At 34.1% G+C, this 72089-nt stretch overlaps 4 protein-coding genes across 9 annotated transcripts; 2 read left to right on the top strand and 2 right to left on the bottom strand.

The window, feature by feature from the left end:
- Positions 1 to 8892: 8892 nt before the first annotated feature.
- Positions 8893 to 11090, bottom strand: LOC116125343 (receptor-like kinase TMK3). The gene is made up of 2 exons (XM_031411077.1): positions 10992 to 11090; positions 8893 to 10716 (listed from the first exon to the last, which is right to left on the bottom strand). The coding sequence occupies exons 1-2, from the start codon at positions 11088 to 11090 to the stop codon at positions 8893 to 8895; spliced, it is 1923 nt and encodes a 640-aa protein (XP_031266937.1).
- A 12399-nt stretch (positions 11091 to 23489) lies between these two features.
- Positions 23490 to 24101, top strand: LOC116125342. Its single transcript, XM_031411076.1, has one exon. It carries the CDS (start codon positions 23490 to 23492, stop codon positions 24099 to 24101), a length of 612 nt encoding a protein of 203 aa, XP_031266936.1.
- Positions 24102 to 33254: 9153 nt separating this feature from the next.
- On the top strand, positions 33255 to 35219 carry LOC116125358. Of its 3 annotated transcripts, none has more exons than XM_031411098.1 (4): positions 33255 to 33364; positions 33851 to 33907; positions 34117 to 34585; positions 34674 to 35219. In XM_031411098.1, exons 3-4 carry the CDS (start codon positions 34124 to 34126, stop codon positions 35091 to 35093), a joined length of 882 nt encoding a protein of 293 aa, XP_031266958.1. In that variant the 5' UTR covers positions 33255 to 33364; positions 33851 to 33907; positions 34117 to 34123; the 3' UTR covers positions 35094 to 35219. The 3 variants fall into 3 exon arrangements, with proteins under 3 accessions (XP_031266958.1, XP_031266957.1, XP_031266956.1); XM_031411097.1 differs by having other exon boundaries at positions 33267 to 33408; XM_031411096.1 differs by having other exon boundaries at positions 33267 to 33428.
- Positions 35220 to 38956: 3737 nt separating this feature from the next.
- LOC116125365 (receptor protein kinase TMK1-like) lies at positions 38957 to 60887 on the bottom strand. Of its 4 annotated transcripts, none has more exons than XM_031411107.1 (4): positions 60460 to 60887; positions 44041 to 45907; positions 40963 to 41285; positions 38957 to 39756 (listed from the first exon to the last, which is right to left on the bottom strand). In XM_031411107.1, exons 1-4 carry the CDS (start codon positions 60593 to 60595, stop codon positions 39227 to 39229), a joined length of 2856 nt encoding a protein of 951 aa, XP_031266967.1. In that variant the 5' UTR covers positions 60596 to 60887; the 3' UTR covers positions 38957 to 39226. The 4 variants fall into 4 exon arrangements, with proteins under 4 accessions (XP_031266967.1, XP_031266968.1, XP_031266966.1 ...); XM_031411108.1 differs by having other exon boundaries at positions 40963 to 41292; positions 44048 to 45907; XM_031411106.1 differs by lacking the exons at positions 38957 to 39756; positions 40963 to 41285 and adding an exon at positions 41712 to 42511 and having other exon boundaries at positions 43718 to 45907; positions 60460 to 60885.
- Positions 60888 to 72089: the final 11202 nt, after the last annotated feature.

Below are 72089 nucleotides of genomic sequence, written 5' to 3'. Positions count from 1 at the left end.
AAGAGATCCTGTCTATTTAACCTTGGTCGCTTAAGCGATAATAAATCACTTATGCAATCTTGTCAAAGGCATAATAAAGGTCATCCGACTACAGTGGATCGCTTAAGCAATCCTAGATCTCTCTTAAGCGATCCAGTATGTTCAGACTTAGTCGATCGCTTAAGCGATCATGTCCAGTCGCTTAAGCGATCACGTACAAGTGAGGATCAGGATCACTTAAACGATCATGTACAAGGCAGAATCAATACTTGTCCAGATGCACGATCGCTTAAGTGATTTAATTTCTCGCTTAAGCGATTGTTCGCTTTTACCCTTGGTCGCTTAAGCGATTCTTCACTTTTGGCCTTGGCCGCTTAAGCGATTCTTGATTGCTTAAGTGACCAAGGCCATTTTTCTTCTTATCTCGTCGATCTTTTGATATTGTGAACGTTTGAGTGAGAGATTATATTCCGTATTCTGGCTGAACTTTATATTCAATCATAACCATCCATATTTGTGAAATGAAGTACGTTTCTACTAACATGCCACACTCGTGACTAATTCAGTAAATTGATTGATTGATTGATTGTCTTGATACGATAATGATGACGATAATATTTATTTTGCTTGTCTTGCTTCTTTGGGCAGCTATCAGTGCTGTTCAGAGGTAATATGCAAAATTTTACTAACGTAAACCCTTTTTAAAATTGATGAAAATGAAAAATAATTAATTTGGTTTAATATGTTATAAAGATGATTTATTCAAGGTAATAATAAAATTGAAAACATAAAAAATTGAAAACAACAACTCTTCAACGGTTAGCCTTGACAACTCTCTCGATTTCATCCTTCTTCTTGATGACATAGTTAGAAATACAGGGACATAAAATCAGTTTAATGCACCATAAAAGAGAAACATAATAACTTCATCAGATCGCTTAAGCGATCTACTTGTCAGATCTGCATATAAGAAAGGTTCGCTTAAGCGACCTTACGTCGCTGAAGCGATCTGGTGGCCATCAGATCACTTCTGAGCAGTAAATCGCTTAAACAATCTGCTGTTCAGATCTATAGATAGCGATCTTATGTCGTTTAAGCGATTCGATCTTATTTGCAGATTGCTTGTTTTCTTGCTACTGATCAATTCAAACCTAATTTTCTGGATCTACATGTGATCGATTCTGGCAACCGCTTCTTTTGTGGCCAACTTGCTTGCAAATTGAGTACTTATTCATCCTCTGGGGAACCTCAGAGGTTGATGGAATACGCTTAACTCTTTTTCTCCTCTTTTCTGTCTTCTTGAATGGCGGATGGATGATAATATGAACCAACTCTGACAGTACCACCCACTGCTTTTCTGGAGGAACTAGATATATCGTTTTCGAATAAGCCAGCATGTAGTGATTTGCCATATAGGAAGGCGAGCAAAGTTCTATGTAAATTCTTGAACTAAAATCCGGCTTTCGTTGGTGTTTCAATGCTATTAGTGCATGAAGACAAGGTACACGTTGAATGTCAAACACTTTATAGGTGCAAGTTTTATTAAGAAGGTTAACTAGGGCATCCAGACCATAGCTGCGCACGGTAAACTATTGAGCATTAACAGGATGTGCAAACAGTGCATTTGACAGTTCCATATGTTCTCGCAATAATTTTTGAGCTGACGGAATAAGGGTTATGGTAAAATATCTGACTATGTACGACGCTTATGGAATTACCGTGACAATGTCCTCTGGATTGCATCAAAAAAGGCAACTATTGAAACTTTCTTTCTATTAACAACTTCGAATTTATGGACTCGGCTATGTTTGTGGTCAAGACATCAAACCTTCTTTCGGGAAAGTAAACTCTACTTCATCTCTCGAAATCAACATCATGCTCAAAATAATTAGCAATTCTATTATCCTTGATTCGGATTTGCCGGAAGTGCTCATCAAACTCATCAACTCGATAAGCTTTTGCTGCCATATAGTATGGCTGAAGGAGACTAGCACATTTAAACTTTTTTTTTATGTTCTCACCAAGGTGCCTCATACAGAATCTGTGATATGCTTGAGAGTAAATAGTGACAATTCCCTTCTTTATAGAGTTGTGTCTATCGGATATTATGCACAACTCGTCACTGTCAAGCACTTTCGTACGTAATTGCTGAAAAAACCAAGTCCACAACTTGTCATTCTCAGAGTCAACCACATACCATACAATGGGATATGTGTGATTCTCGCTGTCCTGTGCAGTGGCCACCAACAATGTACCTCCATACTTTCCTGTCAAAAAGCAATCATCAACAGCCAACACCTTTCCCATGTTTACAAAACCCCTTATAGCAGAACCGTAAGCAACCAAAAAATATTTAAACCTCATATTTTTATCCCACTCCGTCTTGCTACCTTGGTTTGTCAACTCAAGCATAAAACGGTACACTTCTAATATTGCGTACCCGTGCTTCAGCGTGCCCCTCACAAAATCTTGTGCATGTTGTCTCCCTTTCTATAATTTCCAGTAACTAACAGCTCATCCCAACTATGTGTGCACAAGTCTCTGAATGTCTTTAGGAGATGAATATTTCCCTTTAACGAATTGACTTTTGACAAATTGTCCAATAACATCAGCGGAGGCTTGTCGATGCTCACCTAAAATATGTCCCAAACCATATGTGTGCTCATGGGTATATGTGCTAACAATAATTTTTTTGGACTCCACCAACCTTCTATAATAAACCCGCCAATTGCACTTTCGGTCACGACATGCAACCATCACAACTGATGAATTAGACTTTTTGGTGATGAACTCAAAATTACCTCTCACGGCAACAAGTTTTAGCTTCCTTACCACTTCCTCTTTGTTGTCAAATAAATACCCTATGAGCAACTCCGATCCATTTGTAAAAACATGAGCTGATTCACTACTACCTGTAATTGCCCCCTCTGAACCTGCATAAAGGACCATAGTGTTCTCTTGCTCACAAACTACATCTTTTGCATAATCTGTATTTAAAGGAATCTCTACATCTACAGGAACATGTACGGGGTCCTCCTCCTCAACATTTTCATTCTGCCGCACATGACCAACCTCTTCTACAATGTCCTCCTCACCACCCAAATCACTGCCTACTTTTGATTTTTTAACTAAGAAATCAATGCCCTCATAGTTCAAATTAAAACCAACATTCTCTCCACCAACTTCCTCATTGTCCCCTTACTTTGAACCAACTTCCAATAGTTTATTTACAAAAGAAACCCTTAAAATCAGCCTCGAACCATTATCACCCACATCAATCATACATAATTTCATACCTTCATCCGACTTTAATATAGCAGGAGGTACCTTATAATGTTCAGGAACTCTGTTTAAAACATACTTCACAACTATATCACTACGTGAGCAACTCAAATCACCTCTTCTAATTATTTCATCAATCTACTCATCAAAACTAACCTCTATGCTTACAACAATTGGTATAACTTCTTTGCTCTTCTAAATCCTCTTCCAGCAACTTTCTTCCTCCACCCACTCATCAAAATATTCAACACCCAAAACAACTTGTCCCATGTCTAACAATAGCCAAGTACCTATAATGCAAGAAAAAAAATATTATTAACTGATGTATTAAGGGTTGAAAGATTTTAACAAGCATATGCAGAGTCGATTGAGTGATCTAGTGTATCGCTTAAGCGATCTGGTATATCGTTTACTGGATTGCTTAAGCGATATAATGGATCGCTTAAGCAATCTGGTATAAATAAGCCTGATCGCTTAAGGATCTTCTATCATTTACCTGATAGCTTAAGCGATCTGCTGCCATATACCAAACTTATAGTAGATCACTTAAGCAATCTTTTGCCATATACCTGATCGCTTAAGTGATCTACGATTTGCTGCATTATACCAGACATACCAGATCGCTCAAGCGATCTATCATATCCAGAACACATTTTCAATCATCTCCACTTACAATCAGTGCTACCACCCCTAGCTACCCACAATGCAAGCAAATATTTAACAAATTTCACTCCTTTCAACTTGCATTACATCAAACACAACCTAAACAACTAAATCAAAATCATAACCCAAACCAAATCCATCATTAAATCTTTGTAAATCGAAATATAAAATGGAAAGGGGAGATACACATACATGGACATAATATCAGGAGGAGGAGGAGGAGGAGCTGTGGTGGAGAAGATGTTAATGGCAGAGGAAGAAGATAGTGTTAATGGCGGGAAGAAGAAGATGTACAAGAAGAAGAAGACGTAAACAAAGAAGAAGATGTAGACGAAGCTTAGAAGAAATAACAATCAGGGGAGGGATGCGTAAATGGCGGGAGGAAGAAAAGGAAGGTGTTTGGGTTTGTTTGCAAAAATTTCGGCTCTTTGGGGACATATTGTAATTTTTAAAAGATTACACAATACTTCATTAATCTTAATTAACCACTAATCATGTTTAATTAACCTTAATCAATAATAAGGCTATTTACTTAACACTTGCAAACTATATGATCTTTTAATTAAATTTGAACTTGATTTGGCCTTTTAATAAAATGCCCCCTAATTAAGCACTGATCTCTTCTAGGGGTGTTCAAAAGCACTAAACTGGTTTTTTGGTTTGGGAAAATTCCCAAACCGAAACCGAACCGGTTTGGAGGGAAAACCAATTTTTTGGTTAATCGGTTTTGAACTTGTTTCCCTTTTTTTTTTGTTTTATAAAACTTTTTTTTTTTTCCTAAATTAAATTCTAAATATAAACAATACATATCCAAATAAAAATTACATTTATACATATTCATTGACCACTACTAACAATACATTAAAAATTGATACAAATAAAAGTCTGAAATGAAATTATTTTTTTATTTAATATATAATATATAATATATATTTTTATTTAATATATATAATCGGTTTTGGTTAACCTTTTTTAATTTTTTCCTGAACCGGTAGCCGAACAAGAAATCCAGTTTTTTGAATTTTTCAAACCGTAACGGAACCATTTTTTTGGTTAACTGGTTTTTTGGTTCGGTTTTTATATTTTTTTGAAGACACCTAATCTCTTCCAATATCTTCAACTCTCCAATCTCTGATAGCTTTAGAATGGAAAGCCTTTCTCAAATACCTCAAGAGCCTTATCTCTTTAAAATGGGAATGAATTTGACGCTGAGGTAAAAAATAAGAATTATTAATTAGTTTTCTTTTTTCAAGTTTTTATCAATAATTTCATTATTTCTATTTTAATCATTTTCTTATTTCTTTTTAGTATCTATATTCATATTAGATTATTTGTAATTAATTACAAATAAAATAATAATGACATCAATTTGAAATAAAAATACTANTTGTATAAAGGTCGGTTGGTCCTGCCCAAAACATCTAAATTCATTCCTAAAATACTGGAGGAATTCCACAGCACACCCAGTGGCGGCCATTCTGGGTTCTTTCGCACATATAAAAGGTTGGCTGGAGTTATTTTTTGGGAGGGACTCAAACAAGACGTCAAAGAGTTTATCAATGCATGTGGGGTGTGTCAGCAGAACAAACATCTTTCCTTAAAACCTGCTGGGCTGTTACAGCCCTTACCAATTCCAGATTTGGCCTTCGACGACCTTTCCATGGACTTCATTGGCGGCCTACCTAAGAGCTTCGGGTTCGACACCATCCTGGTCGTCGTGGATAGATTGACAAAATACAGTCACTTTATGCTCTTGTGTCATCCATATACGGCCACCGAAGTGGCTGCTCTGTTTGTGCAAGAAGTGGTCCGCTTACATGGATTTCCTAAGTCTATTGTTTCTGACCGGGACCGTCTTTTCCTAAGTAAATTTTGGACAGAATTGTTTCGAATGGCAGGTACTACTCTCAAATTCAGCTCCGCGTACCACCCCCAAACAGATGGTCAAACGGAAGTGGTTAATCGCTGCATTGAGACATATCTCCGCTGTTTTACAAGTCACAAACCCAAGCAGTGGCCGAAATGGATTCATTGGGCTGAATTTTGGTTTAACACATCCTATCATAGCTCTACCAAAATGTCCCCATTTCAAGCTCTTTATGGTCGCCCCCCTCCCACACTCCTGAAATTCACAGAGGTCCACTCATCGGTGGAGGCGGTTAATCAACAAATGGTCGACCGAAATGCATTGTTGGAGGAATTGAAAGCCAACCTCACTACAGCTCAAGATCGAATGCGCACACAAGCCAATTCTCACCGCCGGGATGTGTCCTTTGAACCAGGTGATTTTGTTTACTTAAAACTCCAACCTTATAAGTTTCGATCCTTGGCCCTCAAACTCAATGAAAAACTCAGTCCTTGCTTTTACGGTCCCTTCCGAATCTTGGAAAAAATTGGTGTTGTCGCCTATCGCCTAGCCTTACCTGACACTTCCCATATTCACCTTGTCTTCCACGTTTCTCAACTGAAACAGAGCCTCCATAATTATGTCCCGGTTCAGCCCTTGCCTGAATGCCTCACTGATGACTTAGAACTGATGGTCCAGCCTGCGTCAATACACTCTGTCCGCACCTTGTTAGATGGCTCTAGAGAGGTTTTGGTCCACTGGAAGGATTTACCTTCTCATGAGGCCACCTGGGAACCCTTTGACATTATTGATCGGCAGTTTCCACACTTTCACCTTGAGGACAAGGTGAGTCTTTTAGGGAGGGGTATTGATACGACCCCACCCAGTACTCACGTTTACAAAAGGGACACGAAGGCAAATCAGCGGGTGCGCACAAAAAGGAGTTAGTTATCCACGTGGCAGGAATCACATTTTGGGTGTGACGTTGAGGAGTATAAATTGGGGGATTTCAATTGTAAAAGCATGTTAAAAACTTGGAGTAGGAAATTGGGAGGATTAGCCCCTCGAAGAGCTAAACTATCTTTTATTTTCAGATCTGGTGTTTTACATCATTCTATATTGTAATTTCCATTTCAATCATTCAATCAATACAATATCATTTTCACAGTCAAATACATTCTTCGTTTTCTGCTTGATTTGAACATTGTGCTGGAGTGTTGAGTTACAGTGAGTGGGTTGCTTGCGTTGAGGATCTAGGTTCTCAACAATATTCAACACCTCTAGCCACATCCAATGCAATAATCAACCTTCGATGCCACTCGAGCGGTTTCAGCCCCTCCTTCTCCCACTTGAACAGATGCCTACTTAGTGTCCCTTGAGGCAAGTATTCATAAACAAGAAGCCTCTCAATTCTGCCCTGGGAATAACCAAGAAGTGTCAATAAATGGCGATGCCGGACTTTGGTAAGAACCTCAATCTCAGACTTAAAGGATGCCAAGCACTGCTCCGTAAACGTTCTGGATTCCATCCTCTTTACTGCAATTTTTGTCCCATCCTGCAACATTCCTCTGTACACAGTCCCAAAACCACCTCTTCCCAATATATTTTCCTCACTGAAATTATTAGTTGCAAACCTCAGGACTTGAATTGGAATAATCATATTCCCAAACTCAACTTCATTAATACTCAGGGTAATCTTGGCAGTATTTCCACCAGGAGGATCATGTATCTCCACAGATTTCGTACTATGTACCAAAGTGGAGCACTTTGGTTTCGTGGTATACAAATAAACACCTAATCCATGAGCACAGACACCGCAAACTTCAACTACTATAAAACTCATAATCTTTATAAAATCTGAATTGTCACCTCGGCTATCAGGAACTGGAAGTGTAAAAGGAGGGTTCAAAGGGGGCAAACTAATTTTTAGACCAGGGTTTCCGCGAATGTAAACAATTACATTTAGTCTGAAATTTGGAACTATACCATCAAGTTGATTATCAGATACGTCTAACCTCTCAAGGGAGGGTAAAGTTGTTGTTTTAATTCAGAGAAGAAGATGATGAATATTCACAAATCTATTATTTCAGCTGTAAAGCTACAAAGCCAGCAGGAAAATACAATGTTCTCTTCGTTATATACATTTACAACTAACTCATAGTTAAACCAACTATACCACAGTTAACCAACTACACCACAGTTAAACTAACTGACTTACTAACTAAANCTCACTACAGCTCAAGATCGAATGCGCACACAAGCCAATTCTCACCGCCGGGATGTGTCCTTTGAACCAGGTGATTTTGTTTACTTAAAACTCCAACCTTATAAGTTTCGATCCTTGGCCCTCAAACTCAATGAAAAACTCAGTCCTCGCTTTTACGGTCCTTTCCGAATCCTGGAAAAAATTGGTGCTGTCGCCTATCGCCTAGCCTTACCTGACACTTCCCATATTCACCCAGTCTTCCACGTTTCTCAACTGAAACAGAGCCTCCATAATGCTGTCCCGGTTCAGCCCTTGCCTGAATGCCTCACTGATGACTTAGAACTGATGGTCCAACCTGCGTCAATACACTCTGTCCGCACATTGTTAGATGGCTCTAGAGAGGTTTTGGTCCACTGGAAGGATTTACCTTCTCATGAGGCCACCTGGGAACCCTTTGACATTATTGATCGGCAGTTTCCACACTTTCACCTTGAGGACAAGGTGAGTCTTTTAGGGAGGGGTATTGATACGACCCCACCCATTACTCACGTTTACAAAAGGGACACGAAGGCAAATCAGCGGGTGCGCACAAAAAGGAGTTAGTTATCCACGTGGCAGGAATCACATTTTGGGTGTGACGTTGAGGAGTATAAATTGGGGGATTTCAATTGTAAAAGCATGTTAAAAACTTGGAGTAGGAAATTGGGAGGATTAGCCCCTCGAAGAGCTAAACTATCTTTTATTTTCAGATCTGGTGTTTTACATCATTCTATATTGTAATTTCCATTTCAATCATTCAATCAATACAATATCATTTTCACAGTCAAATACATTCTTCGTTTTCTGCTTGATTTGAACATTGTGCTGGAGTGTTGAGTTACAGTGAGTGGGTTGCTTGCGTTGAGGATCTAGGTTCTCAACAATATTCAACACCTCTAGCCACATCCAATGCAATAATCAACCTTCGATGCCACTCGAGCGGTTTCAGCCCCTCCTTCTCCCACTTGAACAGATGCCTACTTAGTGTCCCTTGAGGCAAGTATTCATAAACAAGAAGCCTCTCAATTCTGCCCTGGGAATAACCAAGAAGTGTCAATAAATGGCGATGCCGGACTTTGGTAAGAACCTCAATCTCAGACTTAAAGGATGCCAAGCACTGCTCCGTAAACGTTCTGGATTCCATCCTCTTTACTGCAATTTTTGTCCCATCCTGCAACATTCCTCTGTACACAGTCCCAAAACCACCTCTTCCCAATATATTTTCCTCACTGAAATTATTAGTTGCAAACCTCAGGACTTGAATTGGAATAATCATATTCCCAAACTCAACTTCATTAATACTCAGGGTAATCTTGGCAGTATTTCCACCAGGAGGATCATGTATCTCCACAGATTTCGTACTATGTACCAAAGTGGAGCACTTTGGTTTCGTGGTATACAAATAAACACCTAATCCATGAGCACAGACACCGCAAACTGCAACTACTATAAAACTCATAATCTTTATAAAATCTGAATTGTCACCTCGGCTATCAGGAACTGGAAGTATAAAAGGAGGGTTCAAAGGGGGCAAACTAATTTTTAGACCAGGGTTTCCGCGAATGTAAACAATTACATTTAGTCTGAAATTTGGAACTATACCATCAAGTCGATTATCAGATACGTCTAACCTCTCAAGGGACGGTAAAGTTGTAAGCTCAATTGGTATAGAACCTGTAAGTGAATTATTTGAAAGGATCAATTCTTTCAACGACATAAGCTCAGAAAAATTGGAAGAAATTGTACCCGAAAGTCCCGAACTATTGAAATTAACAACCGTAATGTTTCTTTTATCATCACATAAGATCCCTTTCCTGTTCTCCTGAGAGGCATTGCAAGGATTATTTCCTTTCCAGCTCTTTGCAAAAACTACTGGATAACCCAGAGACTCGGAAATTGACAGCAAAATGTTAACTCGACTATCACAAGCAACACCAGGGTCACCTAAACAAAAACTGTTTGATCTATTGTCTATATCCATATGAACTTTGGATTTATTAAACTCTGGAGTTGGACCCTGAAACAGATTATCAGCCAAACTGACAGTAGTAAGCTTAGGAAAATTAGCCGAAGACAATGGAACAGTACCCGTCAACTGATTCCGTCTCACGCTAAAAAGCACCAAATTGTTTAATCCAGATAAAATCGGCAGAGGACCTGAGAAACTATTAGCATCAAGGCAAAGTTGGGTCAAATCAGTCATATTTTGTAAGACAGCAACAGATCCGTTCAACTTCTGGCTGTACAACCAAAGTTTCTGAACCGAAGACTTGGCAAAACTGGGAGGAATTTGCCCTTCTAAATTGTCCTTAGCCAAACGCAGTTCCATTAGTCCAGGAAATGTATCTCTTCCGAAAAAGTCAGGAATACTCCCCGATATATTGGAGTGGGATGCAGTAAAAAACTGCAAACTTGTGGCTTCTTTCAAACTTTGAGGTAATTCCCAAGCTGAAAATGGATTAATATCAAGAGCTACCAATCGCAAAGACTTTAATCCTTGAAAAAAATCAGAGGGCATGTATGAAAAATTATTATGGCAAAAATTTACTTCTTGAAGAGAAGTCAACCCGGCAAGACTTGGGATCGGCCCCGTCAATTGATTATTGGCCACGTCTAGTACGGTCAATGAAGAGAGGTTCTTGATAAGCCAAGAAGATCCCAAAGAGTGCCCATGAAGAACCCAAAGTATTTTGACTAGGAGCTGTCATGCATGGAAGATTCTTGTTGCCAAAGACTTTGGTCTAAGTTGATGATCATGTCCACAAGTTTGCTTGCTTAAGAATAGGTCAAATAGTTTTTATTTAATTTTGAATAATTTTCGGTTGCTTTGTTATCATTACCTGATAGTGTCCTATTTCTTAGAGATGTGATCTAAGAATTAGGAATTGTTGTTAAGTTCCTTTTGTATTTAAACTCTTTTATAGTCATCAATAACAAAAGCTAATTCCAACTAAAATTCTTGTGGTCTATTCTCACCCTAAGTAGAATACTATCTTCACTGAACAATTTTCTTATAGCTTCGATTGGAACCTTTAGAGCTAGGTTATTATGGAAACAAATAAGGAAAGGATCCATAATTTAGAGGCGGGACTTGGGGGACTCCAAAATAATCTTAGCCGAATAGAGATGGGTGTATCTAATAAGTTGCACCAATTAGAAGACGCCATCAGCAAAATATCCGAAGTCCTACTCTCCAACCGAGCTGCATCTACCAGCAACAATTCTGAACTTAATGCAAACTCTCCTAATGGGCGTTCTCGAAACCCAAGAGAAGAATCTCTAGACAACACTGAAGGAGGATGACAATTGTTTTCTTCCAAATTAGCCAAATTGGAGTTTCCTCGATTTTTTGGAGATGACCCCACCGAATGGTTCACAAGAGTGGATCAATTTTTTGAGTATCAAGGCACCCTTGAATCACAAAAGGTGTCCTTGGCATCTTTCCATTTGGAAGGCGAGGTTAATCAATGGTGGCAATGGTTGAGAAGATCCTATAAGGAAGAAGGCAAGGAGGTGACATTGGAAATTTTTCAAGAAGAACTTTGGGCAAGATTTGGTCCTACCGAATGTGAGGACTTTGATGAAGCTTTGTCAAAGGTTAAACGGGTGGGCTCCTTACGTGATTATCAAAAGGAGTTCGAACGGCTGGGAAATCGGGTACAAGGTTGGACGCAAAAAGCTTTGGTAGGGACATTCATGGGAGGCCCCAAACCAGAAAAAGTGGATGGCATAAGAATGTTCAAGCCGAAATCATTGAAAGAAGCTATTATCCTTCCACGAATGAGAGATGAGCAGCTGATTCGCCAAAGGAAAGCCACACGACCTTTCAATCGACCCATTGTTGACTCCTCTTCTCCAACAAAATTCAAAACAGCTTTGCCTATGAAAAGGCTCACTTGGGACGAGATGCAGAAGAGAAGGGCACAAGGGCTATGCTTTAATTGTGATGAAAAATTTACACCTAGTCATAGGTGTAAAGGGCCACAACTTCTATTGTTAGAGGGCAACAATGAATATTCAGATGATGAAGAAACCGAAGGCTCAATGGAATCACAACCCGAGATATCACTTCATGCACTCTCAGGATGGACAACCTATAAAACAACGCAGGTAATGGCAAAGATTAGACCTTATGAGGTGGTTGTTCTAATTGATAGCGGGTCTACTCATAATTTTATTAGTGAAAAGGTGGCCAATATGTTGCAATTACCAGTAGTCCCAACCAAATCTTTTAATGTCAAAGTGGCGAATGGAAGGCCATTAAAATGCCAAGGAAGATTCGAAAATGTCCAAGTTCTACTCCAAGGTATTCCTTTTGTCCTCACTCTATATGTTTTACCTTTAATTGGGCTGGATTTGGTCTTAGGTGTCCATTGGTTGGAACAATTGGGAACGGTGCACTACAACAAAAATGGCCTACGGTAACATGCAAAAAGTGTTACCGTAGGTAATTCGTAGCATTTATGAGGATGCTATGACAACCCATGTTACTAAAAAGCAGACATTCGTAACACTTTTTGCATGTTATTAATCATTTCAGTAATTGTCATAAAATATTGTTGTTAAGTATATTATAACACTTATTCATAGTTACAAATGATTTTTGGTAACACTACATAAATGCTATAAATAAGTTTTCTGTAACATTCTTAACCTGTTACAATTTAGTTTTTTGTAACATTCTCAAAATGCTATAAATAAGTTTTCTGTAACATTCTTAACCTGTTACAGTTTAGTTTTCTGTAACATTCTCAAAATGCTATAAATAAGTTTTCTGTAACTTTCTTAACATGTTACAATTTAGTTTTCTATAACATTCTCAAAATGCTATAAATAAGCTTTCTGTAACATTCTTAACCTGTTACAGTTTAGTTTTTTGTAACATTCTCAAAATGCTATAAATAAGTTTTCTGTAACTTTCTTAACATGTTACAATTTAGTTTTCTGTAACATTCTCAAAATGCTATAAATAAGTTTTTGTAACTTTCTTAACCTGTTACAGTTTAGCTTTCTATAACATCTCAAATTGTTATAAATAAAGTTTTTGTAACATTCTTAACCAGTTACTGTTTAGTTTTCTGTAACATTGTTAAAATGCTACAGAAGAGTTTTTAATAACATGTTAAAAGTGCTACCAAAGTATCATTCATTGCATTTAGTAAATGTTACAAAATTATTTTTCATAACATTTTGAAAGTGTTATCAATGTGTCTATTATAACATATATAAAATTGTTATAGTTGTTATTTAAATAATACAAATTATAAACAACGATACACTAATTTTCCAAAGAACATTTCATTGATGGTGAACCTTCATATACAAAAAGTTTACATATATGCCTAATAAATAGGCACCCAAAATCCTTTACATCCATAAAATCTAATATGCTTCATATATCATATCACATTTTGTAACATATAAACCTTTCTATACAAAAAGTTTTATATATGCCTAACAAATATGCACCTATCATTTTTACATTATAATACCTAGATGATTGGAAAATTAACTGAGCAATAGTGAATACCTTCCAATCATTCAAAAAATTCTAACAGCAAAAACCATCATGCAAACCATCTTCCATTCCAAATTGTGCTTTACCAAAAAAGTACTCTTGCATTTTCACAACCTACAAAACCATTAATACAAAAAAATCTTCAAATCCCATGTATATTCTCAAAGATGACAACACATATATATTGTAAATTCAAGAACAGATCAAGACAAAAGCACCCCAAATATTTAATGCAAAACAAAGAGGAAAAGAACATGCTTAAATCTCCAACTTCACAAGCATACTATGATAACAGAACATACTATGATAACAGTTCTAACAGAAAAACCTAAAGCTTTGTTAATGAAATATTGTCAACATAGGCACAAAAAATGGTCATGAGAAATACATATTTTACAGTAGTAAACAAGAAACAAACCTAAAGCCTCGTTAATGATGTACTGTCATCATTGGCACAAATAATGGTACAAATTACAAAGTTAACCACGTTTCTCCACTAGCAAAGTCTCATTTATCAAACCCAAGGTTCACAGGCTCATCAAATTTTTGTTCTAAAGAATAAGTTATCACAAAATCATTCCTAGCCAATGAAAGCGTATAAAGCAAAAAGCTTTTCCATCTTTGGAAACCATGGTTACTTAACTACATAGTGCAAGACGACAAACTTAACTACATAGTGCAAGACGACCAAAGTTAAAACCATACAATGAAACATAAGGATTATTGTGGGAGGAAAATTGCAGACTGCAGTATGCAAAATCGCAGACTGTAGTATGCAATTTTGCATAATGCAGTTTGCAAACTGCAGTCTGCAATTTTGCAGACTATAGTTTGCAAACTTCATTATGCAATTTTGAATACTGCAGTATGCAAAATTGCATACTGCACCCAGTCCTTATTCATCATCATCATTACTTAATCTACACAATTATTAAAAGTCAAACAATACATAAATAATTATAGGTAAACATGGCAAAATATTATGAAAACAACAAAACATGAGTTGAATGTAACCAACATAATATGCAAATTCCATTGAACAACAAAATAATGCTTACTCTCTGAATACTTAATGGTTGTAGCTTATTAACTCCAATCCTTCTTGATGCAATAATCTTTAATTCCCTCTTGATATCGGACAAATCTTGATCTGCACAAACGGAAATACTATTACAATTTCACAGATACAATAAATTCATATTTGAATACTTAATGGTTGCAGCTGGCAAAACTGCAGACTACAATTTGCAAACTGCAGTTTGCAAATTGCTTGCAAACTGCAGTTTGCAACCCTGAACATTATATATATATATATCCTATTTTACAATACCTTTAATGCTTTCCACAGGTTTAGCTGGAATTTCTTCTACCTGTCCCACAAAAGAGTGAAAATAAATGAATTATAAAAATCCCAAAAGACTGCATTGTGGCCTTGTTAATAATGGCTTGCAAACTGCAGTCTGCAGCTTGCAAACCGCAGTCTGCAGTTTTGGCAGCTGCAGTTTGCAAACTGCTTGCAAAACTGCAGACTGCAGTTTGTCTGTAGTTTTGCAAGCTGCAGTTTGCAACTGACGAATGCACCCCTTCTCTTTTCTTTTTTACCAAGAAACCATTTACCAACATTACGAACCTCAACCCGTATACAATTCAACCAATTCTCTACTCTCAACAACAACATTTTATTCATATAGCATGAACACATATAAATTCTATATACCAAACTTCATCAAAACATTTAAAATAAAATCACAAGTTAACATGCAAACATGGATTTAAGGATTTGGAAGAAGATTTGGTTTAATCCACTCACCAAATCAAGCTATAATTTCAATGGGGCATTCAAGACAAATATATGTTGATCCAGTAATATTTTCAAGTCATTTCAGAATCAATAACTATTTAAAACACAATTTTCTTTCAACTCATTTAAATCTGCCAACTGTTTCCAGAATTGAGGTTATTGACTTGTAAAATTCATAACAATTCAGCCCTTAATCTAAACCTCATGAAACTCTCCAGAATTAAACTAGACACATATAGGATTCACCAGAATTTAAAATCACTCAATTTGGATAAGTATAAGTGCATTATTTCAGTTCTGAAAAATGCATGCTCTACAGAAAACATGAAATTCCAGAATTTCATAGCAGAATTCAAAATTCATTAAAAAATCCAATACTTCGAATTTTGGGGTGAAATCAATTTTCAACCAATCTCTAATAAGTCTAAAACAAAATATCTGAAATTTAGCTTCATCTACAAACCCGAAACATATATAAAATTTTCAGAAGTTTAGGCTGTCAGAATTTCACAGCATAACTTTTTATAACCAAAAACATACTTTAATAACTCTTGGTTCTTTAGGATCAACATATATGCTCTACCCATATAAAACTATTGCATTAAATCTCCAATTTCAGTTAACCACAATAGTCAGCCACCATATCCAACATAAATTTCCCATAATTTCTTTTCTATTCACAAACATTATGTATATGCATAAAATGCACACATGCATGCCAAGTTCAGCATTTCTAATTCTGCCCATTTTATAACCTTTCTCCATCTACTCTTCAAACCAACAACATCCACAACTCATCTCTATTGTACAAACAATATTCCAAATAATCAATTTAAACATAACTTTTAAATGCCTGAAAAAATAAACATCAAGTAACTTGCAATTTTTTAACTGCAGTCTGCAGTTTTGCAAGCAGTTTGCAAACTGCAGCTGCCAAAACCGCAGAGTACTGCAGTTTGCAAACTGCAGACCCTGAACATTATAGTTATATATATATATATCCTATTTTACAGTACCTTCAATGCTTTCCACAGGTTTAGCTGGAATTTCTTCTACCTGTCCCACAAAAGAGTGAAAATAAATGAATTATACAAATCCCAAAATACTGCATTGTGGCCTTGTTAATAATGGCTTGCAAACTGCAGTCTGCAGTTTTGCAAGCTTATAAATCTAAGATTTTGTGTTAAACATGTAGGATTTCCCAAAAGCACAGAGCAAAAAGCTTGCTTTCCCAAAAGCACTTAACTTTCCAAAACAGAAGGCAGAAAAGAGCACCACAATGATTCATAGCACTTAGTTTAATGTTAAGTAAAACAACTTTCAGCACACAAAAAGAATAAATCAATCTTATTAAGCACCACAATGATTCAATCTTATTAAAATCACACTAATAATTTACTCACTTGAGCAGCTTTCTTTCCCTTCTTACTCAAAAATGCAGAGACAAAATGTAAGAAAATGATTCACCTGAACCAAAGCTTTACTGATTTGCTTCTTAAAGGATGTGGGCTTCCATTTAGGGTTCAATAGGTTGTGGGTATTGGAGATTTTAAGCTAAAAATTTGATAAAACCAATGATTTTCACTAGATTTTTCTGAATGAAGATGATTAAGAGTAGGGTATTTTGTTTGAATGAGTAGGTTGGATGAGTTGAAAATGCTTTAGGTGTAGGGTGGCTTCATTGACATAACGAAAATTGTGTTAGAAAGAAGCTTGGAGCTGAAATTTTAGTCAAGAAGCAAAATTGAAAAGTGGCGTGAATTGGAGAAGATGAGTGAAGAGGTGGCGTGAATTGGAGAAAATGAGTGAAGAGGTGGCGTGAGAATTGGAGAAGATGAGTGAAGAGTTGGCGTGAATTGGAGAAGATGTGTGAAAAGGTGGCGGGAATTGGAGAAGATGAGTGAATACGGTAGGGGGCGGGGAATTTTGTTTGGCAGGTAGACAAATTTTTTAACAGTTAAAGTTTAGGAAAATAAAATTTGTTATTATATTTTGATTTAGTAACACTTTTAAGTGTTACAATATTTTAATTTAATGAAATCAATATGATTTCAATACACGCAAATTGCCTACGGGTCGGGACGCACTACCCCCTACACCCCTACCCATTGACCGAGCAACGAGACTCCGAATGCATATGTGTGACCTCTTATTGTTGAAGTGGTGGACAACTCCAATACTTGGGAGACAAAACAACACCAAAAAGTGACGAAATCACACCAAAGATTAAGGTGAAGAGTGAAGACAGTGAAATGGCTTTTTCAAGCGAGATTTCGAGTCAACCAAGCTTATGGAAGGTGGATCTAACCTTAGGGAGTATGGACCAGCCCCTAGGATGTCTAGAAGTTGCCAAAAAACTAAGAAATTAAAGTCATCAAGAAGATGAATGGTCACAGATAGAGGAAGCTTAATGGTCATTGGAATCCAGGAAGGTGTTACGTGATGACGGCCAGCCATTGGAGAAGGAAAATGGTCATCAAAGGTGGAAGTTGGATGGTCTCCGGAAAATGGATGAAGATGGGTGGACGTTTTTGGCTTTGCATTTAACCTTCCATCTTCCTTGTATACTATTTGTGAAACCATTTGTTTGGTCCCTACATGAATGAGATGTAACAAAGTAAACCCCAAATAGTAAATTTGACCCCTAAACAATAAAAATGAGACAAAGTCAACCTCACTTCATATTGGTGGGAATAATATTTTGTTTTCCGCTAAATAATTGGGTTTCTGGTAACACTTATAAAATGTTACTGTATTTTTATTATATGGTAACATTATAAAAAAGTTACTATATTATTAGGTTTATTGTAACACTTTAAAAATACTATTGTATATATATTTTCCATAATATTTAAGAAGAAAAGTTACCATTGATAAAAAATGTGTTACAAAAAGTTAAAGTGTTACATATAAAAATTGTTATCGTAACATTTTAACATCAAGTGTTACTATAAATAGTCTACGGTAACACTTTAAGGAAAAGTGCTACTATCCAGTGTTACCGTAGGCCATTTTTGTTGTAGTGATGGCATGTAATTGGAAGCAATTAACAATGGAATTCTAGTTGAGCAACCAAACTCAAAAATTGCAAGGGATTGATACATAATCAATTCAACCCGCTTCAATGAAAGCTATTTCCAAAGATATACTGCAAGGAAGCTCCATGTTTGCTATTTGTCTTCAATCCACAGCCGATCCTACATCACAGGATATCAATCCTGAAATGAAACAATTATTGGAGAAATTTGAAGCCTTGTTCCAAAAGCTGACGCACCTCCCTCCTACAAGAGAAGTAGATCATCACATCAATTTAAAAGAAGGAACCGAGCCCATTAATGTGAGACCATATAGGTATGCATATTTTCAAAAAGTTGAAATTGAAAAACAAGTTCATGACATGTTAAAATTGGGGCTTATAAGATCTAGTACTAGTCATTTTTCATCGTTTGTTTTGTTGGTAAAAAAGAAAGATGGTTCCTAGCGTTTTTGCACTTACTATAGAGAACTTAATGCGGTAACCATCAAAGATAGATTTCCAATTCCTATAGTTGATGACATGCTTGTCAGGGGTGAGCGGTTTCGGGTACCCTCCATTTTTCGGGGGAACCAGAACCGGAAACGCACAGTGCAGGTTCCCAAAAAAAGGAACCGGAACCGAAATCGCACAGTGCAGGTTCTTCAATTCAAGGAACCGGAACCTAAAATGCAGGTTCCGATTCCTTTCCGGGGTACCCTATAAAAAATCAATTACCCCCTATTAGTTTAAAAAATGACAAAAATACCTTAAAAGTTTACAAATACACCCCTAACAAATTTTGATTATTCATTCATTTGTGTCCAATGTAACTCATAACCTGTAATCTCTAAGCAACACTTGAATTCAATCAATTTATCACAATTCACATACAATTCGTCAATCAAAACCAAAACACAAACAATTATTCATCACAATTAATGTTATAATTGGCCAATTGGGTATTTATAATATACTAAATATAATTTAGTAAATTTAATATTATAAATTAGTAATGTTATAATTAATTAAGTGATCATACTACAAGTAAATGTAATGTATAATTAATTAGTAATATACTATTATATTATGTAATATTATAATTAATTAAATTGTTAATCATTTATTAAGTATTGTAATATTGTTTATAATAGAATTATAATTAATTAGTAATCATACCATAAATTATAATGGAATGTTATAATTAATAAAATTCTAATCATTTAATTAAGTATTGTGTAAATTAGTAAATTAGTATGTTTAATAAATGTCATAATCATAAGTAATCATTATTATGTAATGTTATATTAATATATGATCATACAATAATAGTATATGTAATATTATAATGAATTAAGTAATCATACTATAAATCTATAATTTAATATTATAATTAATTAATTTCAAATCATTTAATTAATATATTAATGTTTATAATGGAATGTTATAATTGGTTAAGTAATCATATTATAAATATATAAGGTAATGTTATAATTAATTAAATTTTTAATCGTTTAATTAAGTAATGAAATAATATAGTAAATTACTAATATTTATAATGTAATGTTATAAATTCATAACTAATTATGTAATCATTTAACTATGTAATAATATAATTAAGTAAGTGATTAAATATAATATAATATAAATGTTATAATTTAATTAAGTAATTATTTAACTATAATGTAATGTTTAATTAATGTTATAATGAATATTTATTGGGTAATGTTATAATTAATTATTTCTAATAATTAATTAAGTATTGTGCCATGTTATGTAGTAAATTAGTAATTAAATGTTAAAACATAATATCATAACTCATAATCGTAAGTAATCATTAATTATGTAATGTTATAATTAATTATGTGATCGTACTATAATGTAAGTTATAGTGAACTAAGTAATTAGATTATAGATCTTTAATGTTATATTATAATTAATAAAATTTAATTATTAATTAAGTAATGTAATAAATAATAATGTAGTAAATTACTAATGTTTATAATATGATGTTATAAATTTATAACTAATTAAGTAATCATTTAATTATGTAATACTATAATTATTAAGTGATCATAATATAATGTAATATAATAATGTTATAATTAATTAAGTAATTATTTAACTATAATGTAATATTTAATTAATTAAATTTTTAATCTTAATTAAGTAATCCTTTGTTATAATGTAATGTTTAATATAATGTCGTAATCAATTAAATAATCATCTAATTATGTAATCAATTAATCATACTATAATGAAATAGTGAAATGTTACAATGAATAAATAATCATACTATAAGTCTTAATAATTTATAATTAATTTGTATAATAGAATATTATAATTAATTAAGTAATCATTTAATTAAATGTAATGTTACAATTAATTACATCATGTACTTAAATTTATAATGTAATGTTGTAATAATTAAATTCTAATATTAATTAAGTATTATGCAATGTTATGGTAAATTAGTAATACTAATATTTATAATATAATGTCATAATCAATTGAGTAATCATTTAAATGTAATGTTATAATTAATTATATATCATACTATAATGTAATGTTATAGTGAATTAACTATTAAGTAATCATACTATAATTTTTAATGTAATATTATAATAATTAAATTTTTAATCATTTAATTAGTTTATGCTAATGTTTATAATAAAATGTTATAATTGACTAAGTAATTATACTATAAATCTATAATGTAATGCTATAATTAAAAATTTCTAATTATTTAATTAAGTAATATACTAATGTTATAACTTATAAGTCATAATTAAGTAGTAAATCACTTAATGTAATGCTATAATTAATTATACTATAAATCAATTGAGTAATATTATAAAATTATAATTAATTAAGTAATCATTTAACTATAATGTAATGTTATAATTGATTAAGTATGATATTTAACTAGTAATTAAATTTATTAATGTTTATCAATTTATCATATATAATTAATTAATTACTAATTTATTATAGATATACTTAGAACTTGATAATTGAAGTAAATAACTAAATATATTATTACTCAATCAAATATACTATTTTGTTTAAAAATAATTCTTTTAATAACATTAAAAATGTAAAACACTTTTAATTGGATCATAATTCTAATTATTCACTTAATTAATCAAAACTTTAATATTAATAGATTATAATATATTAAAGCTTTTAATATGGTGTAATTTATATGTAATAAGTATAATTATATTCATATATTTATTTAATTAGGTTATTCTAAAAATTTAACTTTTTCTATTTTAAAATTTTTTATATGTAAAATAATAGAAACCCTTCATTATTCACATTTCACAAATATTTCATTGTAGTCCAGGTTCCAAAACAGGTTTCAAAACAAGTTTCAAAACAGGTTCCAAACAGGTTCCAAAACAGGTTCCAAACAGATTCCAAAAATCGGTTCCAAACCGGGTACCCTCTACAGGTTCCAAACAGGGTACCTTTTTTACAGGTTTCGATTCCGGTTCCGGTTCTGGTTCCTCTACACACAAGAACCGGAACCGAAACCGAAACGAAACCGCACAATATCTGTTCTAAAAAATTGGAACCGGAACCTACTCGCACAGTACCGGTTTCGGGTAGGTTCCAGTTCCAGTTCCAGTTTCGGGTAGGTTCCGGTTCCGGTTTCGGTTCTATCCCCAGATTCCGGTTCTACCGGCTACCCGTGCTCACCCATTGCTTGATGAGCTCCATGGAGCTACTTATTTCACTAAACTTGACTTATGGGCGGGATACCACCAGGTACGAGTGCATCCCACAAACATTCATAAAACTGTCGTTCGTACTCATAATGGTCATTATGAATATTTAGTTATGCCCTTTGGTCTTTGTAATGCTCCATCTACCTTTCAAGCAATTATGAATTCAATATTTCACCCTTACCTCTGCAAATTTATACTAGTTTTCTTTGATAACATTTTAATTTATGGCCCCAATCGGACCATGCATCTTGAACATGTTCAAAAAGCTTTTGAAATATTAAGGCAACATCAATTTTTTGTCAAATTCAGCAAATGTGCCTTCAGTCTACAAGAATTAGAATATTTAGGGCATATTGTAACTCCTCAAAGAGTTAAGGTGGATCAATGAAAAATTAAAACTATGCTGAATTGGCCTAGGCTTACTAATGTCTCTGAGTTGTGTGGATTTTTAAGACTTACAGGTTATTACCGGAAATTTGTCCACAACTATGGCATCATAGCATGTCCTCTCACCAACCTCCTAAAAAAGGGACATTTTGGATGGCCAAATGAAGCAGAAAATGCTTTCCAGGAACTCAAAAAGGCCATGACTACTACACCAATACTTGCAATACCAAATTTCAATGAAACATTTATCATTGAATCGATGCTGCAGGGGATGGCATAGGGGCAGTTTTGACTCAACAAGGAAGGCCTATTGCATTCATAAGTTAGGCCTTGGGCACCACCAAACGCTCATGGTCTGTTTATGCAAAAGAAATGTTAGCAATCATTCACGCAATTCAGACATGGAGACCATATTTGTTGGGCCGAAAATTTTACATACAAACTGATCAACGCAGCTTCAAGTACTTGTTAGAGCAACGCATAGCAACACCTAAGCAACAAAAGTGGGTGACTAAACTACTTGGCTATGATTATGAGATCAAATATAAGATAGGCTGAGAGAACAATGCAGCTGATGTACTATCAAGGGTGCTGGATAGTCCTAGTCTTGATGCCTTGTTTGTGTCTCAAACTCAATTATGGGATACAATCAAAGCCGAAGCTGGTATTAGAGGATGGATCATCACAGCGCCACGTCAACGAAGAAAAGGCATAACACCACGTCAACGAAGAAAAGGCTGGCATGGTTAACTGAATTCTGTTTCTCTATTTTATTTGTTATTTGTCGTCTCTGTAATGAGCTGTACATAAAGTCTTTAATGAGTTGTACATAAAGGATAGTATTGTCATTGTATGGGATAAGTTTGTTAGGATATTTTTTGTATATATCTGTATCATTGGCATCATTCAATAAACCAGATATCAGAGGAAATTTCTCTCAGCTGTTTCGCGTTTCCTTTCTTTCCTTTATTTCATCTCTGTTTCGCTTTCCTTTGTTTCATGGTATCAGAGCAGTCGATCAATGGCCAACGCTCATAAAGAAAATGATTCCAAATCTTCCAATGATACAAACTCCGAAGAAGATGATTCCAAATCTTCCAATGATACAATCTCCAAAAACAAGTACCTCAATTTTTCTAACCCTTTCAACCCATTCCGAATTGAGACCGGCGATAACCCAGCTGCTACTCTTGTTTCTGAACTCTTGACTGCTGATAATTATGTCAGTTGGTCTCGTGCGATTTCTCGAGCTTTTCGCGCGAAGAACAAATTGGCATTTATCAATGGTACATTGCCTAAACCCACTGATCTCTCAGACCCTCTTTTTGAAGCTTGGGAAAGGTGCAATGACTTGGTTGTTTCGTGGCTTCAGAATTCTGTGAGTCCATCTGTCAAATCTAGTCTTGCTTTAGTTGATGATTCAAGAGTGTTATGGCTAGAACTTAGGGATTGTTTTACCCATCAAAATGGCCCTCGAAGTTTTCAACTCAAACATGACTTAGCCAGTTTATCTCAAAACCAAGATAATGTCAATACCTATTTCGGCCATCTCAAAACCTTGTGGGATGAACTTGCTATCTATGACCCTTTTCCCGATTGTGAATGTGGAAAATTAAAAATCCTCCATAACTGATATGACGGAGACTGTGTCATTCAATTCCTTATGGGGTTGTCTGATTCATTCTCAAACACCAGAGATCAAATAATGCTACTTGACCCTCTCCCACCTCTTAACCGTGTGTTTTCCATGATCCAACAACAAGAACGACAACATTTGATGACTCCTTCTACCAATTCCCCTAACCTTATGGAAATGATGGCCAGACCAACTTTTAACTCTAGCAAATATTCCTCCAAGTCTACTCCCCAGAAAACTAATCGCCCATACTGCTCTGACTGCAAGATTCCTAGCCATTCTCTTGAAAACTGTTTTAAGGTTGGAAATGCCCATCCACCATAATGCACTCATTGTAATATGCCTGGCCACATTGCTGAGAGATGTTATAAATTACATGGTTACCCACCTGGCCACAAACTCCATGGGACTTAGCATCATGGACAATGATTGGAATGGGTGAAGTTAGAGGCGTTTTGTATCACGTCCTCAGGTCTCGGGTGTCACCATCTGCTCTAGTTAATGCACTACCTCGCTTTCATCACTCAACTCATTTCCTTCTGCTTCCGCTACTCACACTACTTCATTGTGTGATTTATGGCATTATTGTTTAGGCCACATTTCTCTTTCCAGATTAGCTTTGATCACTGATCCCATTGTAACACACAATCAAACATCTCATAATCAAATACCATGTTCAATTTGTCCTTTGGCTAAGCAGCGGCGTGTTTCTTTCTCCACTTCTACACATTTTGCTTTAAATGATTTTGATCTTGTCCACTATGATATATGGGGTCCCAACTCCGTTGTTGTAGTAGATGGATCACGTTTCTTTCTTACATTTGTCGATGACCACTCTTGGACAACATGGGTTTATATGCTTAAAAATAAATCTGATACCAGATCTTGCCTTATGGCCTTTTGCAGTTTAATTGAAACTCAATTCCAAACCAAAATCAAAACCATTAGAAGTGACAATGGAACCGAATTCCACATGAAAGATTTTTTTCAAGCTAAAGGCATTATCCACCAAAGGAGTTGTGTAGAAACACCCCAACAAAATGGAAGAGTTGAGAGAAAGCATCAACATATAATGAATATTGCCCAAGCCTTAATGTTTCAATCCCACTTTCCACCCCAATATTGGGTTGAGTATGTTCTCACAGCAATCTACCTTATTAACCGTACCTTTACCCCTCTTCTTCATAACAAAACACCCTATGAATACCTCTTCCACACTCCTCCCCAATACAAACACTTGAGAGTGTTTAGTTGCCTTAACTATGCCTCTACAAACTGATCAAATTTTTTTATCCCAAGATGTTCATTTTCATGAATCAATTTTTCCCTTCCATTCTATCATTTCACCTTCTGTTCCACCTTCCAGCTCTATCACACATCCTTTCAATTCTTCACTGCCCCATTCTATCTCTATTCCTACTCCACCACAATCTAGTCCTTCACCCCACTCCATTACTCCCTCGCCTGCACTTACCCTTCCAGATAACCAGTCTCCACCTCCCACAATTTTTGCTCCCAGTTCTCCCCCTTCTACTTCCTCCTCACCATAGACTTCCATTTCTCCATCACCATTACCTCCTGCTATTTTACATCCCCCTCCTTCTTCAGTTTCACCTATTCCTCTTCGCAGGACAACTAGAACCAAGCGTGCTCCTGAGTACCTACTGGATTACCATTGCCATCAGACTACTCTAACTCCCTCTATCCCGAAGTTGGACAAGCTGCTATGTTCACCATCAGGTACAGCTTCACCTCTACACAACACTATTTCTTACCAGCATTTTTCTCCTACTTATAAAGCTTTTTCAACCACTATTTCCACCCACATTGAACCAAAAACATATAAGCAAGCTCTTAAAGACCCCGCCTGATGTCAGGCCATGGACACTGAATTAGCAACCTTGGAGGCGAATTAGACTTGGCAACTTACAGATTTGCCTCCTGTAAAAGTTCTCATTGATTACAAATATGTTTATAAAATTAAGTATAACTCTGATGGGAGTGTTCAACGACTCAAAGCTAAACTGGTGGCTCGAGGTTTCACCCAACTTGAGGGCGTCGACTATCACGAAACTTTTTCTCCTATGGCTAAGTTAGTTACCGTGCGGTGTCTCTTAGCTATTGCATCAATTAAAGGTTGGCATTTACATCAATTTGATGTAAATAATGTGTTCTTGCATGGGAACTTGAATGAAGATATTTCTATGCATAAACCACCCGGCCACACAAAAAGGTCACCCACTCAAGTCTGTAAATTGCTCAAAAGCTTGTATGGTCTCAAACAAGTTTCAAGGCAATGGTATTCCAAACTTTCTAATGTTCTTTTTGCTGCAGGTTTCTCTCAATCCAAGGCTGACTATAGCCTTTTCACCCGTGACCTTAATAGCACATTTGTTGTTATCCTTGTTTATGTCGACGATATATTGGTTCCAAACAGTGACATTGCTGCTGTGCCCAAGTTGAAGTCTCTTTTTCACAAGCATTTTCAGATCAAGGATCTTGGACCATTACGCTACTTTCCTGTCATTGAGGTTGCGAGATCATCAAGCGGCATTCATCTCTGCCAGAGGAAGTACACACTAGATATTCTTGCAGATTCTGACACCTTAGGTAGCACCCCTGCTAAGGTTCCAATGCAGCAAAACCTCAATCTTACTTAGGCAACTGGCACTCCATTATCTGATCCAAGTGTTTATCGACGTCTTATTGGTAGGCTCTTATACCTTACAGTCTCTCGGCCTGATATTTGCTATAGTGTCTAGAATTTGAGCCAATTCATGGAAAATCCTACTAATGCTCATTTACATGCAGCCGACAAAGTTCTTCGATACCTTAAGGGTGCACCAAATCAGGGACTTATGTTCTCTAGTTCTTCCTCTTTACATCTTGAGGCTTACTACGATTCCGATTGGGCCTCTTGCCCTGATAACAGAAGTTCTGTTAGTGGCTACTACATTTTCCTTGGATCTTCCTTGATCTCTTGGAAATCCAAGAAACAATCAGTGGTATCTAAGTCCTCGGCAGAGGCCGAATACCGTTCAATAGTTGTCACCTGCACTGAATTAACCTGGCTGAGATACATTCTATCTGCACTTCATGTCCACCATCCTTAGCCCGTTTTGCTACACTGTGACAACCAAGCCACTATCCATATTGCGGCAAATCTTGTCTTCCATGAACGGACTAAACATATTGAGCTCGACTGTCATATAATTCGAGACCAGATTCAGGCCGAAAACATATGTACTCGTTATGTCTCAAGCTTCAATCAACTTGTTGACATCATGACAAAGGCTTTATCCTTTTCGGTTCTCAGCTTTTATTTATCCAAGATGGGAGTCGTAAATTTTTACACTCCATCTTGCAGGGGGGTATTAGGGGATGAATCATCACAGCACCACGTCAACAAAGAAAAGGCACAACACCACGTCAACAAAGAAAAGGTTGGAATGGTTAATTGAATTCGTCTCTATAATGAGTTGTACATAAAGGATAGTATTGTCATTGTATGGGATAAGTATGTTAGGATATTTTTTGTATATATATGTATCATTGGCATCATTCAATAAACTAGATATCAGAGGAAATTTCTCTCTGCTGTTTCGTGTTTCCTTTCTTTCCTTTGTTTCATCTCTGTTTCGTTTTCCTTTGTTTCAGCTAGTGACAATCCTTACAATAAAAAAAAAAAAAAAAAAAAAATCAGCAAACAAGCAACCGAAAACCCAGGCGTTCCTTACAGCTGGCACAACGGGTTGGTTTGTTACAAAAATCGAGTGGTGATACCTCCTCATTCCAACAACTCTTGCGAGAATTCCATGATTCTCCAATGGGTGGGCATTTGGATGTATTAAGAACCTACAAAAGGCTAGCACAACAATTCTATTGGCCATCCATGCACCAAGCAGTGAAGAATTATGTTGCCTCTTGTGAAGTGTGCCAACGAACTAAAAATTAGACTTTGTCACCCGCCGGACTTCTACAGCCATTTCCAATTCCTTGTCAAGTTTGGGATGATGTCACTATGGACTTCATTGAAGGCCCTCCACCTTCAAATGGTAAAAATTCAACTTTTTGGCTGACAAGTTGAGCAAATCAGCACATTTTTTGGCTCTCTCCCATCCGTATACAGCAAAAGTGGTGGTTGAAAAATTCATTGAAGGAGTGGTGAAGCTTCATGGCATGCCTCAGTCCATCATAAGTGATCAAGACCTGGTGTTCATTAGTCGTTTTTGGCAGGAGTTCTTCAAAATGTTGAGCACACAATTGAAGATGAGCTCCGCCTACCATCCGCAAATAGATGGACAAACGGAAGTGGTCAACCATTGTATTGAACAATATCTTTGGTGCTTTGCTTACCAACAACCCCGTAAGTGGCATTCTTTCCTTCCATGGGCTGAGTTTTGGTACAATACTACCTATCATGCATCTACAGGAATGACTTCGTTCCAAGCTCTATAAGGAAGACCCCCACTAATAATTTCACATAACCATGAAGGTTATTGTCCAGTAAATGAAGTCGACCAAAGCTTAGCTTCTCGAGATGCCTTGTTACGGCAGCTCAAGGAAAATTTACATGCCGTGAACAATCGAATGAAGCAACGAGCAGATTCCAAACGCCGAGACAATGAATATCAAGTGGGGGACTTTGTGTTTCAGAAGCTTCATCCCTACCGCCAGCAATCTGTGTTTAAAAGAGCCTATCAAAAGCTTGCAAGCAGGTTTTATGGGCCATATCAGATTGAAGAAAAAATTGGAAAGGTGGCCTACCAGCTCAAGCTACCACAAGGTTCTCACATTCACCCGGTCTTTCACGTGTCCCTTCTGAAGAAAAAATTGGGTGACACAATTGCTGCTAGTATTGAGTAACCTCCAACGGCTGAAGATGGTGATTTGATTATGGAATCGAAGGCAATATTAGACACTCGTTGGGTCAAGAAAGGGTCCAAATTTGTCGAAGAAAGCTTGATCAAATGGAAAAGCCTTCTAATAGATGATGCTACGTGGGAAAACAAACAAGAAATGAAAGACAAGTTCTTAAATATGAACCTTGAGGACAAGGTTCCAGCCAAAGGAGGGGGTATTGATAAGCCAAGAAGATCCCAAAGAGTGCCCATGAAGAACCCAAAGTATTTTGACTAAGAGTTGTCATGCATGGAAGATTCTTGTTGCCAAAGACTTGGTCTAAGTTGTTGATCATGTCCACAAGTTTGCTTGCTTAAGAATAGGTCAAGTAGTTATTATTTAATTTTGAATAATTTTCGGCTGCTTTGTTGTCATTACCTGTTAGTGTCCTATTTCTTAGAGATGTGATCTAAGAATTAGGAATAGTTGTTAATTTCCTTTTGTATTTAAACTATTTTATAGTCATCATAGCTTCGATTGGGACCTATCAGTTCTGGAGGCCCAGAGGGAGGCTTCCATTCAGAGTTAGGTTGCCGATTTTGATATCAAATACACGATTATCCAAGCAACGCCATTGACATGGGTCCGAGTTGGCCCAATTTAAACTTCTCGGATTTCCTAGGCTGGCTTTGAGGGCTTGTATCACTAAGACGCTGGGCTACTATTCTGAGAGTGAACTGAGTGAGTGAATAAAAAGAGACAAAGGGAGAGGAGCGAAATACCCAGATAGCTTTCCTCTATTTTCTCGGGAAAATTTGAAGTAGGTGCGAAACATCCAAAACTTTGAAAACAGCTTATTAATAGTTAGAAAGTCCAAAATTATTTCAACTATTCTTTAACAAAATTTGGTTACTTTGTTCTTGTAATCTCCAAACTCAAAGTTGCAAGGTTTTGAATTCAAATGTCTTATTTACGTACAGTAAATCATATATAAATAAAAAATATATCCACTATTCTTAGATAAAAAATTTTGATTGTTTCGCCAATTTGGTCAGTTTGGAATCCCCTGAAAGACAGCAAATTGTTTTCATGCAGACAATCGAGAGCTCTTCGGATAACTTCTTGGCAATAGCTTATATTTTAATATCCAATCGTATCAAAACCATCCACTGTTCAATTCGACTAAATTAAGGAAAGTCTCCAAGATTTGAAGGGAATTTTCACAACTTCAATGAAGGCTTTTTTTCTCTTTTTCTTTTTTCAGAAAAAAAAAATGTTTCGGAAAAAATATGACCTGTACCTATAAGCACTCCTGAAAGCGCTTTTATGACTTGTAAGATATTCATTACATTTGTGGCAACTATAACCTTTTAGTTCAATTACCTTGCCGCTACAAAATCCACTCCGAAAGTTTAAACTTATATATATCCAAGCATTAATTATTTAACTCCCCCTGGAGTTTCGATTTACGATGTAGATCCTACCGTTTCATATACTGCTATACAACCCCCCTAAAGCAAACAGCAGTTAGTGAAGATTAAACAGCTAAAGGGCAAAATTGACTTTTCATATCCCTAACATTCATTTTTCCAAAACCAACGCCATTGTAATTGTCGTAGCTTTATAATTCATCAGTTAATTCTTAAACTAAAACAATAAAAGTGTTTGGTAAACTACTTTTTAAAACTGATAAATTTTAAAGTTGATTATAAAAGTTTTCTTTTCCTATGTAGCTTTTAAATTCAAATTAATTGTAAAGTGTTTTTAAATGTGTACAACAACAAATATACCCCTTCATAATATATTAAAGTACATAATAATCTTACCCAAAAAAAAATAAACTAGTTAAAAAACCAATTATCTTCATAATTTTTCTTTAAAAAATAAAAAAGATGAACAAGTATTGGGGTAGCCACACAATTGCCACCTAGGTCGTGCATTCAACAACACCGTTAATATCATCGGGATCAACATCGATTGATCTACACGACTCTGATGGTTATGTCAGATACCATAATTACATTTAAATAGAGACAGTTAACGAATATAGTTTTGGCCTTACAGTCAAATATTGTGTCAGATGCCGACAGAACTACTAGGGTCGTGTAGATTGCCCAATGCCAATCCTAGCAATACCGAGGTGTCATCGAACCTGAGACCCAAGTGGCTGTATATAAAATTATTTAATACTTTTTAAAATATTTATCAAAATAGCTTTTATACTGTAATTATAAAAGAAGTTAGGAAAAAAATTACTTTTTGGTCATTATACATGGTGGAGTAGAAAATTGAGGTGTCAGCTTGCTGCCCCACTTGAGCTCGGAAGTCATTTGCCCTTTCATAAAAAGCTGTCTGCGTTTGTTATACTTTTCTCACCTTATATTATTCTTTAAAATATATATATATATATCGTTTTAATATTTTTTAAAATTCAATTCTATTTTATTCAACTCAAAACATTTAACAATTATCTTTCATAATAAAAATTTATAAATTAACAAAAACACATTCACCTACCCAAGCCACTATCACCCGCCAGTAGCCACCGCCATCGTCGTCACCGGAATAACACACGACCAGCTGGATTTGACCGGTCATGCGCCAGAGATTTGGTCATTGACAATGACCAGATTTTGGTCGTTAACGACGGCTAGTTTCTAGCTGAAAAAGGCAAGATTGACACACAATCGGTCAAATCCATCCTATCGTGTGCCATTCCAGCAACTAACAGCCACCGTCCGGTAGTGGTGTCCGTCTACCGAAAGTCGATTGGATAGGTGGGGATATTTTCCTTAATTTATAAACTTTTATTGTTGGGAATGTTTAGTTAAATTAACAAATATAGAAAGCTAAAAAATAATTTAAATATTTTCTATAATCATATCATAAAATATATTTAGAATAGGATTTTACAAATGTTGTTAAAAAAAGTGTACCAAATGAAAATCTTATATGAGAAAGGGCGGCCAGTGGATTGTTGGCGTGTGTTAGTAATAGAAGTTAAGAGAGAGTTTTTGGGTACCTAAGATCGAATTTTGGTGAATTGGTGTTAGCGATGGAACTTATCTGGGCCTTGGCTCACCCATAAGAATTTATAAAGCCTTAACTCTCGACATTCGACATGTTGTTAACCGCCAAAATCACCTCTAAATAATTTTAAGGTCTATCTGACTTATCGTTTGGTTTATTGTTTTTATCCATATTCTCAATCCTATTTTTTAAATATTGTTTGGCACGTTATTCTCAAAATATTAATCTATTTTTTTAATTACGTTGAGACCCTATAAGTTCATTAATTTCATTAAATACCCCTTAGAAAAAAAAAGTTTAAAAACTAACAAAAATACCCCCATCTACCAATACCTGCCAGATTTTGACAACCACCGCCGATGGTAGCCGGAATCTATCACAATAGTCACACAACCACCGGAAATAGCCGGTAATGGCTAGATCTGCCGTCAACGATCGTCAAAGAAATGGACGTCGTTGACTGTCAACGACCGCCAAATCTTGGCCGTCGTTGACAGACAATGACGGCCATATCTTTGGCCGTCGTTTTAGCCTTTTTCGGCCGTCGCAGCCACAGCAGTTCGTAGATCTGACCTTTTCCGACCAGATCCACCACGGATTTGGCCGGAAAAGGCCAGATCCGTTCGTAGATTTGGCTTTTTCCGGCCAGATCCGTGGTGGATCTGGTCGGAAAAGGTCATAACGACGCGTTACGACACAGATCCGACCGGTCTGTGTCGTAACGAAATTTTCTGGCTAGATTCCGCTAGTGGTGGCCGGAATCTGGCACTGCAGGTGGTGAGGGTGTTTTTGTTATTTTATATATTAGGGTCTTTAATTAAATTAGTAAACTTAAAGGCTTTTTCATAAATTTTTAAAATTTACCTCGTAATACTCTCCTATCCAACAACCAAATATTATCTCTAAAATCTTATCCAAAATAATAAATCAAATGTATTCTAAGTTATCTGAAAATTATTTGAGATGTGAATAAATTGGTCCGTACACTATACTAATATAAAACAAAATAAAAACCCCACCCACGTTCACTCTAAATGAGTAATGCTATATTTACACCACTCATTACACCATTTTCATTACACCATAATGTGGCATATCCCACATCCACATAAATTTTTAATTATTTTAAATTTTTAATATTATAATAAAATAATTATTAGTAAAATAGTGATGGTGTAATGAAAATGATGTAATAAGTGATGTAAATGTAGCATTACTCCACCGATTTATTGGTGTCAGTTAACTGAGTTAAGATAAATTATAAATTAATATTATTTCATGTAAGTGCCTTTTTAAACCATTTCAAATCTTCACGCTTACAGCAGCCAGCCCCTCTTTTCATCTTCAAAACCCTAAAATTTGCCCAAGCTAAAATCCGACACTTTATGGTATCTCCAATTCCTTTCAACTATATTTCCCTCTATTCAATTGGGTATTCTCTCTAATTTTAAGGTTGGTTTGGTTTTTTAATTTTTTTTTTTTTTTTGGCCTTTTTATTTCTGTCTGGTTGCTGAGAAAAAAATTTCAAAAAGTGGAGATTTTTAAGCTTATGGGTTTTGTAATTTGGGCGATGAGAATACTGGGAGTAGAAAGATCAGTTTTTTTAATTTTTTAGTTCCCGTTTGGTAGCTGAGAAAGTGAAGGAAAGTTGGAGGATGCAAAAGGGAAACGGCATTTTGTGCTGAACCTTAGCTGCGGTTTGATCTGGGTCTTATTCAATATTGGAATATGGCTTTTCTTATTTAAAATTCTTTTTTTTTTTTTTTCGTAATTCCCTGTTTTATTTTTCCAAATTATTAATAAAAGAGCCTATATGTATGTATATGTATGTATAAGTTTCAATTATTTGATCTAATAGTTCACTTTCTATGCAGCTAATTCGCTTACTCTAGTTAACCCAACAATATTTTTGAGCCAAATTTTCATCGGAGGTAATTCTTTATTTACATTTTTAGGTTTTCAATTCGGTATACGCAAACTAAAATTTTCAGTTTTTTTATTTATCTCTTTTAAGGCATCTATTATTGTTTGTCATTGGCCCTTTGTTGGAAGTTTATACTCATAATAGCTTGATTAAGACTAAACTTAGAATAACAATTCATTGTTACAATTTTGTACTAATAACTAGTCTCGTGGTCAGGAGGTAAATGATGGATAGAAATTGGATTCGACTGCCAAATAGGCTTTGCAAGGAATATATTGATGGTATTAAGTCTTTTATGGATGTAGCAAAGAAATGTGTTGACAAGAATAATCAAGTCCGATGTCCATGTGTAAAATGTAAAAATGTGTTTTTCAAACCCTTGGATGTGGTTGAAAACCACTTGTATAAGCCCGGCATATCAGTAAGCTATCAAAGGTGGGTTTACCATGGAGAAAAACATGAGTTGGGTTCGACTAGCAGCATAAATCATGTTCATAAGGAACCACAAGTCCTTACGGGTAGGAGTGTTGATGACAAAGAACGACATGATCCATGTGCTTCTTCATCCCGTGAGAGATCTAAACCACAATCTTCCAATCAAGGGGATGAAAGAATTTCACTCATGGAAGGAGATAATTTCAATACCATTGATGGATGGACTAGCCCTGTAGTACAGAATAATTATGTAAGAGTTGTGATCAGTTTCTTTAAAAAATTTCGTTAATGACTTCTAATTTGAAATTATTTTGATTAGTGTATATATGTATTTGTAGGAAACGTTATGCACAATGCAGTCAAGTTCTGAGATGTCTCAGGCGGCTTTTGGTAAACGGTCACGCTATGCTTTAGAATTTGGAGCATGTGTAAAACCTTCTCATTGTGAGGGGGAGGCATCTCATGAGGCGGCTTTGCGAGCTAAGATAAAGAAACAACGTACTAAGGTAGAGTCACAGTGTATACGGATAAAGTCTCCCCAAGCACAGATAGAATCTAACCGAGCATGGATAGAGTCTAATGGAGCACAGATGGAGTCTATTGGAGCACTCCTACAGTCTAATCGAACACAGATAGATTCTATTGGAGCAAAAATAGAGGATTTGAAGGGTAAAATGATTTACATGAAATCTCAACTGGATTCATTTGTTGGTAGGTTTATGTCACAGCAGAGTAGATCTAGTTTTCAGTTACCATAGTAGTTTGTGTTAGTTTGAATATTTGTATAATTTGCAAAACTTGATCTTATATGATGGGTTGATAATATCTTTTATTGTCGTAAATATATTTATTTTCATTATATATAATATGATATGTGAATCGAAGACTTGGCCTTGCAGATTGTTTCCATTGAAAAACAAATTTGTTAATCTTGGAATTGAATCTCCCTGAGAAAGTCTGGAACAGAACCTGATGAATAGACCCAGCTTGCAAAAGACTTTTGCTAGACTTTGCAAATGCTTGACATCTTTTCAACTTTCAGGTTTTTCACGAGATGAGAATGAATTTTAACGACGTTAATCCTTGAAATAAATCGGAGGATGTGGTTGAGAACTGTATATAAGAAATAGTAGACTTATTATAGAGGATCATAACCTTCAGTTAGGGTGGACTTGTATGTCATTTACATTCAAGAAAAAAAAAGGTTGGATTTCTATATGTAGAACCTAAGAGTCAACATTGGGACTTTTTGTATGATAACCTCAAGCATCAACTATTTGGGTTTTCTGATGATAGCCCAAGCATCAACCATTTGGTTTGAAGTCTGGATTTTAGCTCAAAATCTTGATGGAGCCTCAAAACAAAGTGTTGTGCCTCCTTCACAAAAATGGACATCAATAATAGTTTTCCTTACTATAGAACACTCTTCTTATATTGTTCTATAAAATATGTGAATAACTCGTTGAGCACTTGGCTCTCACACTCCAAAACCTTCATCAAAATTACCCTACTCATTTATCAATTCGAAGATAGTCACGCAAGGTTGCAATGGAACTCTCCCAGAGTTGAACTTGGTAAGGATGTCAGTTTGGCCTGCCATCTTACTTACAAGATATAGATTGCTTGCTTTTAGAACAAAACCAATCATGCCTTCAACAATTAACTTTGCAATTTCATAATCCTTCTGTATATGAACCAAACATCAATTGTTATACCTTTACACCGTTGAGGAATGTAAATGGTTTTTTTTTCTTAAACAAAAATATGATATGTTTAAAATTTAAAATATTATAAAGTATCGAATCCTGATATGAAACAGGAATTGGAAGTAATAGAAAGGCAACAGCAGACCGAAGAGGAGATTGCAGAAGAAGAAGAAGAAGAAGACAAAGGAATTAGAATGGAGAAGGCAGCCAAGTTGGTTTAAAGATTACGGGTGAAGCTGAACTGGATTAAGTGTCCAAGTGTGGAATAATAGAATTAATGAGGTTAAGCATCGTTACTAATGAAGCTTAATCAGGATTAGTGGCTACTTGCTCATGTAAAGAGAGCATAAAAGGAATAAAACATTCATTTGTAAGGGTAATCAAATTTCTTCTCAATTCTCTCATTCTCAAGAGTCCCCTTGCACTTCAACAAATCCCTTTAACACGAGCTATTATATTCATGACATGTATAAATTTTTTTTTTTTTTTAATCTAATTAGTTGTATTTATAATGAACATTTATATGGCATATGCATGTATTGATTTGTACTATAACTCATACAATACTTTCATTGTATCAAAAATGTTGTTATAAATCTATATAAAAAATAGAAACATGTTATACAATTTATATACTATTTTAAAATATTCTGACCATCCATCATTATCATTATTTAGTCGTACATTTAGTCAATAAATATTTTGTTATGAAAGGGAGCGGTGCATGCATCCAAGAAATTGCTATGAATTAATAAGACAATTTGCCAATTAAAAGTAATTGAACTTCTTTTTTAAGTTACTACAAGTTTGAAAGCAAAGTCTTTGCTTCAATACTTTGACGTAAATTATTCAAAATTTACAGCTCATTCAAAACACTTTTATAATTATTCTACCAAAGAATGAACTAAGCTTTAGCTGCCATTCCCAAAATTATTAATTGTTTCAACAATTCATTTCTGAGGGTTGAAGCCGCGTTTGCATTTACTTGTTCTAATTAATGAAGGGTTTATTTTATACACGCCTTTGTAAGACTGTTTAATTGAGTATATTTTCATGTTTTTTTGAAAAATTATTAAAAAGTTCATTTTAATTATTAGAGAGATGAAATGTTTTAATTTAAATTAAAACACAAAATTTCAACCGTTGATCAGTTATAATTCAAAGGTTTAAAAGTTGATCAAGTGGCAATAAACTTCTCAACTTTCATTTATATTAAATTGCAATCTATCAACAACTCTGAATTTGTGTTTTTTTTTTTTTTTTTTTTTTTTTAACCAAGGGTGTCTGGGCGAGTTTATATACATCCGACTAGTCTCTCAACCTCGAATAAAGCTTCCGAACAAGGTAAATCTTGTGGTCCGTGACCGACAATATTAAAAACAGTCTTGTGATTCGAACCTAAGACCACAGGGAAAGCAAACCCCTTGACGCCAAGCTTTTATCACTCAGTCAATCCATTGTTGGTTGGCTCTGAATTTGTGTTTCTCATCATTTTAAGTTAAAAAAATCTATTCCATTATTCAATGCCTTATTCGGGAGAGATTTTCAATAATTATAAAGGGATTTTTAATAATTAATGAAAACTTTGAGTACGCCGTAGAACAGTAGAAGGAGTAAATAAAATGAACCCATTTATAAATAAGAAAAGCAGGGGAAATTTTGTTAAAACTAGACTACATTATTTAATAATTTATTGTTTATATTTAGAACTTTGAAAAGTGGAGAAAACATGTTGAGTATTGGAAACGTTTTTTGAAAATACAAAAATTTTAGTTGTAAAAATTTAACAAAGAGAAAAGAATGAAAAACGCCATTGTATTTGTATATTTTCAATTTAAAAATAAAACATTTTTAAAATTAAAGCATATGAGAATTAATGGTGGGGAGATCAGATCACATGTTTGTCTGAAGTTATTTATTTGATTATCTAATAATACTTTTGACAATTGACACCACTTAATCGGTGATCACATGCACGTATCTTAATAAAAAATTAAAATTGGAAATTAACGTCCTAGCATGTGCCCTAGATACAGACAATATCATATCTTTCAAACTTAGTTACAGTCAGTAATGGATGAATTAAATTAGTGCATTATTCTTTTTTTTCTTATTATTATCTAGAAATTTAGTACTTGTGATTTGAAGTTGAAGTTTCCGTTAAATCCTTGAGAAACGACAAACAATCGTCTTTGACTAGGCCAGTGCCCATAAAGGAGCTCCGATACTAGATTAACTGGGTACCATTGAGAGTCTTTTTCTTAATTTTATTTTTTATTCATAAAAGATGAACATTGGCGGTGTTCCAATAAGGCATGTGATTGTGACATGGTGGAGTGAAGAGTGAAATTCTGTGAAGTCAGCAGACAAAACACGCAGAAAATCCGGCTGGTTTAAGGCAAGAAAGAATATTAAAGTCAAAACAAGAACAATCATAGTAGTTGATTTCCACTACTAAAACTTATGATTAAAAAATAATTATGAGTAATAAAAAAAAAACAAAAGAGACAATGAATAAGTGATGAGCCCACGTAGTACTAGTTCCTGTCCACAAGAAATGAAATGCAGCTGGCAACCACCATTGTTTTATAGACAAGTATAGATTTATAACAGACAGAGACATTCGTGGGTGAAGATGAGCTGTTCTCTTCAATCTATTATCGTCATCCACTACCAATGACCAAAATATTACATTCCGCAATTGGGGCCTTTCGCAAGCCAATCAAGCTCCAACAATTGCCTCTGACAGCACTTAATGGATATGACGACTTTGAGTATAAAAAAATTATGAATTCAGATGTCGACCTGTGACTAAAAACCATAATTTTCAATATATCGGTATACTAAATATTCTACTCTTTTTATACAAATCCAAACCATTCAGATAAAGCTTGAAGAATCATAGAAGGTTGAACTACTCGTAAATAAAGCACTAAGAAGATGAACATTAGAGAGCAACTCTTGCTTGACTGTAGGTCTATTTATATTTTAACAAATTCTCAACACCGGGAAAACATAAAACTACCATTTAAGCTACAGAGAAAAAGCGGAGAAGAAAACATCTCCAGAAAAATATTGGAATATAGAACCAACCTCACAAAAAGAAGAAAACAAGAGGTCAATGGAATGAACAAAGCAGACTTCTCAAAGCATCGAGAGATACCATATTTTGTTGTCCTCTTCCTTCATCGTCCATCAGCTGAAGTAAATGATTCTGCAAATCCGGATGGTCTAGTAGGTATGCTAGTCTGGGTATTGTCCGCACTGGCAAGGAATGATGAAGAAGAGTCACCCATGTTGCCACTTCCCTCGTATGCCTGCCACTTCTTTAGTGCTTGTGGCAAGGTCATGTCAAGATCAATTCCATATATGTCATCGGAATCAGGTTCTGCTGGTTTCCACAACTCAGCTAGAGATGAAATCACATTTACAACATGACCCATATCAGGCCTCTGGTAGGGCTCCCTTGCACAGCAGTGGCCAGCCAACTCAGCCACAGTGCTTACACTGGCAAGGGTTTCCTCGTCCAGTTCAATTGTTTGGTCAATGGCCTTTCGGAATGTGTCCTTGTTAATATGCATTCTACGGAACCATGTGACAAGATGCACACTATCCTCAGGCTGGGTTTCATCGAGGGCTTTTCTACCCGAAATTAACTCCATTAAAATTACTCCAAAGCTAAACACGTCAACCTTGGTAGTCACACGTCCAGTCACTGCCAAGTCATAAGTACACTTTCAGCATTCATATCACAAAATTCATTGAGAAGAAACCAATGCAACAATAACATCTATAAAGAGGCTAAGACTAACAAAAACAACAATAATATCCACAGATTTATCCATTATTTAAAGAAAAGGTAAAGAAAATTATAGCAGCATATGCTGTTCCCCAAAAAAAAAAAAAAACAAAAAAAAAAAGAGGTTTCAGGAAAAGATTGCCACTCTGTTACCAATATAATTAACACCCTCCACCCATAAAATAAAAAAATAAATTGAAATAATGGTGCAGATAATTATTCATAACCTTTGAAATTCTTTAACAAGTTAGATATGAAATCAGCATAAAACAGTAGAAGACAAATTACCAACTCAAACATGGCCAATAAAACTAATCTATCTTTTTTATTTGTGCACGCAATTTTGATAACCATGCATCAAAACCAAAAATGAGGTCCTCAAAAGAAGGATCAAGAGTTATGTAGGTGCACAGTCGAATAGACAAACTACTTTTAATTAAAGGAATATAGCAAAGAACCATCATAATCTGAACTACTGGAAACTAAAACTTAACTACAGACTCGTGCAATGATGAAAAGGCAAAGACTAAATCATGATCCATAAAAGATTAACAGTTAAAAGAACAGGAAAGGTGCTCTGATGAAACAGATTATATGCCTAGTTGGTGTGCAAGTAGCATCATAGTGACAAACGATTTATCCTTGAAACTAATATGACACCCTTTCTTGTAATTTTCTATCTTTATTCTGCAGTTCGTTTTCATACATTAAGTCAGGAAATAACTGTCGCTTTAGAAAAAGACCCACTCAATTGTACATAATCCATCAACTTTCAAATATTGAAAATAATAAAACAGACTCACTTCTACTATCTTTTGCCCCAGAAAAAAGCCTACAGAAAAGAAAATATTTAAAGAATAAAGAGGGAAATGGGCAAGATTAATTCAATTCCATTATTTTTAGATGTATCATCCCTGTTACCCAATGTTCTCAAAATTATTCAGTGATACATGCTCCAGTTTGATGTATAGACAGTAGCTAGTAATGCAAAATGTTAAGATGTCAAGTAACCTTTGTTTACCGTAACAAACAAAAACTAAACATTCATTTGCATGCATGTATAAAAATAAGAATAAAATTGGGCATGTCATCTCAACACTAACATTTAATCTTATTAGTTACCTGCATACTCTGGAGCAAGATACCCAAAAGTTCCAGCAAGTCTTGTCTCGATTGAATGTTTTCCGTTCTCTGGAGCAAGACGAACCAATCCAAAGTCTGCAACTTTAGCCCGCATATCATCTCCAAGAAGAATGTTGGAAGGTTTCAGATCTCTGTGAATAAAACTTTGATGTGCTAAACCATGAAGATACTCAACACCTCTAGCAACATCCAAGGCAATGGTCAACCTTCTAGTCCACTCAAGCGGTTTCAATCCCTCCTCCTTCCAGTTGAAAAGATGCCTACTAAGGGTCCCCTGTGGCATATACTCATAAACAAGAAGCCTCTCATTTCCATAATAAAAACAAAAGAGACAATGAATGAGTGATGAGCCCACGTAGTACTAGTTCCTGTCCACAAGAAATGAAATGCAGCTGGCAACCACCATTGTTTTATAGACAAGTATAGACAGAGACATTCGTGGGTGAAGATGAGCTGTTCTCTTCAATCTATTATCGTCATCCACTACCAATGACCAAAATATTACATTCCGCAATTGGGGCCTTTCGCAAGCCAATCAAGCTCCAACAATTGCCTCTGACAGCACTTAATGGATATGACGACTTTGAGTATAAAAAAATTATGAATTCAGATGTCGACCTGTGACTAAAAACCATAATTTTCAATATATCGGTATACTAAATATTCTACTCTTTTTATACAAATCCAAACCATTCAGATAAAGCTTGAAGAATCATAGAAGGTTGAACTACTCGTAAATAAAGCACTAAGAAGATGAACATTAGAGAGCAACTCTTGCTTGACTGTAGGTCTATTTATATTTTAACAAATTCTCAACACCGGGAAAACATAAAACTACCATTTAAGCTACAGAGAAAAAGCGGAGAAGAAAACATCTCCAGAAAAATATTGGAATATAGAACCAACCTCACAAAAAGAAGAAAACAAGAGGTCAATGGAATGAACAAAGCAGACTTCTCAAAGCATCGAGAGATACCATATTTTGTTGTCCTCTTCCTTCATCGTCCATCAGCTGAAGTAAATGATTCTGCAAATCCGGATGGTCTAGTAGGTATGCTAGTCTGGGTATTGTCCGCACTGGCAAGGAATGATGAAGAAGAGTCACCCATGTTGCCACTTCCCTCGTATGCCTGCCACTTCTTTAGTGCTTGTGGCAAGGTCATGTCAAGATCAATTCCATATATGTCATCGGAATCAGGTTCTGCTGGTTTCCACAACTCAGCTAGAGATGAAATCACATTTACAACATGACCCATATCAGGCCTCTGGTAGGGCTCCCTTGCACAGCAGTGGCCAGCCAACTCAGCCACAGTGCTTACACTGGCAAGGGTTTCCTCGTCCAGTTCAATTGTTTGGTCAATGGCCTTTCGGAATGTGTCCTTGTTAATATGCATTCTACGGAACCATGTGACAAGATGCACACTATCCTCAGGCTGGGTTTCATCGAGGGCTTTTCTACCCGAAATTAACTCCATTAAAATTACTCCAAAGCTAAACACGTCAACCTTGGTAGTCACACGTCCAGTCACTGCCAAGTCATAAGTACACTTTCAGCATTCATATCACAAAATTCATTGAGAAGAAACCAATGCAACAATAACATCTATAAAGAGGCTAAGACTAACAAAAACAACAATAATATCCACAGATTTATCCATTATTTAAAGAAAAGGTAAAGAAAATTATAGCAGCATATGCTGTTCCCCAAAAAAAAAAAAAAACAAAAAAAAAAAGAGGTTTCAGGAAAAGATTGCCACTCTGTTACCAATATAATTAACACCCTCCACCCATAAAATAAAAAAATAAATTGAAATAATGGTGCAGATAATTATTCATAACCTTTGAAATTCTTTAACAAGTTAGATATGAAATCAGCATAAAACAGTAGAAGACAAATTACCAACTCAAACATGGCCAATAAAACTAATCTATCTTTTTTATTTGTGCACGCAATTTTGATAACCATGCATCAAAACCAAAAATGAGGTCCTCAAAAGAAGGATCAAGAGTTATGTAGGTGCACAGTCGAATAGACAAACTACTTTTAATTAAAGGAATATAGCAAAGAACCATCATAATCTGAACTACTGGAAACTAAAACTTAACTACAGACTCGTGCAATGATGAAAAGGCAAAGACTAAATCATGATCCATAAAAGATTAACAGTTAAAAGAACAGGAAAGGTGCTCTGATGAAACAGATTATATGCCTAGTTGGTGTGCAAGTAGCATCATAGTGACAAACGATTTATCCTTGAAACTAATATGACACCCTTTCTTGTAATTTTCTATCTTTATTCTGCAGTTCGTTTTCATACATTAAGTCAGGAAATAACTGTCGCTTTAGAAAAAGACCCACTCAATTGTACATAATCCATCAACTTTCAAATATTGAAAATAATAAAACAGACTCACTTCTACTATCTTTTGCCCCAGAAAAAAGCCTACAGAAAAGAAAATATTTAAAGAATAAAGAGGGAAATGGGCAAGATTAATTCAATTCCATTATTTTTAGATGTATCATCCCTGTTACCCAATGTTCTCAAAATTATTCAGTGATACATGCTCCAGTTTGATGTATAGACAGTAGCTAGTAATGCAAAATGTTAAGATGTCAAGTAACCTTTGTTTACCGTAACAAACAAAAACTAAACATTCATTTGCATGCATGTATAAAAATAAGAATAAAATTGGGCATGTCATCTCAACACTAACATTTAATCTTATTAGTTACCTGCATACTCTGGAGCAAGATACCCAAAAGTTCCAGCAAGTCTTGTCTCGATTGAATGTTTTCCGTTCTCTGGAGCAAGACGAACCAATCCAAAGTCTGCAACTTTAGCCCGCATATCATCTCCAAGAAGAATGTTGGACGGTTTCAGATCTCTGTGAATAAAACTTTGATGTGCTAAACCATGAAGATACTCAACACCTCTAGCAACATCCAAGGCAATGGTCAACCTTCTAGTCCACTCAAGCGGTTTCAATCCCTCCTCCTTCCAGTTGAAAAGATGCCTACTAAGGGTCCCCTGTGGCATATACTCATAAACAAGAAGCCTCTCATTTCCATCTAAGCAATAGCCAAGAAGTGCTACCAAATGGCGGTGTCGAACTTTGGTAAGAACTGCAATCTCGGACTTAAACTCTGCCAAACCCTTCTCACTCACAATTCCAGCCTCCATCCTCTTCACTGCTATCTTTGTCCCATCATGTAATTCCCCTTTATACACAGTCCCAAAACCACCTCTTCCCAATATATTTTCCTCACTGAAGTTGTTAGTTACATTCCTCAAAACTTGGATTGAGATAACCATATTTCCAGCCTCAACCACATGAATGTCACTAGGCCCACTACTCGTGAGACTATGGCTGTCACTCCCACCTCCATTAACACTAGAATTTGTTACTGTAATCTTAACTCCATTTCCATCCCCTGCATTCTGAGGATGTATCACCACAGTATTCGGACTCTGTACTCTACTGGAACGCTTTCGTTTCCTGGTATACAAACAGACACCTAATCCAACAATAAACGCACCACAAACAGCACCAATCACAGAACCAACAATTTTTCCAGTATTCTTACTCCCACTACCTGAGGAACTGGTTTCTCCGCTATGAGTACCAGGAGTTCCAGATGAACCCCCTGGTGGTGTTCCCGGCGTGAAACTACTGTTATCTTTTCCAATATCAGGGTTCCCATGAATGTTAACAATCACGTTCTGTCTAAACTTCGGCACTTTACCAAAAATATGATTATTTGACACATCTAATTTCTCAAGTTTAGACAAAGTTGTAAGCTCATTAGGTATAGTACCAGTAAGTGAATTACCAGATAGTAACAAATGTCTCAACGATGTAAGCTGAGAGAAATTCGAAGAAATAGTGCCGGTAAGCCCCAAATTTTGGAAATTAACAACCGTGATGCTTCCACCACTATCACACGAAATCCCCTTCCATATCTGAGAGGCATCACAAGGATTATTTCCTTTCCAACTCTGTGCAAACACCACAGGATAACCCACAGATTCGGCAATTGATAACAAAATATTAACCTGACTAGCACAAGGAAAACCAGGATCGTCTAAACAAAAGCTATTAGACCCAGTTCTCATATCCACCCTAATTTTAGAAGTATCAAACTTTGGAGTCGGACCCTGAAGCAAATTATTAGTCAAATTGACCGTAGAAAGTCCAGGAAGATTAACCAAAGATGAAGGAACAATACCCGTCAACTGATTATCTCTCAAGCTGAAGTCCTTCAAGCCAGTAAGCCCTGATAAATCTGGCAAAGGACCCGTAAATTGGTTCGAATAAAGGAAAACCTGAGTCAAAGAAGTCATGCTTTGTAGCAGAGAAACTGATCCATTTAGCTTAGTGTCACTGATTTGGCTATTCAACAAAAGTGTCTCAATTGCTGACCCAGCAAAACTCTCCGGAAGTTGCCCATGGAGATTGTTCATAGCCAAATTCAAACTCTTTAATCCTCGAAATACATCTCCCCCCAGAAACCCAGGAATAGTTCCTGTAACATTAGCCCCGTTTGCAGAAAATTTCTGCAAAGTCGTTGCATTTGTTAAACTCACAGGAATCTCCCAAACCTCAAAGGAATTATAATCAAGGCTTATAGTTTGCAAAGAAGTTAACCCAGAAAAGAAATCAGGGGGGAAATATGTAAAATTGTTGTCATTAAAAAGCACTTCCTGCAGAGAACTCAACCCAGCAAGACTTGGGATAGGCCCACTCAGTTCATTCTTCATCACCTCAAGAACAGTCAGTGACGTTAAGTTCCTGAGGTCCGGTGGGAGAGTTCCTTTCAGGCTCTGTGAACCGATTTGGATCTTGGTGACCCGATTGTCCGAACAGTCAACGTGTTCCCACTTACACGGGTTAGGGTCGGTCCAGCCCAAGTTTGGCGGATTGCCTATGCTGGTTTTAAGAGCTTGCATGGCTGCAGCATCTGGACTAGACTGAGAGTAAACTGAGGAAGTTAAAGAGAAAAGAGAAAGGAGGAAAAGGGAAAATGAAGAAAAAGAAAACCCCAGACTGGGTTTGTTCATTTTCTTGGGAAAACAAGGGAGAAAGTGAAGGAAAACAAAAAAGGGGCAAACTTTACAAGTAAAAAGAGCTTATGTAGGCATTGCAGGTGAGGTGTTTGTTGGATTGGTTGAATGAATTTTGATTGTTTGTTTGAAGTTTCAAAGTTATGTTATTTGTGTTGGCGTTGATGGTGTGTTTGTAAAGGGAAGATTTGAGGGGAAGCGGCGGAGATAGAGGAGAATAATGGTGTAAAGTGTAATAATATTGGAAAGATGGAGGGAGAGAGAGAGAGAGAGAGAAAGGTGGGGTTAAATTAATAGGCTAGAGGAAGAGAGTAAAGGGGTTAGGCGTGGAATATTATGTTTTGGAGAAATTGAAATTGAAATTCGGCAGTTGGCACATGGAAGTGGGGTCCTTTTTTCTTTTACAAAATTATGTATGTATTATTTTATCAACATCATGGACCGGAGATGGTCAAGTATGGTTCATGGACTAGCACCACTCTCATACATCTCTACAATTTCTATAATCAATAATCTCATTCATCCCCTCCGCATGACATTATCACAGCTAAGTGTTTTCTACACATTACAATAATGGAGATAAGGTATGTAAGTTCTGAATACCAAACATGTTTCTTTTTTACTGGGTTTCTTTATCAATTTAGAGGAAGTGACAATAACCATGCATATTAAATTTTGTTCAAATTTGGAAATGCTACTTGTCTTATTTTTGTCATTTTATACCTTTAATGCGTAAACGTAAACTTCGGGTGCATTTGTTTTAGTATTTTAGATAATATTTTTGAAAAAGTAAGAGTTGGGTGATAATAACGAGGTAGGATTTAAAAATTAACAAAAACACTTCTTAGGTTTGTTAATTTCTAAACACTTCTGTAATAAAAATATTAAAAATTATAAAAACACCCCCACTCACCCATTAAATACTGGCAGTCGGCCACCACTGCCGAAGGGTGGTCGGAGTCGCCGTATCGACGCAAAATCGGTTGGATCTGGCCGGTCGTGTGTCGAGATGGCCTTTTTCAGTCACATCCACCATGGATCTGGCCGAAAAAAGCTAGAAATACGGCTAGATCTAGCCATTGATAACCAGATCTGGCCGCGTTTGGCCGACGGTCAAAGATATAACTGTCATTGACAACTAGCTACGACCAAAGATCTGGTCTTTTCTAGCCAGATCCACGGTGGATCTGGCTGGAAAATGCTATATCGATGCATTACCGGCCAAATCTAGCCAAAAGTGTACCATTATACCAGATTCCAGCCACCTTCCAGTGGTGGTTGTCGGAATTTGGGAAATGTGGGTGGATAGGGGTGTTTTTGTCAATTTCTAAACTTTTTTGGGGGGTGTTTAGTTAAATTAACAAACTTAAGAAGTTTAAAATAATTAAATAAAATACAATAGTATTTTCAAAGTAAGGAACAAATGTGTATTTTGGAAATGATAGGAATAGGATAAGACAAAAATAGGGAAACAATAGCACTTTGTGTAGATTTGGGAAATTATTTATTGGTGGATTATTAATGATCTGGTTACCCTTTTTACCAACCCAATTGGATTGAAAATTAAATTAAATTTTTGAATAAGATTAATTTTCTATTTTAGGAGATGTTTTTTTGTGTGAGTAATATATCTCAACAAATTTTATGAGATTAAAAGAAGATGTAACTTTCTGATATGAACTAATATGTATAGGATAAGAAGATATATAAATTTATAATAGAAGTATTATATTATTTAAAGAATTCAAATAATTTTTTTTGTATATATATAAAATTAATTGTCCTAAATTAAAACACACGTTAAGAGAAAATAAAATCAAATAAATTATTTGAATATTGAGGTAGATGGCATAATTTTCTTGATTGACCAATAAATTGGGGTCAAGTGGTCAACTAGTCAATCTAATTCGTGCCAGCCACTTAACGCTACTTTTATTTTTGACTCTTTGTTACCTTGTTACTCATTTCTTAAAAAAAAAAAGAGAAGAGAAGGAAAAAAAGCTGTACTTTGTTTTCCACATGTTATAATGATTATAATTTTCTAAAATATAATTGTTTTTAGACAGTATTTCCAGAAGAGTAATTTATAAATTAGAATTTTACTTTGTATACTAGGGGTGGGAGAAATAGTCTAAAAATCGAACCAAACCGAAAATCAGTTAGAAACTGAATCGAAAATTAGGTTTTTTTATAAACCAATTCGGTATGCAAAATTTTAAAAATCAGAAAATCAGTTCAGTTTTCAGTTTGGGATATTTCTCAAACTGGTTAACCGGAATCGGTTTTTAAAACTGGTTTTACCCTATGTATATAAGCAAAATGTGTTTTGATTTTTTAGCCTTTATGTTTTGTAATATCTCATCTCTTTACTCTTTACTCTTTACTCTTATTCTCCATTTCTCTTCTCTGCCTCCAGTATCCACACTCCAGACTAGACTCCATCTTCGCACTTCGCCATCAACGCCACCCGTAGTCCCACACCCATCAGGCCATCACCAAACTCAAACTCCAAACCTGGTGGACCATATTTTGCATTGATATTATTCGGTAGACCATATTTTGCATTGAATTTCTATTTTTTGGAGAATTGCTAACTATAAGTTTATTTATTGTACATGTAGATATAGATGTAGACCTAGAGATCTGAATTTTTAAGAAGACTCCTTTTATTTGCAAATGTTTTTAAGTTTTTAATTATGCCAATGTTTTTATTAATGAGTACTGAGTAATGTGTAATTGAATACTTTATGTTTTTATTTCATATTCTGGATTCAGCATCTGCAAATAGGTAATTTAATGTGTTTTTCACACAAAGAATACAACAATAATACCCAAATAAAAGAAAAAAAAGCATGAAATTATATATGAAATAATAAATATTTGAATTTAGGGACTTAAATGTAAAAATTGAAGAATTTTAGGGTGAATTTGAAAATCGGTTTGAAAACCGGTTAACCGATAACCGAACCGATAACCGGTTTACAATCGATTTATAGAATAAACTGGTCTGGTTTCGATTTGCATTTTGTCTAAATCGACTAACCAGTTTGGTTTCCGGTTTGCCCTATCCGATTCGATTAACTGGATTATCCCACCCCTATTGTATACTTTCCTTATAAAAAAGAAAAAAAAAATATTTTCATTTTTCTTCTGTGTGGGATCATTTAAAATAAAATGTGTCTACTCCATTTGTAAAGTATTAAAATAAAATGTTAGGAGGTGTTAGAGGGACTGTTTAATACGGATTTTTTTTTTTCCTGAGTAAATAGCTTTTTTCCACCCAAATAATGATTTAATAACACTTTTCCACTTGCAGACTTTTAAATATCATTTTACTACCCAAATTTATATTTTATTTCTGATTTCGGCATTATTGCGACCCTACATCACCACCATTAACTTCTCCAATCATCACTTATCAAAACCTCACCAATCATTGGCAATTGAGCTATTAGGGTTTGCGCAATCACCCTTCTCAAGTCAAATTCTGATTAATTACAACCAACAAAATCTAATCTTCCATGACCAAAAAACTCATCGGCCTCCCCTCTTCAAAAGTTTCAACAGTCTGGCCCAAGTTTGATCTTTGCCGTCTAAATATAAATTTGGGTAATATGTAAAATAATATTTTAAAAGTTTGTAGGTAAAAAAGTGTCATTAAGTCATTATTTGAGTGGAAAAAAGTCGTTTACTCTTTTTTTTTTTAAATATTATAGAGGGTTAACGATAATATGAGAAGGTTTTAATATTTTTTGAACAACTGAAATGAGTTTAATTCTAAACAGTTTCATGGAAAAATAAACCCACAAAAAGAAATTGAAAATTGAAAAAAGAATTTTTATTATCTATAATTTTAATAAAATAAGTGTATAAAAATATTTTCATATTTGCGAATATTTCCACCTTGATCATTTTTATTTTGTGATTCATATGTTTCATGCTTGCCTTTTACTTATTATCATGTGCTTGTATGATTTATATATTAATCTAGTTGGGATAAATTCTATTAATTTGTTGTCGGATTTAAATAAAATATAAATAAATATATAATAATTAAGGAAAAAAAAAAAGAAAGTTGAGTGTCCCAACATTGTTGACATATATACCCCTGTGAATCAATTTGTCTAGGGACATTCTTCTCTTCCTTAGAGTTGATTAATTAATTAATCTATTTTAATGATGTACTTATTTCCAGATATGCCCTTCTGATTTCTTCTGATTTGTCCAGCAGCATAGTTGTCAACCTACCCAACAGTTCTTGACATTAGCATTAACAATTCCTGACATTTCTTAAATGCCTAATTAATTACCTCCTATTTCTTAATTATTTTTTAATTAAGGTCAACTTTAATTCTAATATTTGTAGTCGTGTCACTGTATTTGAAGTACCCCTACGCCATCGTATTAAGATAGAGGCAATATTATATTTTATGTGAAATATTAAGTGACGTTCATTTACGTCAATTACAATTTTGTTTTAAAAATAAAAATAAAAAGGTTTATTTTATATTTTTAAAATTAAAAAATGCGTACAAGATATTTTCAAAAGGAGCATTTGAAAATGAAAACAGTAAAAAAAAAAAGACTTTATAATCCAAGTTGCGCCCCAAAATACGCTAAAATCAAAAGCTTAGAGGGTTAAAGCGAGCAAATTTGAGAGGAAACGTCTTGTTCATAGGCATAGCAATATGCCAATAACTAGTTGTCAAGGAATAGATTCCAAAGTTCTTGGAATTAAGTGGGGATGTGAGAAAACATCCAAATATTTCTAAATGCAACCAGCTGGAAAATTCTAGAATATTACCACCATCATTTTAGTCCAATTTAATATTATTAATTTAAATAATTCTAAAGTAACTTATTGTTGAAATAATTCCAGCACTTTCGAGGTATCAAAGTTTTTTTTTTTTTTTTGGGTTTGTTATGATCAAAGGTGTTTGGATTAGTTTATGCGTATTTCAACTAATTTTTTGAGACATTATAGTTATTGACCGGGTATGAACTTCAGTGATGACCCCTATTAGCAATCGTGAGGACTCAAACTCGAGAGACTATGTTAGATCCTCCTCTTATTCTTTTATCTTCAAAGGAATTCAAACTTGGGAGACCATGTTAGATTCTTCTCTTGCTCTTTTACCATTAAGGGGACTCGAACTTATGAGACCATGTTAGATCTTCCTTTATTCTTTTACCATCAGACTACCAAATGATGGTTGGTATCAAAGAATTTACAATTTCTTCTTCTAAAAAAAAAAAAAAAAAAATCATATCCAATTGAGGTGGTAGATGACATGATTTTAGAAGTTCCTATATTTTAGTTAATTTTTTTTTTTTAATTTCTGACATAAAATAAAGACTAAATTTTCACTAACTCTGAGAAACGGGTTAACTAATTAATTTTTGTATTTTTCTATCATAGAAGATAAATCGTTTATAGAAAATGCATAAAATGATGTTATATATACAAATTAATTATACAAACTCTTGTACATAAATTGGCATAACTCTTTTATGTCACATTATTCATTTGTTTAAACTTTTATTAAATTTATTATACAGATTCATCATTCATTATATGACAAATCATATTGTATAAAAAGTGTGCAACTAGTATTATTTAAACGTTATAAATATAAAGAGAAGGGAAATATATCCATTAAAATAGTATTAATCCGATGGAAGAGGCCAGTTTTGAAGATGGCGTTGGACAGAGGAAATAAATACCAAAATATGCAACATAAATTGTAAGAGATAATCAACCTCTTCTTTCTGACACGTTGCTGTTTAGATAATGAGGTAGGCGTCAAATATATACAAACCGTCAATTTATTTTGTTCTGGAAAGGTTTAATTGAACATAAGTGGTCCACGTGTTGTTGAGAGGCTGTCATTTCAATTTCTCTCCTTGCCGCCCAATAGAGACATCAACCTTTGATATTAATGCTTTGGTTGAATGATTCAATGTGAAATTTATTATCATATAATATAAAATAGATGATACACCCGTTTTATTTATTTCAACATTTGTATTTCAAGTTCTATAAGTAGATAATCCACTTTAGTGGTGCACAGTGCACACGTACATTTTAAGATAAGTTGGATTTATTCTCTTTGCCGTCCAATTTCTTGAGCGTTTATACCATAAAACATTTAGCTTCATCTGGTAAAGGTTAGATTTCAATTAGAGCTTTTGTTATTAACACTGCATTTTTTTTTTTTTTTTTTCAAGTTTGAGCTGTTTGACTACTATTTATGAATATTATATATATATAGAAACACAAAACTAAATATACTTAATACATAATGCGGAATTAGAATACTTACCTCCAGCCATCACTACTAGAAAAACTCACTTTCTTAACAGTTTTTCACCTGTCATTGAAACCCCTATGAAGAAAAGGTGGTGACCGTTTTTAAATTGTTAAGAATTTCTTGACTGATTCTTGACAGTTATAAACTGTCAAGGATTTGACCGAATGTTGACACTGTTAAGAATTTTTAACAAAACTAAAATAAAATGTTCTGAATAATAATATTAATAATAATTTTTCATCCTTGACAGTCTTCAAACTGTCAAGAATTTTGTTTGTAAGTATTTTTTTAGATTTTTTTTTTTTTTGTANACACAAAACTGAATATACTTAATACATACGTACTTAATGCGGAATTGGAATACTTACCTCCAGCCATCACTAGTAGAGTTGGGCATTTGGAACCCGGCCAAAAAGCTCAGTTCCAAAATCAGGTCCTAGAACCGGTCCTTGAGAGGACCGGACCTAGAAGACCTGATCCCAAAACGGGACCAAGCCTAAGGAGGAGGGCCTAGGCCCTCCACTGGGCCCTCTTCCAAGGCCTGGGTCCAAAAAATTTTATATTTTTTCAATATAGTCCCCTGTCAAATTACATAAAACTCTCTGTTAATTTTAAAATAAATATAAATTATGAGGGTTAAAATAAAATTTTACAAAATTTATAAAAAAAAAAATCTTCCAGATCTAAAAAATTTATAAATTTTACCCCTAAAAAATACTAAAAACCTCCTATAAAATTTCGTTTTGCCCCCAAAATATAAAAAAAAATTGAGGGAAAAAAAAAATTATCTAAGCCCCATGGGACCGGTCTTGGGCCCATGGGACCAGACCCGACCAGGCCTAGGGCCTGGTCCAGGTCCTGGTTTTTCTCATGGGCCTGGGACCGGTCCTAGGCCCAGGCTTGGGCCCGCAAGGGACCGGTCCCTGCCCACCTCTAATCACTACTAAAAAAACTCACTTTCTTAACAGTTTTTTACCCGTCATTGAAACCTCCATGAAGAAAAGGTGGTGACCGTTTTTGAACTGTTAAGAATTTCTTGATTGATTCTTGACAGTTATAAACTGTCAAGGATTTGACTAAATGTTGACACTGTCAAGAATTTTTAACAAAAAAAAAAAAATTTGTTCTGAATAATAATATTAATAATAATTTTTCATCCTTGACAGTCATCGAATTCTCAAGAATTTTGTTTGTAAGTATTTTTTTAGATTTTTTTTTTTTTTTTGTAATTAGTTTATTTTTCATATTATTATCAATTAAATAATAGAATAATGCAATAAAAATCTTCATAATATTCCTCAACTAACAACAATGATCACAATTCATAAATAAATTTAAACATTCAACAATGTTCTAATTAATGTTGTAAGCGAAATTCAACAAAGTTGATATATCATTCAACAAAAGTTTAATACATATTTTTTCCGTCATTGATGCTTTGACATCAATGAAACATCAACAACTAAAAGAAGTTTGATATGTACATTGTCTATTCTCCTCTTACTTGCATTTATCATTTAAAAACCGACCTTTTCTTTAACAAATCTTCAAAGGAAGCATCAGGTGGAACTGAAGGCCAAACCGATGGCTTTGGCCAAGGTAGCAAGCTAAGAGAGGCACTGCTCAAAGGAAGACGAAATAAATTAACAGATGAATGATAAAGCGACAAAAAGGTCAAAATTCGGCACAGTTATAAGGTAATTTATTTTTTGTCATAAGGTCAAGCTTACGGAATGGTATAACCATCAAATTGATATTGATCTTAAGTATTAATTCATACCAGCTTACAAAGCTTCTTTCTATACCTAATCCATATTAAATTAGGTATGCAAGCCTCATGAACTGCCATAATCATAAACCCACTTAAACAATATTTCTATATATAAGGTTCAACGAGACAAATAAAAAAAACAAGTTTCACAGTCCATAATGATGTGAAATTCTACAAAATATATTCAGAGAAAGTTGGGATATGCCTTGACAAGAACTCACCAAAGTTAACAAACTCCGTCAAAATATGCATGGAGTAAGTGTCAGAGTCATAGAGTGAGTTGTCGTCTACTGAATAGGAGTAGTAAAAACGAGAACTTTTTTTCCAGTGCCAGAAATAAGTCGACTATGAGGGTTTGCAAAAATGAGTGAAATAAGGGATAAGCATAAATTTTAAGAAAAAAATTGTGAATGAAACATTGGTGGCAAAAATGGGTGGGAAAAGTTTTAGGCATTTTTTTTTTTAAATATATATACTTAATCCTTGACAATTTTTAATTATCAAGGATTGAGATTACAACAGTTAAGAACAAGATTTACAAAATTTATTTTTAACTAATTCATTGACAGTTAATAACTGTCAAGAATCATTCAAAACGATAAATGATTATTTTAAATTCTTGATAGTTCATAAACGGTCAATAATCAGTTAAGAATTACAATTCTTGATAGTTTTTCAAAACGGTCAAGAAAATCTATCAACTCATTCTGTCAAAGAATGGGGTTTTTCTAGTAATGCATATTGTCCAAGTGTTATGAGAGAATCAATCCAGAGATGATATAAGCTAAATGTGGATTGCAGTAAACCCAAGATGTAGATGATTTGTGAGAGAGTGTTTGAGAGATGTTTTCTAGCCTATGTCAAATAAAACTATATGTATATCCTCTTATCACACATTGATGGAGAAAGTGATATATTTATAACAATTATACTATACTTACAAAGAAATCTTACAAAGATTCCCATACAAAATGAGGTGGCAAAAAATGAATGGAATAGTGAATTTAAAACTCATTAAATTCATTATTCCATTCATTTTTTGTCACATCACTTTGCATGAAAATCTTTATAAAATTTCTTTATAAGTGTAATATTACTCTATTTATAATGACTAGGTTAGGGACTAAGAAAACTCCCAGCAACTACCCTTCAACCTTCCATCAAGACTAAGACTGACAGCTTAACTTTATAACTCCTTAAAACCATCATTAGTTGCATTATATTAACTGTATTATTATTATTATTTTAACTGCATAATTGTAGTACGTGGCCATGTTAGATCTTACAATATTAAAGATTTTTTTTTTCTAAAATAACGAATTATAATAAAAGGTTTAAGAACAATTCTTTATTTATGAATTTTTAGTATATGACATACATTACCAGGATTATTGTGCATGCCATGTTGGTTTGAAGTGATGGGCCTCTTTTGGGACAAGATTTTGCTATAACTATTTGTAACCTTTAGATGGCATAATTTTCTTGATGACCAATAAATGAGCACCAAGGTTCTGAAAACCGGACCGGACCGTCTGGTCGGACCGGTTTGATCGGTGACCGGCATCATTTCCGGTCCGGAATAAGTAAAAAAACGTTATTTGCATTTAAACCGGTTGGACCGCAGTTGAACCGCCAGAATAGTGCCGAATCGCGGTCCAATCGCGGTTGAATCCGCCGGATTCCGACACATCGAGGGGGGAGAATCACCGCCATTAGACTTGATGGCATCTCCAAAAAAACCTGCCATTTCAGTGGCCGTCGTCCAGCCATCGTCGCTCGGTCCACCTAAACTTCACGCGACCGTCAGAGTTATTTTGTTGATTCGCGGCGATTTCGGCGCGATGGAACTCCTTGGCACCATCATCAGAGTCGCTGGCACTTAAACATCAAAAGCCCCAAGATTCCAGCTTCGATTGGCCGGTCGACGTCGCTGCCGTCACCACTCACCAGAATCTTCGCATAATAGGGGTGTTTTAGATAGTTTCAAACCTTAAGGGAGTATATAGGGGTGGTTTTGATGAATTTTAAACCTTTAGGGACTAAAAGAATTTTATAAATTACGGTCCAACCGACCGATCCAACCGGTCAAACCGGAAACCGGACCCTTGAACGGGTCATTGTCCGATCCAGTTTTCAAACAGTGGTCAAGTGGTCAACTAGTCAATCTATCGTGCCAGCCACTTAACGCTACTTTATTTTTGACTCTTTGTTACTTTGTTACTCTTTCTTAAAAAAAAAAAAAAAAAAGAGAAGAGAAAGAAAAAAAGCTGTACTTGTTGTCCACATGTATAATGATTATAATTTTCTAAAAATATATATGTTTTTAGGCAGTATTTAATTTATAAATTAGAATTTTACTTTGTATACTAGAGGGGTGGAGAAATAGTCGAAAATCAGTCAGAAACCGAATCGAAAATTAGGTTTTTTTATAAACCAATTCGGTTGCAAAATTTTAAAAATCAGAAAATCAGTTCAGTTTTCGTTTGGGAATTCTCAAACTAGTTAACGGAATCGGTTTTTAAAACTGGTTTTACCATATGTATATAAGCAAAAAGGTTTGATTTTTTGCCTTTATGTTTTGTAATATCTCATCTCGTTACTCTTTACTCTTATTCTCTATTTCTCTTCTCTGCCTCCAGTATCCACACTCCAGACTAGACTCCATCTTCCACTTCGCCATCAACGCCACCCCAGTCCACACCATCCGGCCATCACCAAACTCAAACTCCAAACCTGGTGGACCATATTTTGCATTGATATTATTCGTAGACCATATTTGCATTGAATTTCTATTTTTGGAGATTGCTAACTATAAGTTTATTTATTGCAATGCAGATATAGATGTAGACCTAGAGATTTGAATTTTAAGAAAACTCTTTTTATTTGCAATGTTTTAAGTTTTTAATTATGCCAATTTTTTATTAATGAGTATGAGTAATGTGTAATTGAATACTTTATTTATTTCATTCTTGATTCAGCATTGCAAAAGGTAATTTAATTGTTTTTCACAAAAGAATACAACAATAATACCCAAATAAAAGAAAAAAAAAAGCATGAAATTATATAAAATAATAAATTTGAATTTAGGGATAAATGTAAAAATTGAAGAATTTTAGGGTGAATTTGAAAATTGGTTTGAAAACCCGTTAACAGTACCGAACCGAATAGTTGTTTACAATCGATTTATAGAATAAACGGTCGGTTTCGATTTGCATTTTGTCTAAATAATAACTAGTTGGTTTCCTTTGCCCTATCCGTTCGATTAACGGATTATCCCACCTATTGTATACTTTCCTTATAAAAAGAAAAAAGAAAAAAAAAATTTTCATTTTTCTTCTGTGTGGGATCATTTAAAATAAAAGTGTCACTCCATTGTTAAAGTATTAAAATAAAATGTTAGGAGGTGTTAGAGGGATGTTTATACAGTGATTTTTTTTTTTTTTTGAGAAAAAGTTTTTTCCACCCAAATAATGATTTAATAACATTTTCCACCAGCAAACTTTTAAATATCATTTACTACCCAAATTTATATATTTTGATTTTGGCATATTCGAACTCACACCACACCATTTATTCTCCCATCATACTTATCAAAACCCCCAATCATTGCAATTGAGCTATAGGGTTTCCACTACCCCTCCCAAGTCAAATTCTGATTAATTACAACCAACAAAATCTAATATTTCCATCACCAAAAACTCATCGCCTCCCTCTTCAAAAGTTTCAATAGTCGGCAAGTTGATCTTTGCCGTCTAAATATAAATTTGGTAATATGTAAAATAATATTTAAAAGTTTGTGTGAAAAAAGTTTCATAAATCATTATTTAGTGGGAAAAAGTCTTACTCTTTTTTTTTTAAATATTATAGAGGGTTAACGATAATATGGGAAGGTTTTAATATTTTTGAACAACTAGATGAGTTTTATTCTAAACAATTTCAGGAAAAATAAACCCACAAAAAGAAATTGAAAATTGAAAAAGAATTTTTATTATCTATAATTTAATAATAAGTGTTAAAAAATATTTCATATTTGCGAAATTTCACCTGATCATTTTATTTTGTGATTCTATGTTTCATGCTTGCCTTTTACTTATTATATGTGCTTGTATGATTTATATAATCTAGGTGGGATAAATTCTATTAATTTGTTGTCGGATTTAAAAATATAAATAAATATATAATAATTAGGGAAAAAAAAAAAAGTTGAGTGTCCCAACATTGTTGACATATATACCTGTGAATCAATTTGTCTAGGGGCATTCTTTCTTCCTTAGAGTTGATTAATTAATTAATCTATTTTAATGATGTACTTATTTCCAGATATGCCCTTCTATTTCTTTGATTTGTCCAGCGCATAGTTGTCACTACCCAACAGTCTTGACATTAGCATTAACAATTCCTGACATTTCTTAATGCCTAATAATTACCTCCTATTCTTAATTATTTTTTAATAAGGTCAACTTTAATTCTAATATTTGTAGTCGTGTCACTGTATTTGAAGTCCTACGCCATCGTATTAAGATAGAGGGAATATTATATTATGTGAAATATAAGTGACGTTCATTTACGTCAATTACAATTTTGTTTTAAAAATAAAAATAAAAGGTTTATTTTATTTTTAAATTAAAAAATGCGTACAAGATATTTTACTTTAAAAAAACAGTAAAAAAAAAGACTTTATAATCCAAGTTGCGTCCCAAAATACGCTAAAATCAAAAGCTTAGAGGGTTAAAGCGACAAATTTGAGAGGAAACGTCTTGTTCTAGGCATAGCAATATGCCAATAACTAGTTTCAAGGAATAGATTCCAAAGTTTTTGGAATTAAGTGGGGATGTGGAAAACATCCAAATATTTTAAATGCAACCAGCTGGAAAATTCTAGAATATTACCACCATCATTTTAGTCCAATTTAAATATTAATTTAAATAATTCTAAAGTAACTTATTGTTGAATAATTCCAACACTTTCCAGGTATCAAAGTTTTTTTTTTTTTGTTTGGATTAGAGATGTTGGGTGTTTATGCGTATTTCAATAATTTTTTGAGATATTAGTTATTGACCGGGTATGAACTTCAGTGACCAACAATAGTAATCGTAGGGACTCAACTCGAGAGAATCATGTTAGATCTCTTCTTATCTTTTATCTCAAGAAATCAAACTTGGAAGACATGTTAGATTTCCTCTTGCTCTTTTACCATTAAGGGGACTTGAACTTATGAGACATGTTAGATCTTCTTTATTCTTTTAATCAGACTACCAATGATGGTTGGTATCAAAAATTTACAATTTCTTCTTCTAAAAAAAAAAAAAAAATCAATATCCAATTGTGGTGGTAAATGACATGATTTTAGAAGTTCCATATTTTAGTTAATTTTTTTTTATTTCTGACATAAAAAAAGACAAATTTCACTAACTCTGAGGAACGGGTTAATAATTAATTTTTTGTATTTTCTATCATAGAAGAGATAAATCGTTTATAGAAAATGCATAAAATGAGTGTATATATACAAATTAATTACAAAACTCTTGTACATAATTGGCATAACTCTTTTATGTCACATTATCATTTGTTTAAACTTTTATTAATTATTATACAGATTCATCATTTATATGACAAATCATATTGTATAAAGAGTGTGCAACTAGTATTATTTAAACGTTATAAATATAAAGAGAAGGGAAATATATCCATAAATAGTATTAATCATGGAAGAGGCCAGTTTGAAGATGGCGTTGGACAGAGGAAATAATACCAAAATATGCACATAAATTGTAAGAGATAATCAACCTCTTCTTTCTGACAGTTGCTGTTAGATAATGAGAGTAGGGTCAAATTATACAAACCGTCCATTTATTTTGTTCTGGAAAGGTTAATTGAACATAAGTGGTCACGTGTTGTTGGAGAGCTGTCATTTCAATTTCTCTCCTTGAATTAAAGCTTGGTGGTGAATGATCAATGTGAAATTTATTATCATATAATATAAAATAGATGATAACACGTTTTATTTATTTATCCATTTGTATTTCAAGTTCTATAAGTAGATAATCCACTTTAGGGTGCACAGTGCACACCACGTACATTTTAAGATAAGTTGGATTATTCTCTTTGCCGTCCAATTTCTTGAGCGTTTATACCATAAAACATTTAGCTCATCTGGATAGGTTAGATTTCAATTAGAGCTTTTGTTATAACACGCATTTTTTTTTTTTTTTAAGTTTGAGCTGTTTGACTATTATTTATGAATAATTATATATATTAGAAACACAAAAAACTAAAATATACTTAATACCATAATGCGGAATTGAATACTTACCTCAAGCCATCGGATTGCCTATGCTGGTTTTAAGAGCTTGCATGGCTGCAGCATCTGGACTAGACTGAGAGTAAACTGAGGAAGTTAAAGAGAAAAGAGAAAGGAGGAAAAGGGAAAATGAAGAAAAAGAAAACCCCAGACTGGGTTTGTTCATTTTCTTGGGAAAACAAGGGAGAAAGTGAAGGAAAACAAAAAAGGGGCAAACTTTACAAGTAAAAAGAGCTTATGTAGGCATTGCAGGTGAGGTGTTTGTTGGATTGGTTGAATGAATTTTGATTGTTTGTTTGAAGTTTCAAAGTTATGTTATTTGTGTTGGCGTTGATGGTGTGTTTGTAAAGGGAAGATTTGAGGGGAAGCGGCGGAGATAGAGGAGAATAATGGTGTAAAGTGTAATAATATTGGAAAGATGGAGGGAGAGAGAGAGAGAGAGAGAAAGGTGGGGTTAAATTAATAGGCTAGAGGAAGAGAGTAAAGGGGTTAGGCGTGGAATATTATGTTTTGGAGAAATTGAAATTGAAATTCGGAGGTTGGCACATGGACGTGGGGTCCTTTTTTCTTTTACAAAATTATGTATGTATTATTTTATCAACATCAGGATTGGAGATGGTCAAGTATGGTTCATGGACTAGCACCACTCTCATTCATCTCTACAACTTCTATAATCAATAATCTCATTCATCCCCTCCCCATAACATTATCACAGCTAAGTGTTTTCTATACATTACAATAATGGAGATAAGGTATGCAAGTTCTGAATACCAAACATGTTTCTTTTTTACTGGGTTTCTTTATCAATTTAGAGGAAGTGACAATAACCATGCATATTAAATTTTGTTCAAATTTGGAAGTGCTAGTTGTCTTATTTTTGTCATTTTATACCTTTAATGCTAAACGTTAACTTCGGGTGCGTTTGTTTTAGTATTTTAGATAATATTTTTGAAAAAGTAAGAGTTTGGTGGTAATAACGAGGTAAGATTTAAAAATTAACAAAAACACCTCCTCGGTTTGTTAATTTCTAAACACCTCTGTAATAAAAATATTAAAAATTATAAAAACACCCCCACTCACCCATTAAATACTAGCAGTCAGCCACCACTATCGAAGGGTGGTCGGAGTCGCCGTATCGACGTACGATCGGCTGGATCTGGCCGATTGTGTGCTGAGATGGCCTTTTTCAACCACATCTACCGTGGATCTGACCGAAAAAAGCTAGAAATACAGCTAGATCTGGCCATTGATAGCCAGATCTAGCCGCGTTTCACGGCCAAACATATGGCTTTCATTGACGACTAGCTACAACCAAAGATCTGATCTTTTCTAACAAAATCCACGGTGGATCTGGCTGGAAAAGGCTATATCGATGCACTACCGCCCAAATCTAGCCGATAGTGCACCATTATACCAGATTTCGGCCACCTTCCAGTGGTGGTTGTCGGAATTTGGTAAATGTGGGTGGGTGGGGGTGTTTTTGTCAATTTCTAAACTTTTTGAGAGATGTTTAGTTAAATTAACAAACTTAGGAGGTTTAAAAATAATTAAATATAATATAATAGTATTTTCAAAGTACGGAAACAAATGTGTATTTTGGAAATGATAGGAATAGGATTGGGTAAAAATAGGGAAACAAAAGCACTTTGTATAGATTTGGGAAATTATTTATTGGTGGATTATTAATGATCTGGTTACCCTTTTTACCAACCCAATTGGATTGAAAATTAAATTAAATTTTTGAATAAGATTAATTTTCTATTTTAGGAGATTTTTTTTGTGGGTAATATATCTCAACAAATTTTATGAGATTAAAAGGAGATGTAACTTTCTGATATGAACTAATATGTATTGGATAAGAAGATATATAAATTTATAATAGAAGTATTATATTATTTAAAGAATTCGAATAATTTTTTTTGTATATATATAAAATTAATTGTCCCAAATTAAAACACACGTTAAGAGAAAATAAAATCAAATAAATTATTTGAATATTGAGGTAGATGGCATAATTTTCTTGATTGACCAATAAATTGAGCACCAAGGTTTGAAAACCGGACCGGAACGTCTGGTGGTACCGGTTTGATTCGGTGACCGTCCCATGTTCGTCCGATAGTAAAAAACGTTATTTGCATTAAACCGGATTGGACCGCAGCTTGAACCCGAGATAATAGTTGCGATCGCGGTCCAACGCGTTGAATCCCGCCGATCCGACATCGACGTCGAGGAGAAATAACGCCATTAGACTTGATGCATCTCCACTACAAAACCCTGCCATTTTCAGTGGCAGTCGTCCAGCCATCGTCGCTCGCCGTCCACCAACTTACTTCACGCTCCGTCAGAGTTTTTGTTGATTCCGGCGATTTCGCGCGATGGAACTCCTTGGCACATCATCAGAGTCGCTGGCACTTACACATCAAAAGCCCCAAGATTCCAGCTTCGATTGGCCGTACGATCGTCGCTGCCGTCACCACTCACCAGAATCTTCGCATAATAGGGTGTTTTAGATAGATTTCAAACCTTACAGGGGTTATAGGGGTTTTTTGATGAATTTAACCTTTAGGGACTAAAAGAATTTTTAATTACGGTCCAAACCGACCGATCCAACCGTCAAACGGAAAAACGCGACCCTTGAAGTCATTGTCCGATCCAGTTTTCAAAACATTGGTCAAGTGGGTCAACTAGTCAATCTAATTCGTGCCAGCCACTTAACGCTACTTTATTTTGACTCTTTGTTACTTTGTTACTCGTTATTCTTAAAAAAAAAAAAAGGAAGAAGAAAGAAAAAAAGCTGTACTTTGTTGTCCCATGTTATAATGATTATAATTTTCAAAATATAATTGTTTTTAGACAGTATTTCCATAATTTATAAATTAGAATTTTACTTTGTATACTAGGGTGGAGAAATAGTCTAAAATCAGTCAGAACCGAATCGAAAATTAGGTTTTTTTATACCAATTCGGTTGCAAAATTTTAAAATCAGAAAATCAGTTCAGTTTTCAGTTTGGGATTTTTCTCAAACTAGTTAACGGAATCGGTTTTTAAAACTGGTTTTACCTATGTATATAAGCAAAATGGTTTGATTTTTTAGCCTTTATGTTTTGTAATATCTCATCTCTTACCTTTACTTCTTATTCTCTATTTCTCTTCTCTGCCTCCAGTTCTCCACACTCCAGACTAGACTCCATCTTCCACTTCGCCATCAACGCCACCCAAGTCCCACACCCAGCAGCCATCACCAAACCAAACTCCAAACCTGGTGGACCATATTTTGCATTGATATTATTCGTAGACCATATTTTGCATTGAATTTCTATTTTTTGGAGTTGCTAACTATAAGTTTATTTATTGACATGAGATATAGATGTAGACCTAGAATTTGAATTTTAAGAAAACTCTTTTTATTTGCAAATGTTTTAAGTTTTTAATTATGCCAATTTTTTATTAATGGTATGAGTAATGTGTAATTGAATACTTATGTTTTTATTTCATTTCTGGATTCAGCATTTGCAAAGAGGTAATTTATATGTTTTTTTCACCAAAGAATACAACAATAATACCCAATAAAGAAAAAAAAAAGCATGAATTTATATATAATAATAAATATTTGAATTTAGGGACTTAAATGTAAAATTAAAGAATTTTAGGGTGAATTGAAAATGGTTTGAAAACCTTAACAGTTAACCGAACCGAATAGGTTATACAATCGATTTATAGAATAACGGTCGGTTTCGATTTGCATTTGTCTAAATCAATAACAGTTGTTTCCTTTGCCCTATCCAGTTCGATTAACGGATTATCCCACCTTATTGTATACTTTCCTTATAAAAAAAAGAAAAAAAAATTTTTCATTTTTCTTCTGTGGTGGATCATTAAAATAAAATGTTCAACTCCATTGTGTAAAGTATTAAATAAAATGTTAGGAGGTGTTAGAGGGATGTTTAATACGGTTTTTTTTTTTTTTTTTTTTTTAGAAAGTTTTTTTCCACCCAAATTGATTTAATAACACTTTTCCCACAAACTTTTAATATCATTACTACCCAAATTTATATATTTCTGATTTGGCATCATTACGACCTCACACACCCCCATTATTTCCCAACATCACTTATCAAAACCCCCAATCATTGCAATTGAGCATTAGGGTTTCACAATCACCCCTCCAAGTCAATTCTGATTAATTCAACCAACAAATCTAATTTCATCACCAAAAACTCATCGCCTCCCTCTTCAAAAGTTTCAAAGTCTCCCCAGTTTGATCTTTGCCGCTAAATATAAATTTGGTAATATGTAAATAATATTTAAAAGTTTGTGGTAAAAGTTTCATTAATCTTATTTAGTGGAAAAAGTCTTTACTCTTTTTTTTTTAATATATAGAGGGTTAACGATAATATGGAAGGTTTTATATTTTTTGAACAACTAGATGAGTTTTATTCTAAACAGTTTCAGGAAAAATAAACCCACAAAAGAAATTGAAAATTGAAAAAAGAATTTTTATTATCTATAATTTATAAAATAAGTGTATAAAAATATTTCATATTTGCGAATATTTCCACCTTGATCATTTTTATTTTGTGATTCATATGTTTCATGCTTGCCTTTTACTTTTATCATGTGCTTGTATGATTTATATATTAATCTAGGTGGATAAATTCTATTAATTTGTTGTCGGATTTAAATAAATATATAATATATAATAATTAAGGAAAAAAAAAAAAGTTGATTGTCCCAACATTGTTGACATATATCCCCCTGTGAATCAATTTGTCTAGGGACATTCTCTCTTCCTTAGAGTTGATATTAATTAATCTATTTTAATGATGTACTTTTTCCAGTATCTTCTATTTCTTCTGATTTGTCCAGCATAGTTGTCACCTACCCACCAGTACTTGACATTAGCATTAAACATTCCTGACATTTCTTAAATGCCTAATTAATTACCTCCTATTTCTTAATTATTTTTTATTAAGTTCAACTTTAATTCTAATATTTGTAGTCGTGTCACTGTATTGAAGTACCCTACGCCATCGTATTAAGATAGAGGCAATATTATATTATGGAAATATTAAGTGACGTTCATTTACGTCAATTACAATTTTGTTTTAAAAATAAAAATAAAAAGGTTTATTTTATATTTTTAAAATTAAAAAATGCGTACAAGATATTTTCAAAACATAAAACAGTAAAAAAAAAGACTTTATAATCCAAGTTGCGCCCCAAAATACGCTAAAATCAAAAGCTTGAGGGTTAAAGCGACAAATTTGAGAGGAAACGTCTTGTTCATAGCATAGCAATTGCCAATAACTAGTTCAAGGAATAGATTCCAAGTTTTTGGAATTAAGTGGAGGTGGAAACATCCAAATATTTCTAAATGCAACCAGCTGGAAAATTCTAGAATATTACACCATCATTTTAGTCCAATTTAATATTATTAATTTAAATAATTCTAAAGTAACTTATTGTGAAATAATTCCACACTTCCAGGTATCAAAGTTTTTTTTTTGTTGGTTTGATTAGAGAGGTTGGGTTAGTTTACCGTATTTCAACTTATTTGAGATATTAGAGTTATGGACCGGGTATAACTTCAGTGACACATCCTATTAGAATCGTGAGGGACTCGACTCGAAGAAATCATGTTAGACATCTCTCTATCTTTTATCTCAAAGAAATCAAACTTGAACGACATGTTAGATTCTCCTCTTGCTCTTTTACCATTAGGGGACTGAACTTATGAGACATGTTAGATCTTCCTTTATTCTTTATATCGACTACCAAGATGGTTGGTATCAAAATTTACAATTTCTTCTTCTAAAAAAAAAAAAAAAAAATCAAATCCAATGTGGTGGTAAATGACATTTTTAGAAGTTCCTATATTTTAGTTAATTTTCTTTTTTTTTATTTTTACTAATAAAAGACTATTTTCACTAACTCTGAGAAACGGGTTAATAATTATTTTGTATTTTTCTATCTATAAGATAAATCGTTTATAGAAAATGCATAAAATGATGTTATATATCCAAATTATTATACAAACTCTTGTACATAAATTGGCATAACTCTTTTATGTCACATTATTCTTTGTTAAACTTTTATTAAATTTATTATACAGATTCATCATTCATTTATGACAATTCATATTGTATAAAAAGTGTGCAACTAGTATTATTTAACGTTATAATTAAAGAGAGGGAAATATATCCATTAAATAGTATTAATCCATGGAAGAGGCCATTTTGAAGATGGCGTTGGACAGAGGAAATAATACCAAAATATGCCAACATAAATTGTAAGAGATAATCAACCTCTTCTTTCTGACAGGTTTTGTTTAATAATGAGTAGGTGTCAAATGATACAACCGTCAATTTATTTTTTCTGGAAAGGTTAATTGAACATAAGTGTCCACGTGTTGTTGAGAGGCTGTCATTTCAATTTCTCTCCTTGATATTAATGCTTTGGTTGAATGATTCAATGTGAATTATTATCATATAATAAAATAGATGATACACCGCTTTTTATTTTATTTATCCATTGTATTTCAAGTTCTATAAGTAGATAATCCACTTTAGTGGTGCACAGTGGCACACGTACATTTTAAGATAAGTTTTGGATTATTTCTCTTTGCCGTCCAATTTCTTGAGCTTTTACCATAAAACATTTAGCTTCATCTGGTAAGGTTAGATTTCAATTAGAGCTTTTGTTATAAACACGCATTTTTTTTTTTTTTTTTTCAGTTTGAGCTGTTGACTACTATTTATGAATATTATATATTATAGAACCCAAACTAAAATACTAATACTAATGCGGATTAAATACTTCCGCCTCACACTAGAAAACTCCTTCTTAACAGTTTTTCACCTGCATTGAAACCCTATGAAGAAAAGGTGGTGACGTTTTTAATGTTAAGAATTTCTTGATGATTCTTGACAGTTATAAACTGTCAAGGATTGACAATGTGACACTGTTAAGAATTTTTAACAAAACTAAAATAAATTTCTGAATAATAATATTAAATAATTTTTCACCTTGACAGTCTTCAAACTGTCAAGAATTTTGTTGTAAGTATTTTTTTTAGATTTTTTTTTTTTTTGTAATTAGTTTATTTTTCATATTATTACCATTAAATATAGAAATGCAATAAAAATCTTCATAATTCCTCAACCAACAACAATGATCACACAATTCATAAATAAATTTAAACATTCAACAATGTTCTAATTAATGTTGTAAGCGAAATTCAACAAAGTTGAATATCATTCAACAAAAGTTTAATACATATTTTTCCGTCATTGATGCTTTGACATCAATGAAAATCAACAACTAAAAGAAGTTTTGATATGTACATTGCCTATTCTCCTCTTACTTGCATTTATCATTTAAGAACTACCTTTTCTTTAACAAATCTTCAAAGGAAGCATCAGGTGGAATGAAGGCCAAACGATCGCTTTGGCGGTAGCAAGCTAAGAGAGCACTGCTCAAAGAGAAGCGAATAAATTAACAGTGATGATAAAGCAACAAGAAGGTCAAAATTCGGCACAGTTAAAGGTAATTTATTTTTTGTCATAAGGTCAAGCTTATAGAATGGTATAACATCAACATATAGAAGGTCAATTGATATGATCTTAGTATAATTCATACCAGTCTGACAAAGCTTCTTTCTATACCTAATCCATATCAATTAGGTATGCAAGCCTCATGAACGGCATAATCATAAACCCCTTAAACAATATTTCTATATATAAGTTCAACGAGAAAAATAAGAAACAAGTTTCACAGTCCATAATGGTGTGAATTCTACAAAATATATCAGAGAAAGTTGGGATATGCCTTGACAAGAACTCACCAAAGTTAACAAACTCCGTCAGAATACACAGGAGTAAGTGCAGAGTCACGAGTGAGTTGTTCTACTGAATGGGAGTGTAAAAACGAGAACTTTTTTCCTGTGCCGGAAATAGGTGACTATGGGGTTTGCAAAAATGAGTGAAATAAGGGATAAGCATAAATTTTAAGGAAAAAATTGTGAATGAAACATTGGTGCAAAAATGGTGGAAAAGTTTTAGGCTTTTTTTTTTTTTTATATTTTTATATAACTTAATCCTTGACAGTTAATAACTGTCAAGAATCATTCAAAACGATAAATGATTATTTTAAATTCTTGATAGTTATCATAAGCGGTCAATAATCAGTTAAGAATTACAATTCTTGATAGTTTTTCAAAACGGTCAAGAAAATCTGTCAACTCATTCTGTCAAAGAATGGGGTTTTCTAGTAATGCATATTGTCCAAGTGTTATGAGAGAATCAATCCAGAGATGATATAAGCCAAATGTGGATTGCAGTAAACCCAAGAGTAGATGATTGTGAGAGAGTTTGAGAGATGTTTTCTAGCCTATGTCAATAAAACTATATGTATATCCTCTTATCACACATTGATGGAGAAAGTGATATATTTATAATATACTAACTTATCAAAGAAATCTTACAAAAATTTCTATACAAAGTGAGGTGCCAAAATGAATGAAAGGAGTAAACAAAAAGTCAACTCATATTACTATTCCATTCATTTTTTCACATCACTTTGTAAAAGATCTTTGTAAAATTTCTTTATAAGTATAATATTGCTCATTTTAATGACTAGTAGCTAGGACTAAGAAACTCCCCAACTACCTTCAACCTACCATCAAGACTAAGATGACAACTTAACTTTATAACTCCTTAAAGCCATCATTAGTTCATTATATTAACTATTATTATTATTATTTAACTGCATAATTGTGGTATGTGGCACGATGATCTATACAATATAAAATATTTTTTTTTAAATAACGAATTATAATAAAAGGTTTAAGAACAATTCTTTGTTTAGAATTTTTAGTATATGACATACTTACCAGGATTATTGTGCATGCCATGTTGGTTTGAAGTGATGGGCCTCTTTGGGACAAATTTTGCTATAACTATTTGTAACCTTTTTGCGAACAACTATGGTTCTTTAAAAAAAAAAGGGAGAGAAAGGAGAAAGAACATGTGATGCGTGATTTGACACCATGAAACGCACGTGTGAAAATGTTGGTTGGCCCAAAAACACACGTGAATGGTTTGGAAAAATGAAAGTAAATGCTGTGAGAAAGGAGTTTTAAAGTGGTTCGGATGCTAAGGAAGCAAATCCTACGTCCACGATTTTTTATTATGATAATGGTCAGGTCGCTTTAAACGACTGATTTACACTGATAATACAAGGTATAAAGACTGTCTTTTCAGAGAGAGAAGGAGAGAGAGTTTGTCAAGAAAAATGTGCGAATCCTTTTAATGAGAGAGGACTCACATTTATATTGGATGCCTTGAGGTAATGTCACTGAATCTGCAAGTTGGTGGATGATCCGTGCAAATCCTTCATTAGAGTAATTCACGTGATTTGCTGCAGGGGTTGGACATGCGGATCATCACAACTCCTTGCTAGCTGAGTGCACCCATTACTCTGACGGCACAAACTATGGGTGCCACCATGATCACAACAGTAGCTGCGTCAAATGCAGTAGGCTCTTCTCGAGGTCTGACCTTGCGCATTTAATGGGTGCCACATCAGCCCTATGTTCCCAGGCAAACGAACAAATAAAGAATGAGTAGAGGAAGAAGAGGAAGAAGAAGAAGAATGAAGAGGAGAAAGAGAGGAGAATTGGAAATGTGGTTTTGTTCAGTTTCAATTGGAAATGTATATGATTTATACTTTTGTGTCTTTATTCAACTGATGTTAATTCTCTGAAGGATACTATAGATGTCCATTATGATACTAACTGATAAACTGAAAGGTAACAGATTTTGAGCTTAAGAATTGTGGAATGTAATTATGTAGTACTTTATCAATAGAGTTATTATTATTTTTCTTCACAATACTGTAACTTCTTTCATGCTATATATATAGTGTTTATGTGAATTAAATATAATGTCTTATACTTTGTTTTATTTTTATCAAATAATAGACATTTTTTGAAACAAATTTTAAAGAGAGCAACTAAGGTTTATTAGTTAATACTTAATATAAGTGATCCTATAATGCATAATATAAATTCAGGGCATATGCATACCAAATTGCCGTCGTAAAGGGGTTTATTATTTTTGAAAGGTGAAGACCTATTCCTCGCAAACTTGGATTGTGAAATTACAATTTAGTTAGTAGGAATTTTAGTTATTTTTGTTTATGTTATATTTATATACCATCCGTCCTAATGAAATGATAAGAAAAAAAATTTGAAAATTGAAATTACTTTCGTTTTCGTTGATGAGTACTATTACTACCAACAAAGAGCATCAAATTAGTTTTTTAAGAATTCAAGACAATGTTCGCAGTTTAGCGTCACCTTTGTTTCATAACCATATTATTCATATTCATTGGCAGAATGTGAATTGCATCATCAATTAGATATCTACAATTCCAGTGACGCAACTACGACATGGGTACGCTACACCTTACTTACAAATAGCGTCATTGGGAACAAACTATAAGACGCACACCAGCACAATGTGACTTGTGTCGTATTATAACTTTAGAGTGTTTTCCCAATGCCATTCCTGTGTTGATACATGGTCTTTAATTCTGATGTTGAAATTCGTCATCTAAAACACAACCCACACGTTTTATTACAACTCAACATTTGCCTCGTAATAGACATTTCTATCTACGCCATTTTTTTAAAAAGAGGTTTAATGGTGAGCGACGCTCTTGTGCATTAGTATAAATTCAGTATTCCGATGAAATCAGTCTTCATCAATATATATGTCGTCAAAATAGCCTAAATTTCTTATGGTATATTTTTAAAAAATACTTATTTGTAGGTAAGCATTATGCAAATGCTCCTGCCAATATTGCTCTAGTTGTTTGGAGGCAAATGGTTGATAAATTGATGGATAAGAACTGGAAAGTAGTAATAGGAATGCATAATTATATATTCTTTTATCATTAAATGTATAAAATGTTTGTAATTAACTTCTTATTTAATAAATAGAAAACAAATACAAGAAACAGAAAAAATCGATTCAAATCGAATATGTTCATATAATAGGTTTAGTTCCCATGGCTAAGTATTAGAAAAGAAATGGTAAAAATAATAATTATGTTTAAAGTTTTCAGTGTTGTTATTGCTTAAGAATAAATAATATTCCTTACCTTAATCATGTTAATTCATATAGTCCTATAGATTGCTTTAGATAATTTCACACCACGAGAATGATGAAACTTAGCCTAACCAAAAGGCAGAGGAGATGCTTGTAAGTGTCATTAGATGTTTAAATTATTTAACTTTCCTATATAATTTAATTAATTATATATTTCATAGTAGAAACTTATGGAATCTAAGAAAAGTGAATGTTGATAGTTGTAGACGGTAAAATCTATGGTTAATTCAGAAAGAATGGATCTATTGAGGAATGAGTCATTGATAATCGTGTAGACCTATAAAGAGAGAAAGAACGAACATGAAGGCTAAGAGGACATCAGTATGGTGTCTACAGTAGACAATCCAACGCTCAAGTTAATATGTTTGAAGGTATTTTAGTAAAGGCTGAGAGTGAGAAATGGTTTATCATAATAATGTGGTTGGGGCAAGACTATCGTAAAATGGTTGGAGCACGATTTTGTGGCAGCAGCTAAGGGTGTTAAAGTTA

Source organism: Pistacia vera, unplaced genomic scaffold (genome assembly GCF_008641045.1).
Source record: "Pistacia vera cultivar Batoury unplaced genomic scaffold, PisVer_v2 Contig163, whole genome shotgun sequence".
Classification (NCBI taxonomy): domain Eukaryota; kingdom Viridiplantae; phylum Streptophyta; class Magnoliopsida; order Sapindales; family Anacardiaceae; genus Pistacia; species Pistacia vera.
The sequence above is the reverse complement of the archived record's forward strand: the minus strand, read 5'-3'. Positions and strand labels throughout refer to the sequence as shown.

What these genes read in the sequence shown, in the direction of transcription:
- LOC116125343 (XM_031411077.1), bottom strand. Translation starts at nt 11,090, where the DNA reads ATGGATCCTTTCCTTATTTGTTTCCATAATAACCTAGCTCTAAAGGTT. An exon ending in AAGATAGTATTCTACTTAGG is followed by an intron (nt 10,717 to 10,991) that starts GTGAGAATAGAC and finishes CATGCATGACAG; the next exon opens with CTCCTAGTCAAAATACTTTG.
- LOC116125342 (XM_031411076.1), top strand. Translation starts at nt 23,490, where the DNA reads ATGGCCAACGCTCATAAAGAAAATGATTCCAAATCTTCCAATGATACA.
- LOC116125358 (XM_031411098.1), top strand. Translation starts at nt 34,124, where the DNA reads ATGATGGATAGAAATTGGATTCGACTGCCAAATAGGCTTTGCAAGGAA. An exon ending in CTGTAGTACAGAATAATTAT is followed by an intron (nt 34,586 to 34,673) that starts GTAAGAGTTGTG and finishes ATGTATTTGTAG; the next exon opens with GAAACGTTATGCACAATGCA.
- LOC116125365 (XM_031411107.1), bottom strand. Translation starts at nt 60,595, where the DNA reads ATGAACAAACCCAGTCTGGGGTTTTCTTTTTCTTCATTTTCCCTTTTC. An exon ending in AGCTCTTAAAACCAGCATAG is followed by an intron (nt 45,908 to 60,459) that starts GCAATCCGATGG and finishes AAACCAGCATAG; the next exon opens with GCAATCCGCCAAACTTGGGC. An exon ending in TCTTGCTCCAGAGTATGCAG is followed by an intron (nt 39,757 to 40,962) that starts GTAACTAATAAG and finishes ATGACTTGGCAG; the next exon opens with TGACTGGACGTGTGACTACC.